This window comes from Pongo pygmaeus, chromosome 6 (assembly GCF_028885625.2).
Source record: "Pongo pygmaeus isolate AG05252 chromosome 6, NHGRI_mPonPyg2-v2.0_pri, whole genome shotgun sequence".
In the NCBI taxonomy this organism is placed as follows: domain Eukaryota; kingdom Metazoa; phylum Chordata; class Mammalia; order Primates; family Hominidae; genus Pongo; species Pongo pygmaeus.
Window position 1 is genome coordinate 69,957,951 of NC_072379.2, and position 72,089 is coordinate 70,030,039.

General features: G+C 39.4%; 1 protein-coding gene across 1 annotated transcript; it reads right to left on the reverse strand.

Moving 5' to 3' along the window:
- Positions 1-2,797: 2,797 nt before the first annotated feature.
- On the reverse strand, positions 2,798-33,824 carry TSPAN13 (tetraspanin 13). Its single transcript, XM_054496214.2, has 6 exons — positions 33,336-33,824; positions 10,878-11,045; positions 10,131-10,211; positions 9,343-9,456; positions 8,117-8,230; positions 2,798-3,864 (listed from the first exon to the last, which is right to left on the reverse strand). Exons 1-6 carry the CDS (start codon positions 33,396-33,398, stop codon positions 3,790-3,792), a joined length of 615 nt encoding a protein of 204 aa, XP_054352189.1. The 5' UTR covers positions 33,399-33,824; the 3' UTR covers positions 2,798-3,789.
- Between the last annotated feature and the right edge of the window lie 38,265 nt (positions 33,825-72,089).

The following is a 72,089-nucleotide window of genomic DNA, read 5'->3' on the forward strand; positions in this document are numbered from 1 at the left end:
GTTATGACTCCACGATCTATGAAAAGCAAGATCCTAAAAGTAGGCAAAATGGTTTCACCCTCCAAGTGACGTCAAAGTCCATTCTTTGACATATATTTTAACTCACAGGCCTCAAATCCTCATTTGAAAATGAATTCCAAAATCTGGTTTTCCTAAGGAGAGTGATGAGAATTGGCCTGCCACATGGCAGAGTTTGATTTTCCCCTTTCTCATATTTTCAAGAGGTATTTCAATGACTACAATTGCTCAGTTATGACATTTAAGAAAAACATCCACATGACAAGCCCCGTTCCCTTCTCTCCCTCTCCTCTTCTCGTGGAGTGGAGGTGTTGGGGAAAGGGTGGATTGCGCTCTTAAATTTATTTAGAACACATTCACTAACACATATTGTAATTTCATTTGGCACAGAAAGCCTGGTCTAAAAATTATTTTAGTCCCAAACGTACCAAATACAGAACAAAACTTTACACCAATCCCCTCACTTATCCAGAACCCTGGAAAAGCTGGGTTTTAACTTTATTGTCATCTCTAATAAAACAATTCACACGTGAATGATCATGTCTGTACAATCACAGTGACTAAAAGTGTTTTTCTTCTATGAAATACTATGGAAAATTTTGATTCTAACTTTTTTAGTACCAGCTAAAAATTGAAACAGTTTGACGTATTTATTGTATTTGCAAAATAATGAATAAACTTTAACAGAGTTAAACAAATATTTAGAAAAATTGTAGGAGGAGGTTTTGGCTCAAGGAAACAAAGAACTAAAAGCCACACTTCTGGTTTCCTTTCCTTCTATGAAAGGTTCCATTCAGCAGCATGTAACTTAGGTTGAACATGCGAAACTGGTTTTCATACCAAACACATTGTTGCTTAGATAACAGAGTATGTGAGATGAATTTAAGCTACAACAAGCTCAGATTTTAGAAATTATAGCTGAACTCTTTTTTCCCTTGTATTAGTATTATATTCTCTATATAAAATTTAACCCTTAACATCAAGGCTGACTGGGCAAATGTGCCAAAAAACATTCCTATAAATGGAATGTGCAAATAGAGAAGAAGAGATTTTTTTAAACAGTACAGTTCCTTTCTAAAGAAATGCTAGGTTTGGGAAGAAAGGACATCTAGGGTCTACCCTGATCTGAAACTCATCCTCCTCTAACACTACGTGTTTGTGGCAGCATTTCTGTGCACGTGGACAGTGGCCCTCTCTAATCCTGGGATCAGGATGACCTTTGCAGGATCATAGCAGGGCCATCTGGGATTCAGGACTGACTTATTCAGAGGTTTTTTCCAGTAAATATGCACCCCGACACAAAGATCACAGGAAGCATCACAGAAGGTGTTAGGTAATCTATCACCTTCAGATCTTCCTGAGAAAACAGAAAGCCCAGACTCATTTGACAGGGACAACCTTGGTGCTTGAAAATGTGTATTTCTTGAGTGGCTAACCGTCATTACCCACTCTTATAATCCCATAGTTTAGTAGTACTAAATATTCATACTTCCCAGACCCTGACGTTCTTTTTCATTAACTTATTTTACTAAAATCTTAACATCTTAGATATCTTTACATTTTGTTTTATTTAATATTTAGATATACATGTTTTTCTTAGCCATAATGATTTAAAATCCTAATTTAATGAACTCAATTTCATGAAGCCTTGAGCATGATTAAATGCATTTTGTCAGCACCAGGCTACTTTCAAAAATGTGTTTAGACTTCTCACCCTGACAGCTGTTCTCTTTGCACTTTGCTTTTTAAGTAACACACTTGAGGAAGGCTGACATCAGTCAATCTATATTTGAACAGAAGCAGAGACCTTCCTTTGTTAGAATTTCTAGGATGCATCATTCAACTTCAGTGTGAAGCATACTGTGTTGACCCAAATAAGGGCACTGCAATTAGAGCACAAACCAAGGTAAGGGCTGATTCTCTATGGAATAGCCTTTCCACACATAATCATTTGTACCAAGGAAAGTATTACATTAGGAGATTCCAGAGCCTTATAAGAATTTCAAAATGTAACAAAACAAACATGGAAAATGCCAAATGCCTTAAAGGAAGACAGAATTTTAAAATCTCCCACCTCGACGGCAGGTTAATAGGTGCAGCAAACCCCCTTGGCACATATATACCTGTGTAACAACAACCTGCACATTCTGCATATGTATCCCAGAACTTAAAGTATAATAATAAAAAATAATAATAAAATCTCCTTCATGTGTCACTTATAATCTCATCTTATGGTATAAGTGGGGACACTGTTAGGGCTACCCCAGAGCTCATAGGACATTGTGAAAATGGCACAATTTTGTTACCTTGGAAGATCAGCTAATGTTGCAAAGTCATGGAAGTGACAAACCTACAAAATGCTCTAAAACTCTACAGATCAACCATTTACCCTCTCTCGGTCTAAAAACCTAGTAAGACAATAAAATACTACATGCTACCTAGAATGTAAAACAAGAAATTAATAATTTTTCATAATGGGAAAGAACTTATATATTTTTCCCAAATAAATATTAATGGCTTCTCTTTTTAGAAAAACTTTTTCTCACCATGGATAATATTAGCCACTGAAACATTTCAAGAAAGGATTTGACGATGACTACTAATAGACATTAATGCTGGAAATTTATTTCCACAGCTTGATTATACACTAAAATAGCAATACCCAGCTCTAAGTCCAACAGAGAGAACCTAAAGCAGAAAGAAAAGAATTCCACCTCACTTAATTCATCGATCAATTCTTCCATTACTTTCTTTTAATTCAAACATGCATACACAAAGAAAGGTTTCTGTCCTTTAATTTTTTAACAGAATATACAGAGCCACACAATACGATTTCAATTTCAAATTATGGGAGATCACATTGAAATATGCTTAGGTTTGACAAGTTGCTGTTACAATACTGAGAAATTTCATGAAAACTGTATTTAACAATTTTTAAGATAATCAAATACCTTTTTGCTACGTGGGCCAACGCATTAATAGTAACTGGTTTAAAAATGCAGTCTTTTAGACTTCAAATTATTATAAAACAATATCAAGATTATATAGATATACTTCCTGATTACTCAAAACTCGTTCCATTCTGATGGAGGCTGAAGTTAAATGTTATTATACATTAGAACATTTCATGAAACCACTTTTCTTTTGCACTTACCTGTAAAAGTCAAAAACTAAACCACAATTTCCTAAGACATAACTATTTCTAGAATACATTGGTGTAATCATAAAAGACTACAAGTAAATTATCATTTTTATACTAACACATTTTACCACAACACATCTTTCCCAAAAAGACAAAAAAAAATTGGGAATTTGGATTTCCCTTAACATAATAGAATCTCATACTTTCTGATTTTAATAAACTTCAACTCTTTTTCCAGTAGGAACTATCTACACAGCACAGTGCTACATATAATTATACCAGTGAGATGTACGTTTAGATTCACCATATGACCAACACAGTGGTGCCATACAAAGTTTTTCTGCAGGTAAAAATGCTAAGAAAGGCCACAGTGGACAGTGCCCGACACTGAATACAGTAAATTCCAGGTGCCACTGAGCTTCAGAGACCACAAGTTTCAAATACTTTTCAGCAACGGAAAAAGAAAAAAACATTTAGAGAAACATAGAGTAAAAATATATAATTCCACTATCAATAAGGTAATTTTCCAGATAGTGTTTCCTTCCTTAAACTGGCAAATCGAGCTTAACAGAAAATTACAGAAAGTGAACAAGATCATAATACGAAAGGAAATCTTCCTTGTTTTCTCATCAAAGGAATGCACTAGGATTCGCGCGGGGATCTTTCTGGTTCCTGTATCTGTAGGTCAGCCAAACACCCAGGATCTGGAATGGGGAAAAAAAAATAAAGAAAAAGAAAGTTAACATTTATGTATATTTATTCAGTTTATCAATAAAATAACTTTGGAGAACCCCTGAATCGCTTTGCATCTTTTGTTCAACGGGGAGAGATTTTTTTCCTTTTTGAAATGAAGTAAACCAAATGACGGGCGCTGAGAAAAAATTAAAACGAACACTGTGGGAAACTGAATGACTGGCCCTGAAGGATGTCCATGTCCTAACCCCTACGACCTGCAAATATGTTACCTTACACAGTAACAGGGACTTTGCGGGTGTGGTTAAGGCTCTCAAGAGAAAGAGATTATTACCCAGGTGGGCTCAATGATATAATCACAGGGGGACACATATGACGGAGGCAGGAAGGACAGAGTCAGAAACATAGAGAGAAGACGTGATGGCAGAAGTAAAAGGAAATAGAGAAGCTGCAACTCTCCTGGCTTTGAAGATGTAAAAGGGGGGCTGGTGAGCCTGGCCTCCAGAAGGTACCTTTATTTTAAACTTTTGATCTCCAAAACTGTAAGACAATAAGTTTGTGTTGTTTTAAGCAACTATGTGTGTGGTAACTTGTTACAGCAGAAATATGGAAAACTAATACAAAGTCAAAGTAGTCTAAATAGCTAAAATAGCATATATTTTGATAATTCAGGAATAAACTAGGTTCAGTAAAATTTAAGCAACAGCAAAAATCTTACAATGAATAAATTTTCCAACACAGAAATTTAAAATGTTATAATTCCTACCTCTCTTGGTAGGAAGAGATTAAGCTGTTACTGTGCCATTTCCCACACCAAGTTCACTAAATTGTTAGCTAGTATAGTTTTTTAAATTAAGAAATGTGTGCTCTGTTTCTATTTCAAAGTTGGTTTATTTTAAATAAATGAAAATTCTAACTTTTTAGAGTAAAAAGGATACAAAATTTTAATAGAATAAAATGAGTTTTAAACTGTATCTCCCACTTTACACATGTGCCAACTTTTAACCTAAATTTTGTTTATGTGACTTTGTAGCCACCATTAGCCCTTTTAAACTACTTCTAGAGAATTAGGTAAGTCCCAGATTCTCTCCATTGACCACAATAAGAATCCACAAATTACTGTAAGATTCATAACTGGCAGTGTTTATAGCTGGTGGACTGAGGTCTGCAGGTTGAATCAAAGAAAGGTAAGCCTGATTTGAAGATGTGGAAAGTCATCTGTTTTGGAATCCATCTAATGGGGGAAAAGAAATTTATTTAACAAACATAACAAAGAGTTCTTTATGAAAGGTACCATTCTACAAACTACAAATTCATATAATCCTCCAAACAGCTTTTACAAAATAGATACTATCAATATCGTCATTTTACCAGTGAGGAAACTGAGGCAACAAGAGGTTAAATAGAATAATCACACAGGTCCTCAGTGGTAGAGCCCTTGTTCAAACCTGGAGCCCATAAACTACCCCACTTTTGTGGTTTTATTCGGTAATCTGACATGTCACTGGCTGTTCTCAGCCACACTAGCTGTTACAACACGGAAATACTTACATATCTGTAGTTAAACAACTATTTCTTTGAGACCCCCTGCCCCCACCTCAACCTGCCCAAATATCATTTGCCAAAGCTCCCCACCTTGGAAATTTTCAGCACAGGGAGCTTCTGGTCAGAATTTTTGAGGATGTTAATATTTTGACTATCACCCCTGGATATATGCTGAGAGTGTAAATCACAGTCCTTGGGGGAAGAAAGCAATCAAACAAACTAAATACTCATAATCCGGAGCCACATTTTACCAGAATTGTATTCCTCCAACTTGGCTATAAGTGACAAAAGGGGAAAATCTCTCCCCTTCCTTGCCCGACTGTTCAGAGAGGGATAGAAAGGAAGGCTACATCCAAAATGCAAAAAGATCAAAACTGGATAATTATTGAACTTCAAGCTTACAAAAGTGCTCATGATTAAGTGGGCACTTTTCAAAGGTAACGTTGATTAGACATCATCAACTCTGCGGTCTCTAGAACCTACACTCAGTGTGCAATAGGTCACCAAAATATATTGCTCATAATATGAAAATGTATGTAGAAAAATAAAGTATATGTAGAATATCCAATAAACTGGTACTCATTTTACTAAATATAGAACAGGCAGAAGGAAATATGCCAAAATATAAATGATTGTTTCTGAGTAGGTAATTTTAGTAGCTACGTCTAATTTTTCATCTTCATAATTTTTTGTATTTTCCCAAGTTACTACAAAGAACATATATTAATCATCATAGCTTTTTTCAGATTCTAAATCAATGTTTCTCTCATGGTTTAGGTTTGTTTAAAGGTATAATAAATAGTTCAAATCAAATCTTTCTATTTCACCTATGAGAAGAAGTTGTCAGCTAAGTAACTGCATCCCTTCAAATTCTGAGAATCTGTGACTCTGTGAAATATTGAGCAAAATATAAACTTAAAAAGTGAGAGAGCCTACCACTATCACTATCCAAAAAACCAGGTTGCATAAGTTATAAAAATCTCTAGCCAGATTTCCAAAGGAGACAGTATGTAAGATACAAAGCAGGATTCCATGAAAGAACACTTTAGAAATCTAAGACTCATGAGTTCTATTTTTAAAGAACTCCTACTTAAAAAATAGCATAACTGAAGGCAGTGTGATCTGATGACAAGAAAACTGGGCTGCTCAAAAGAACTAAATTCTCAAAATAAATTCCAGATATAAAAAAGAAGCCACGTGGCAAAATTCTGATAACTGCTGACTCTAGCTGATGTGTAGAGAGAAATTACTCCAGTTTTTCTCTATCTGTATTTTTAAGTTTTCATAACAAAAATCTATGGTTTTTAAAGAAAAAAAGACAGAAATGCACAGAATTCTTGTCAAGCTGTATATCATTTTTCTAGAATTAATGTCACAACCAACTCACAAGTCAGATAGCTGTTTTCTGAGAAAAAGTGAAATGAAAAAATGGTCAGACTAAAAAGGGAAGTCAGAGGGAACTTTAAAAAAATGAATATTGGGCCGGGTGCAATGGCTTAACCCCAGCACTTTGTGAGGTTGAGGTCAGCAGATCACTTGAGGCCAGGGGTTCCAGACCAGCCTGGCTGACATGGTGAAACCCTGTCTCTACTAAAAATACAAAAATTAGCTGGGTGTAGTGGCACATGCCTGTAACCCCAGCTACTCGGGAGGCTGAGGTGGGAGAATCACTTGAACCCAAGAGGTGGAGCTTGCAGTAAGCCGAGATTGCACCATTACACTCCAGCCTAAGCGACAGATCAAGACTCTGTCTCAAAATAAATAAATAAAAATTAAAAATGAATACTAGGCCAGGCACGGTGGCTCATGCCTGTAATCAATCGCAGCACTTTGGGAGGCCGAGGTGGGCAGATCACGAGGTCAGGAGATCGAGACCATCCTGGCTAACACGGTGAAACCCCGTCTCTACTAAAAATACAAAAAATTAGCCAGGCATGGTGGCGGGTGCCTGTAGTCCCAGCTACTCAGGAGGCTGAGACAGGAGAATGGCGTGAACCCGGGAGGCGGAGCTTGCAGTGAGCCAAGATTGTGCCACTGCACTCCAGCCTGGGTGACAGAGCAAGACTCCATCTCAAAAAAAAAATGAATATTAATCTTGGTCTTTTTTTTCCTATGCTGTTAATGACAGCCAAATGTACATATTTCATTCTCAATGAGGAAAAAAAGAAACTAAACTTGAATAAAATATATGATAAATACACATACATAAATATTGTACTATATATTAATTGCATATTATACACATATAGACATTATGCATAGGTTTTAGAAGGCTAGGAACAGGGGAATGAAAAATGGTGTAGGAAGGCAATTTTTCAAAGTGTATCTTTTTATATATGTATGTCTGTGTATAATAGACATTAACATACATATTAAACAATATGAATGTCCTACCTTTTCCAAATTAAATTTAAAATTATAATTCATCATACAACTGTAGAAATAGAAGAGACCCTAGAGATAATTCAATCTAATCTCACTCATTAGTTCATTAAATTTTACATAAGAGGAGACAGATCAAGCATTTCACCCATTCCTAAAGTTGGTGCTATTAATCGACTTGTAAGATCTTCTGATTCTAAACCAAGGTTCCTCTTTTTACAGTGCTAGTTCTCAATGAAAATGCTCACTGATAACATTACAAGAATCAAGGCCCTTTGCCATACAAAACAGGAATCTCTGTGACAAAGGAGGAAAAATATTGTTACTTGCACATACCTCTGTAAAACTGAAGAACAGGCCAATGCCACCAACAAATCTCAAAACCTCTCCAGCATATTCTTCTATGATTGGAGCACATGACAAGCATGGGTGGTTACTTTTAACACAGCTCTGCACCAATTAAAGTAAAAAAAACCTTTATTTCAAAATACATTTATAAAAAGCCCATAAAAACGGCATACACACAAAATTAGTGTCTAAGAGTATTATATCCAGTTTGAGGGCTTGGTTTTTTAGTGTGCAAATCTCTAAGACGGGCCCCCAAGACTCCCGCCCTCACCCCTCAACGGTGTACACACCCTATACAATCACTGCTCTTCAGTATGTGTGGAACTTGTGAATGTGATTGGACAGTCACTTCCATGTTACATTACATTAGATAAGACTCTATTATGCATTACAAAAGACTCCATCTTAACAGAATGGAGAGATTCTCACCGTGACTTTGATGCTGCCACATTGTGAAAGAGTAACATAGGACCTGAGAGCAGCTTCTAGTTGCAGAGAGAGACCTCCAGCCAACAGGCAGCAAAAAAACAGGGGTGGCCCCACAGCCACAAAGACTGAATTCTCCCAACAACCACTGAGCGTGGGGAGAGGACCCCAAGCTTCAGATGAGGCTGCAGCCTCAGATGACACCTTCATTTCAGCCAGGTGAGCAGAGGACCCAGCCAAGCCTGACCCAGGGAAACTGTGAGATAATAAATGGGTATTTAAAGCCACTAAATGGATATCTAAAGCCACTAAATTATAAAGCCAGTGTGTTTCTATTGCTGTGTAATAATGTGTTACACAGCAACAGAAACATAACACAGACCCCCTACAAGGAGATAATCTCACAAAAGAAGCCTCACTGAGGAAATATTCAGCTTAGGGCTCAGAGATGTGATAACAGGAGTTTCCACAAAATATGAACACATGAACTGACGTACTGTTATTTCTTTCACAACTTGTTCTAGGAAGAGAAGGATGGGAAGAAATTAGGGACAATAAACCATTAGCGTCTGTGTCCAATAGGGCCTTGAAATTCTCAACACTCTCTGGAGTGAGTATTTGAGAACAGGCAAATGATATAACAGAGGACATGGAAATATAATATAAATATATATATATAAAAAATAATTCTGAAATACAATTCAGCATCAGAAAGTCCATTTCTTCCACGTTAATCATTATTTATCTGTAATACATTTCCAAAAACATATATTATACAATGTACTTACAGCCAGACAGGTGTCATTTGGGTTAAAATTTCGGAACCCACAGCAGTTTAGATTTCTCTGGATGTCATTTCGAGCACTTGCCGTATTGTTCCAACCAACCTCCAGAAGCTGACCCTAGTAAATGTATTTAATATATAAAATGTGTCATCCCTGCAGAAAATGTATAAAGCTGGAGCCTGTAACTTTTAGTACTAAGTGTACCTAAAATAATTTTTATTTTAAAAATCCTTAAAACTTTTCAAAGGCTTATTCCTCGGTTTGCAGCAAAAATTAAGGCACTATTTCTATCCCAAGATTGAAAAACTCCTAATTTTTACATACATTTAAAAGAATTTACATGCAATTTAAAAGAAGCACTTGGTTCAAAGGCATAATTCTCAGAGTGTTAACAAGGCAAAAGTTCTGTTGCTCCATGACAGAAACCTGGATTTGTCTACAAATTAGAGCTTGAAAACAGTCATTGCTAGAATGGAACTGCAAGCATTCTGGAGCAAATGTTTCATTGCATAACAGTGGGAAAAGATTGGGGGAACATCTTTTAGCCATAGCACTTTTTAACCCAGTGAAAGCAAAATCCGATTTAAAAAATACCGAAAATGGCAACACCTGATGGTGTCCGGCTCCAACCTGCTGCACTAATGCAAAGGGAACAAGAGATTTTTCCTATCCAGAGTGAAGGTGGCATTCTGTGCAAGATGAAATTATTTTATATTCTAACCATTTCTCTCCTTTTTTTCATACTCATGCTATGTGGTATAATAAAGTAGAAGAAAAAAGTCTTAGCTTACCTGTTGCTCCTGGTTCAGGGCTAAACAAGCACAAGATACAGAAAACTGAACAATAAATACAAGTAACAGAATAATCATATACTGAGAGTTAGAAGTTAAGGATACTTCTAAATATTCTTAGAATGGCATAAAACAGAGGTACAGAGGTACTGACAACTTTAGAATGCACGAGAAGTAATTAACCCAGAATACAGAACAGATGGCACTTAGAGAAAGTTCAAAAAGGATACACATATTATTATTTTGGTAATACACAGTTGCATCAAATTTATATAGAAAAATACTAGTCATGATAATTACATAACTAAAAATAGATTAGAATTTCATTCAGAATAAAATAAAAATTCTTACATATACAAAACAGAAATAGGTATAGATAAATACATGTAAGCTTTTTTAATATTAAGTCTTAAAAAAACACTGAAATTCTCAACCAAACATTAATGTGTAAAAAAGGGCCTAGAAGTCACCAAACCAATTCAATTTAACTCTGAATTTACAATACATAAATAGGACTACACTGAACTTGCAGAATATATTCTTCAGGATGTCACAAGGACAGGGTGAGAATATGAAAACATACAATAACATTACCCTAAGAAATGTTTCTAATAGTTCTTGAACAAATATGCATAAGGCTTGCTTGGAGTTGCTTTCTGGCAATAAATTTCCTAGTGATAATATTAAATTAGTTGTAACCATCAAAATAGTCATCAAGGGTAAAATCTTCATTTTTAAAAAGGATACAAAAAATAGCAACACCTGATGATGTTTTACAGCTCCAATCAGCCCCACTAAAGCAATCAGGAACAAGAAGATGCCCACTGCAATGACCACGCCAACCACTCGGAGACTGGAAATCAGCCCGAAGCCAATGCCCCACGCAGCAATTCCAATAAGCAGCAGACTAACCAACTGCAGAAACACCCAGGGGGCAGGGGTAGAGGACAAGGGAGAGGAGAGAGAATGGGGAAAATGCCAGTTAATTCAATACCAACAATATCCTTCAGGCACCTTACAAATAAGAGACTTCAGTCTCTTACAAATAAGCACTAAAACTTAATACAAGAATACACACAAGATCTCAATAGGCAGTATTGTTCTAACAAATTACATTAATCCCCCGGTGTGCTTTATTCTTGCAAAAGAAAAAAAAGACTAATATAATAATACCCAAAATTCTCACAGAGCCTCAGAAGTCATCTGTTTACTAAGAGCCTAAATGCATGCTACTTAAGATTTTGAAGAAATCACATACGCAAAAACTTCTAGATGCCAAGCTCAGTCCAACATATTGATCTCTTCAAACAGACATCACCTATCTTTCCTTCAAAGTCCAAATGCACTGTAATTTTCTCTGGGAAGCCCTCCTAGTCCCCAACTGACTAAAGAAATCCCTCCATTCTCTGGCCGATCTCTGTTCCTGGAACATGGTTCTCTCGTTCCCTTCATCACACGTTGTGTTTCCAAGCTTGTCTCTCCAGAAGACTGGCAGTAACTTGAGAGTAAGGACCCACATCTTTTCATCTGGCTATACAGCCCCAGAATCTATCACAAGACCAGGTCCCTGGGGAATACTCAAAAACTGCTCATAGAATTGCTGCTGAAATTAATTGATTTAAATGTTATCATCTATTTTATTAAAAATCATATATAGAGAGATCATTAAAACTCTTAGCAGAATAAAAAGAATGTAAGAGGCTTTAGCTATTTAAAGTGAACTAGTATTCTGAGCAAAAAGAAATTCTTTGATATTCCAATTGTTTTACTCATATATTTATAAAACAACACTGGCTGAAGAACACATGCCTAGTGGTTATGACCTGTAAAAGTCAAAATATTACTTCTTTAAAATCCCACTTAAAAATAGTATGCCACATAAAGATGGTAATTCACTTATAGAAGATGAAGCTTACATAGGTATTAGGGGAGGAATGGGGGACAGGTTGTTGAACAGGAAGGAAACAGTATCTTCACTTCAATCGTGAGTCAACCATTTCCTGGAGCAATCTGACAGCATAATACCCAATTAGGAAAAATCAAAACATAAAAAATATATTTTCTAGCACCATTTAAAAGCCTGATAAACTTTGCTTAGAAATATAAAAATAAATTACCACTTACTCAAATGGATCTTCTTCTGCTCAAATGTGTAAATTTTCATATGTAATGTAATAGTTTATCAGGCAAATTTTACATCTACTGGTACAGTAAACCTTACATATGTAGAGATACAAGCAAAACTGCTACATGAGTGTCTATTTGTACTCTTATAGAAAATATTTTTTGTATTTTTTTGCCAAAGAGACAAAACTTGAGAATAAAAGGAACCATCTATAGCATAATATAATCAAATTAGAGAGTTATATGGACTTGGTGGGCTCCACCGCGGTTGGTACACCCAGCAAGCTTTTCTTTTCAGAGGGACAAGGAGAGGCAAAAATTTTCACAAATTTTGCCACTCAGAAATTCGTCTAGTCCTTCTCATTTTCCCAACTGCTCCTTATCAGCAGGCCCATTTGCCTCTGTTTCATTTTATCATACTCACTGACAGTCTTCTCACAACTTCAAACAGTCTTGGACTGAGAAAAAGTCCTCTGCCCCTTCACAAGTGAGCTTATTTCTGACTCTGTGGTATTCAAATTTAACACATTTCCTTTCAGGAGCTGTAAAAGACAGAAGCCTGAAGGAGGTGCGAAGGAAGAAGGAGGGCTGGATGATCGCGGCAGGAGGGCTATGCTTAGCATCCTTGCTGCATCATGGTACCAAACGCTGAAGATGGTCCACATGTGCAAGACATCACAGCAGCTTGCTGTATTTCTGTTTCGAGAGAAACAGAACCAATAGGAAATATATCTATATCTATATCTATCTATCTATTGAGTGAAAATCCAACAGTGAAACAGAGACAGAGAGATTTTAAAGAATTGGCTCACATGATTGTCGTGACTGGCAAGTCAGAAATTTGTAGGGCTGGCCAGCAGGCTGGAAACTCAAGCAGAATTCCTTCTTCCTCAGAAAACCTTAATCTTTGTTCTTAAGGTCTTCAACTGATGGGATAAGGCCCACTCACATGATGGAAGGTAATATGATTTAAAGTCAACTGATTGTAAATGTTAGTCATATCTACAAATATTTTTGCAGCAACATCTAGACTAGTGCTTGACCAAACAACTGGGCACCATAGCCTAGCCAAGTTCACATATAAAATTAACCATCACATTTGCCAACATCCAAGTCTTGGGTGTGATGCAGATATCCTAATTCAGTTAAATTCACAGGAAGAACTACATTGTACCTTTTAAGTCCTAGAGCCAAAAAAGATCAGAAGCATGAATACCCTGGTATTACTAATAAAATTCTTCTAACCCCATAGTTCTTTAAGATCTTTAAAAGATTCTTCAAATCCTTTTGGGAATTATACTACATCCTTACTATATTACTGAAATTCTTAAATATGAGAATATTAAAAGTTACACATGCTTAAATATTAAATTAAAAGTTAATTATTCATCGACAAGTACTTGACGCTGACTATGTGTTAAAAGCCAGAGACAAGACATCCCTATTAGAACAGGGCTTGGCAAACTTTCTCTGCAAAGGGCCAGATATTTATTATCAGGCTTTGCAGATCACATGGTCTCTGCCACAACTATTCAACTCTGCCACTGTACACAAAAGCAGTGACAGACAATATGTAAACAAATGAGCAGGCAGGGCTGTGTTCCAATAACTATTTATACATACCAAAATTTGAATTCACATAATTTTAATGTATCACAAAATATCATTCCTCCTTTTTTTTTTTTAACATTCAAAAATGTGAAACCATTCTAAGCTAGCAGGCTGTACAAAAATAGTCAATGAGATGGGTCTGGCTGTGGGCTGTAGTTTTCGGACCCTTGCTCTAGAAGTCAGTATAGAAGAGAATGAAAAATTACAATAGGACAAATAATCAAATAATTGCTATACCAGAGATTTTTTATAAGGCGAGTCAGAGTATAGAACAATAATCTCCCCCCAACACACAAAAAAATTCAGATAAATAGAATAGGCCAGCTGACCCCTCTGTGAATATAACCTTAAGTAGTAAAAGAATAAGTATTTATTATTTATTTATTTTTTATTTTATTTTATTTTTTGGAGACAGAGTTTTGCTCTTTCACCCGGGCTGGAGTGCAATGGCGCAATTTCGGCTCACTGCCACCTCCACCTCCCGTGTTCAAGTGATTCTCCCACCTCAGCCTTCCCAGTAGCTGGGATTACAGGCATATGCCACCACGTCCTGCTAATTTTTGTATTTTTAGTAGAGACGGGGTTTCACCATGTTGGCCAGGCTGGTCTCGAACTCCTGACCTCAGGTGATCTACCTGCCTCGGCCTCCCAGAGTGCTGGGATTACAGGCATGAGCCACCACGCCCGGCCAAGGATAAATATTATCTTATATGGTAAAAGATGGAACTAAATTAAGGATCTTTAAAGGAGGTGCTTATCCTAGATTATGAGGTGGGCCCTAACTGTTGTATCCTAGATTATAAGGTGGGCCCTAAATGTCATAACAGGTATCCTTAAGAGAGAGGCACAGGGAAATTAGAGAGAGACACACACAACGTAGAAAGTGACATAAAAAAAAAGAGGCAGAGACTAATGCAGCCACAAGGAATGCCAACAGCCACCAGAAAACGCAAGATGCAAGAACAGATTCTCCCCCAGGTCCCTGAGAGAGCCTGACTCTGTGGACACCTTGATTTTGGACTTCTGGTCTCCAGGACTGTGAGGGGATAAATTTCTGTTGTTTTGAGTCACCATATTTGTGGTAATTTGCTACAGCAGTCCTAGAAAAGAAATACAGAACAATTCACCTATTTGGAGTTTGACAAATCAGGAACCTCTCACTGTTACAGAACCTGCCTGGAATTTTACCATCAGTGGAATCCTTACCACGTAGCTGGGGTGAAGTGTTCTGGTACCCTCATCAGCATCCTCCCAGCAAAGCAAATACATTATTTGCATCATCATTTCGGCAAAATGAGGAAACTCTTCAATGTTCACTCAGTTGCCAACTAATAGGCTCATTAATAATGAGAATCTATTAATGTAAATGTAAAGAAAAGATCTCTACAACCAAAAAGAGGGGAGAAAACACTAGTTTAGTTCTCAGATTAGGCTTTATGCTATTATTGAGAATGTTATCCAGAATATTCACAAGTACTTCTGTTCTGGTTTTTTTCTTTTCCTGCAGATAGGGGAAAAAAAGAGGCTGCTTCCTTCTACATAACCCTCTGTCAAGGGCATTCCTCACCAAGTTGATTCTGCTGTGTCTCCAATATAGTTTTCAATCTACCCTAATTACCACTACCAGGCAGTCCTCTAAAACCATCAAAGAGGGTTTCCTATCGCTGCTTTTGCAAATTAACACAAGTGTAGTGGCTTAAAATAACACAAATGTATTGCCTTACAGTTCTGGAGGCTGTGTTGGTCAGGTTGTACTCCTGAAAGCTCCAGAGGGAGAATCCATTTCCTTGCTTTGTCTAGTTTCTGGGGGTTTTCTGCATTCCTTGGCATATAACCCGTTCCTCTGTCTTCAAAGCCAGCAGCGTATCATGTTCAAACCCCTCAAATATGCACATCCTTTTTTGACTCTGACCCTCTTTCCTCCCTCTTCCAAGGACCTGTGTGATTCCATAAAGCTCACCCAGATAATCCAGAATAATCTCCCCATGTCAATATTCTTCATTTAATCACATCTTCAAAGTCCTTTTAGTTATGTAAAGTAACGTGTTTGTAGGTTTCAAGGATTAGGATATGAACGACTTTTTGGAGTGTGTGGTTATTTAGCCCACCACAGAGGGTTCTTGGAACATGGGCAACTGAGCTACCATAGAATCCTTTCAGCTACAAATATTTTAAAACACTGAAAAGATTGTAACATTTTATTTAAATATGTAAGAGAGCACAGAAAAACTATGGGAAATTCCTACAGGCCAGAAATGAAAGGAGAACTGAAAACTAGAACTGTAAGCTACAGCTGGTGCTGTGGGGTCCCATACGCAGGTGGGGAAGGAGTTCCTGGATCAGAATAGTCTCTAACGGGGAAGGATTTAGGTTTCGTAGCAGAGCTAGGAAGTGGAACTGAGACCCTTGCATAACTGGGATCTCCAAAAAGCTGTATTTTTAGTGTCAGGGGTTAGAGAAAAACCACAACAACCTATCCAGAAAGACAGCAAAGACTTCTCAGTCTCTTCAAAAAGTTTTGAAGAAAGAGAAACACGAGCCTATCAAACAAGAGCCTATCATGCCCATGCTTGCAGTCTAAGAGTACACTGCCTCAGGCATGCAGGAATCCTCAAGACAAACAATTCAAATAAAAGCTGATTACAAGAGGTGACAGCATTTAGGGGAGAAAAGCTCATAAATGCATATCCAAAATTTGCTCAGGAGGGACCCTTCCAAATCCCAGCCCTTACAGGATTCCCAAAGAAAAAAATAAAAACATTGCTGCCAATCAAAAAATCACAAAATGACTAAGAAAAGAATTTAGCATGAGAGAGATATGACAAATATAACAAAAGAAGGATAAAAGCTCCCAAGAACTTGAGATGACAGAGCTAACTTCAGGAGACTAAAACAAAATATTTTAAACTGACTAAAAAGATAAAAGGGGGCTGGGCACGGTGGCTCACGCCTGTAATCCCAACACTCTGGGAGGCCGAAGCGGGTGGATCCTTGAGGTCAGTTGTTCAAGACAAGTCTGGTCAACATGGTGAAACTCTGTCTCTACCAAAATATTTTTAAAAAATAGCCGGGTGTGATGGTGGGCACCTGTAATCCCAGCTACTTGGGAGGCTGAAGCAGGAGAACCACTTGAACCCGAGAGACAGAGGTTGCAGTGAGCCGAGATCATGCCACTGCACTCCAGCCTGGGAAACAGAGTGAGACTCCATTTCAAAAATAATAATAATAATAATAAAATTAAAAAATAAAAAATATTAAAAAGGAAAATAAAAAGATAAAGGAGGAATAAAAACTATTTAAAAAACTCATATTTTTTAAAATGTAAACTTAAAAGAGTCACATAAAACAAACCCAATGGTAGGAGAAAGAAGAGAAACTTACAACAGAAAGAATACATAAAGCTTCATTAAAGGAGAGAAAAGTAACAGCCCTTGGCAAAATTATTTAAGAGAAAGGTTAATAATAAATCCTTCCAAATTTTTAAACTGATAAATACCTATCAAAAAGCCAAAGCAAAAATCACACTCAGTGACAAAAATAGGAAAGATTACTCCAGCTAATGGTAGGATAAAAATAAATCATAAACATTTTCTCCAAAATTCAGGAATAAGACAGGGTGTGGGCTTTCACCACATCTATTCAGCATTGTGGTGGGGTTTTCGACAACTAAGTGTAAATACAAAAGAACAATGGGAGGAGAGAAACACAGCTTACATTATTCACAAATTATTAGGAGTATCTACAAGGGAAATCCAAAAAAATCAAAAAAAATCAAAATTGGTAAGAACCAGCAAAGTTGCTAGAAACAGAATCAATACACAAAAATCAACAACATGTTGATGCACCAAAAAAATTTTTTTCATGTACTTTTCAGGATATAATTTGTAATATACCCCCAAAATATAAGATATATATGAAGAAATCCAACAAAAGTAGTCCAAGATCTTCATGAAGAAAATTGTGAAATGTATTTGAAAAACATGAAAGAAGACCTAAAACAAACAAAGAGATAAAGAAGATTAAGGAGAAAAGGTTGTATCTGCCGCACTTTTTCTTAGCCCAGCTGCACTGTCACCAGAACCATGAAGAAGAAATGCTCCTGGGGCAGCAAATCAGTCCTGTCAGTGGTTCAATCTAACTGTCTTGAATGTCACCCTTGTTGTTGTTTTCACCCATGTCTGCAAAACTTGAGCCTGACTCTACATATTTTGGATATATTTCTTTTTTTTTTAAGTAAAATTAAATAGATTTTAAAAATTTAAAAACTAAATAAGTTAAAAACCATCTAACAAATATCAGAACTTATTATAATGGCCAGGCACAGTGGCTCATGCTTGTAATCCTAGCACTTTGGGAAGCCAAGGCGGGATGATCACTTGAGGTCAGGAGTTCGAGACCAGCCTGGCCAACATAGTGAAACTCCGTCTCTACTAGAAATACAAAAATTAGCCAGAAATAGCTTGAACCCAGGAGGCAGAGTTTGCAGTGAGCCAAGATCACGCCACTGCACTCCACACTGGGTGACAGAGCGAGACTCTGTCTCAAAAAAAAAATAAAATAAAATAAGAGATATGACAAATACCTCATTTTAATGGTTCAGTCGTTAAAGCAGGTAACTGATACAGATCTAAATAAGCCAGCAGCATAGTCTTTGAGAGAGGCAAAATTCTAAGTCAGTAAAGAAAGAGTGGACTTTAATAAGTAGCCTTGTGACAACGACCTTCTCATTTTGAAAACTGATATTATTAATCCCTACCTCAAACCATAAACTCTACTTTAAGAACAACTTAAAAGTATAGAAAATATTTTAATGACTTTGTGGGTAAGGAAAAATTTCTTTGAAACAAGTTTCAAAAAATGCGCATATAACACTGACATGGCATTTACTCTGGTTAAGAAAGTATTATAAGGGTTTTACATTTATTAACTAATTTAATCTTCACAAAAATCTTAAGAGGTAGGTACTATTGCTTCCATTTTCCAGATGGGAAAAGCTGTGCACAGAGTGAGATGTTAAGTAACTTGCCCAAGGTTAGACAGCAAGGAAGGGATAGAGCTGGGATATGAACCCAGGCTACCTGGCTGTAGATCTGTGTTTTTACCTGCCGTACCATCCGACCTGTTACAAATTTAAACTTCTGTACTGTACAGTGAAAAATATGAGACAAATGTGAGAGAAGCCTAGGACTAGGAGAATATATTTCCAGCACACATGTATATTTAAAAATGCCTACAGGCCAGGCGCGGTGGCTCATGCCTGTAATCCCAGCACTTTGGAAGGCCAAGGCGGGTGGATCACCTGAGGTCAGGAGTTCAAGACTAGCCTGGCTAACATGGTGAAACCCCATTTCTACTAAAAATACAAAAAATTAGCTGGGCGTGGTGGCACCCGCCTGTAATCCCAGCTACTTGGGAGGCTGAGGCAGGAGAATCGTTTGAACCCGGGAGGAGGAGGTTGCAGTGGGCCGAGATGGTGCCACTGCACTTCAGCTTGGGCAACGAGCGATACTCCATCTCAAAAATAAAAATAAAAATAAATAAGAAATAAAAATGAATACAAATGAACTTAAGACAAAAAGCAAACTGAAAAGTGGTGAAAGGTAGTAAGAGGCAATTCACTAAAGAAGAATTTGAAAGGCCAATCAACACATGAAAAATGTTAAATCGCATCAAAAATCAGAGAAACAAAAATTAAAACAAGGAAATACCATCTCACATGCACTAGACTGGCAAAAACTAAGCCTGATGACACCAAGAATGTAAAGAACCTAGAACTTGTGTACCAGTAGAAATATAAATTGTTGTAGCCACTTTATATAACAAATTAACAACACCTAGGAAAATTATATGTATCCCTTACTACCCCAGCAATTCTGTTTCTAGGTTATTCCCCAAGAGAACACCTATGTCCCCAGCTAGATATATACCAGGATTCTGCCACAACCTTGTTTGTTACAGTAAAAAATTAAAAACATTTTCAAACATCATGACTACGGAATTCACAGACTCTGGTGTGATCACACAATAGAATACAAATGATTTTTATCTATTTCTGTTAAATTGACAAATTTCAAAAAAAGTAAAGGAAATCAAACAAGTTGCATAAATACAGATAAAACATACCATTTATATAAATTTTCAAACACAAAAACAATACTATATGTTATTTGTAGATGATTAATGTATATAATATATGACACTGTCATACATATTCATGAAAGCGACAGATCTTGATTTCAGAACAGTGACTACCTTTGAGAGGGGAAAATGGGAAAGGGACTGGAGAGTGGGCCTTTAGCTACAGAGTAACATTTAACTTCTTAAAAGAGAGATTAGCTGGGTTCAGTGATGTGCCTATAGTCTCAACAGTAGCTGGGACTCGGGAGGGTGAGACAGACTGCTTGAGCCCAGGAGTCCTGGGCTGCAGTGCATTGTGATTGCACCTGGGAATAGCCACTGCACTCCAGCCTGGGCAACGAAGAGAACCCTCATCTCAAAAGAGAGAAAAAAAACACTGGCATATGTGAAATGTATAAAGCCAGTGAGTTCGCAGGGGTCTACCATATTATTTCCTGAGCATATGAAATTTCCTAATTAAAACTAGCCTTGAAAAATGTAACACTCCCTTCTTACTAAGTCACCAATTCTAAATTCTTCTGCTTTGCTTTCCTCTGTAAATTGGTCTAACTTTCCTTATTCAGCCTTAGCTCCCACTATCTCCCAAACCCAGCTACTTAAATCTAGACATTCTCACTTGTCTCTCAAATATTTCACCTCAATTCCCATCTATGCATATTCAAGAGCAGTCCACATTCCCTCCTATAATTTGTTCCTATTTAGGAAAGAGAAGGCTTGGGAATGAAGATGGTATCCAACTGAAGGCAACAGGCAGTAAGTTGCTGATTCTCTACATGTCTGTAACAAAAGGCAATGCTCTAGGTCCATCACACTCAGATGGTTTCAAAAGTGAACCAAGACACTGCCCTATCCCATTTTCATGCCCAACTCCTAGATGCACATATGCATACACATGCACACGCAAATACACATTCTCATTTGTAAGGGCCATTCCCAAGGGTGAAAGAAAACATAGATTCAACTGTCCAATCCAAAACCAATTTTGCACTTATTACAGTAACAGCGAAACTGTACATCATAAACTTGTTTGTGCTAATCAATTTTCTAATAAACACCCAAAAATATGTTGGATTTTTTCATTTAAAAAGCTAAAAACAATGTGTTTTCTTGTGTATGACTGGTGTTTCTAACATATTATTTTAAAAATCCCCCAAATACCTGAGTTAACTTTTAAAATTATAACACCTAAAGATTTATAATATGCCTCTAATAAGATCTGATTATCAGTGTATCTTTAACTTTACTAAAAAGGAGACTTTTAAAGATAATAGTAAAACAATTTATTTCTCAGTAGTGATAATTATGTGTTATGGTTGGTTTGTAATTGTGAAGAGAACAAGATTATATGAGGTCTTCCAAACCAGTGATCTAAAAATTGTTGATTCAAACAGTTAACTCTAACTGCATAATTAAAAAGCCTAGGTTTGTCACTAGAACTTGCTAGACAAAGGAACTCCAAAGAATCTTTTGTTCTATTATAATAACAGTTTTCTTATGAAATCAACTGTAATAGAAAGTAAATGTACACCTATGACAGTTTCCTTCCCTTTGGGAGACAGAATGCTGATAAAAAAGGAATTATGCATCTGTTAATTCATTGCTGGTAATGTTTTTATAAGCAGGAAGCACCAACCTTTCCTGTTATCTCTTTAAGACAAAGAAAGGTGAATCATATAAAAAGAGTTTTAAAAAGAGAACTAAAGGAGCTGTAATGGAAAAGGTACACCAAAGCAAGACCATAAAACTGGTCATAAAAAGTGTCTAAAACTGGCATTTCTTCCCCGAGTAAACGCCAAGAGAAAGTGGCAATGGCAAAACTGCAAGTGTACATATGAGTAGAGTCTAATGAAGGGGGAATAAACAGGAAGGTGCTACTGCAAGGAACATAGAAAGTCTCAGCCAGGCCAGGTGCAGTGGCTCATGCCTGTAATCCTAGCACTGTTGAGATGCCGGGGAAGGAGGATTGCTTGAACCCAGGTAGTTCGAAACCAGCCTGGGCAACATGGGGAGGCCTTGTCTCTACCAAAAAAATAAAAAAAATTAGCCAGGTGCAGTGGCAACCAGCTGTGGTCCCAGCTACTTGGGAGACTGACTCAGGATAGCTTCAGCCCAGGAGGTCAAGGTTGCAGGGAGCTGTGTTCATGCCACTGCACTCCAGCCTGGGCAACAGAGCAAGACCCTGTCTCAAAAAGAAAGAAAGAAATTCTTAGCCAGGGCTCACAGCACAAACACAGAACACTACAGCACAGGTGGGGCGTAGTGGTTCACATCTATAATCCTGGCACTTTGGGAGGCCGAGGCAGGATCACTTGAGCCCAGGAGTTTGGAGACCAGCCTGAGCAACACAGCAAGACCTTGTCTCAAAAAAAAAAAAAAACACAAACAAAAACAAAAACAAAACAGAGACAGAGAGAGAACACCATGGCACTAAAGTACCTGGCCAGGGATCCTAATCTGTTCCTTTCATTTTATAGGTGAGGAGTAATGTGACTTTTTTTTCTCCCTATAGAACTGCATCATAGTGCCTAGGAATATATTTAAGAAATTTTTAACACTGAGATGTAATATTAAAGACACTATTACAATGCATAAGAAATTGTAGTTCTTGCTTTATAGGCATATCAACAGGTATGTGAATAGCATCTCTTTAATTTACTTCCTATGAGACTTGGTCACACAGTGATGTGTTAAGGACCAGTAATGCCCTCCACTCATATGACCTTTCCGTTAGTTAACTACCAAATGTTAAGCTTATTCATTTTGTGCTTTTTTACTTTTACCTAATTCAGAAATTTTGTCACATACACGTACATTCACATACAAGCAGAAGAGCACACTGTGTGTTGCCTAGAGTAGGGGAACAAGAAATTCTACTTGGAATTAAGAAACTTAATATATTTGAGATCACTCTAGCAAACAGAATTGTTTTAACATTAAGCACCGTGTGTTTATGTATCTTTTGGATTGATATATACAATAATGGTATTAAAGAACAAAGAGAGCCAGGCGCGGTGGCTCACACCTTTAACCCCAGCACTCTGGGAGGCCGAGGCGGGCAGGTCACGAGGTCAGGAGTTCGAGACCAGCCTGGCCAGCACGGTGAAACCCCGTCTCTACTAAGAATACAAAAAAAAAAAAAAAAAAAAATTAGCTGGGCATGGTGGCATGTGCCTGTAATCCCAGCTACTCAGGAGACTAAGGCCGGAGAATCGCTTGAACTCGGCAGGCAGAGGTTGCAGTGAGCCGAGATTGCGCCACTGTACTCCAGCCTGGCAACAGAGCAAGACTCCATCTCAAATAAAAATAAAAATAAAAAACAAAGAAAGATATATGCATAATGTTCTTTATAATCGAGCATAAGCGGGTGTTGAAATATTAAACCACTACACTAAGCCTTGCAGATGATGAAGAAATTGCTAGGATATGCTAGAATTAAGAACAGAAGAACTGGGGAAGTTGCTGCCCAGAATAAGAATGACCTCTGTCTTAGACATGTGTTGTTTTTGCAACCCAACACATATATTTCCAGTATGACCCTTAATGACTGGCCCCTCTGACCATCAGCAGCAGTAGACAAACAAAATTCTGGCCTACCAATCATGGTTGCCCATCCTTAGTGATTGATCCAAGGGATGGGTCCATAAGCCAACAGGGTCAATAAGTGTGTCCTGCAAGATCGATAAGGAATATTGAAAGAAAAAAACAATAGGTTCATCTGACCTAGCAAGGTATGAGGACAACATTGATTCTGCCAGTAGCAGGGAAAGATCTAGCCCCCAAAAGAAACTAAGCAGAGGCAAGCTAAGCTGAAAAGCAGATGAAAGGGGAGAGTGACTTCTGAGCCCCTTGATCCAGCAAAGCCTTATGACCCAACTACTGGATGTCCCACTTACATAAGCCAACACATTGTTTCAAGAACATCTATAACCCATGAAGTATCCTGATTAATACAAGCTTCACCTTGTGTTTATCATAATTTTTTAATACCTGCAAATTTGCACTGACCCTATTTACCTTCACCATTGTGACCACCTTCCCTACCAACACCAAATCTAAATTCTCGCCTTGTCAGTAAACTTTTAAAAACATGAGCACTCCTTTTAGCTGAAAAGACGTCCCTAAAGCTTCTTACTCTGCCATCAAAAGAAGAAGGGAATCAATGAGCCAGAGGAATGTCCCATCTTTTTTCTATAAACACCCTCCTTAGCCTTACTAAATTTAACACCAATGAAGTTTTACCCTGAGCAGGTCCGTGGTTGCCTGCAGACTAGGAGGGGGGTTTAGGGATGGGAAAGGGATTTCAAAGAAGGATGAGGAGATTTTCAGGGGTCTTGAATGTGGTCATGGGTTCACAGGTGTACATACAGGCCCAAACTTATCAAATGCTATACTTTAAAGTATATTCACCTTACCGTGTCAATAATATTTCAATAGATCTGTTTCCCCCCAAAAGACAAGGCTTTACAAGGAAAGACATTTTAGACCATCTTCTGCCTGGCCTGGAACAATTCATGGTACCTAGAGTTTTATATGTAATTTGGTGGCATGCCAAGGATACTTGGGCAGGAAAGCAGATGGAGACTGGGCCCATGACAATATGCTTGAATTGTGCACATGCCCTGGGTTACCTGGGTCTTGACTTCTTTTTCCGTGAAAATAATAGAACTTACCATTTTAAGCAGTGATAGCTGGGTTTCTATTACTTTGGACTAAACTCTATTCCTAACATTGTGGTCCCTGTTTAAAGCCAATCAGATCAGGTCATTTCTATGCTGGCCGTCCTTTGTTTCCGATCTCGAGATAAAGTCCATGCTCCAAGGCTGACAAATCCCAAGATGTGAAGGGCCTGGATTATCGCCCAAGGTTATTCATTAGCCACCATTCCTCCTCCCAGCTATACTTAGAATTCTTCTGATGGGCCTTCTACACTTTAAGTGCCAGACAATCAAGGCCCATGTTATCTTACATTCCTAGCACCTGGCTAAGAGTGTGACACATAAGAGGTGCTCAAAACATACTGTTCAAAGAAAGAGCATATGATATTGCTCATTACCCTTTCAGGACAAGGAAACACTAATTCTCCAATCTATACAATATTTGGAGGGGAAGAAAGTCAGCCTAATGATATTCCATATTATTCTCTGTCTACATAACCTTCAATCTTTCATCAAATATTTACCACATTTCAAGAACAAGATGAAAAGACAGATTTTAATATTGTGAAAACAACTACTTTTTTTTTAGTATCAAAATTCTTCCAAGGTAAGTGAATTGCTTTGAGGATGAAAGAATTTAAGACATTTCAGAAAGACAGATTAGATGTTGTAAATTATTCAAAAATGTTTTGTTAGCACTAACGCAACACAGAAGTTATGATGGTAGTGGAAGGCAAGCAAATTTAAAACAGTAGTAAGATACAGAAGGACTACACCAACAAAATGTAATACAGCATCCATAGACATGTAAAGAAAACAAAGGTAGCCAGGTTCAGTGGCTCTCATCTGTAATCTCAGTACTCTGGGAAGCCAATGCAAGAGGATAGCTTGAGGCCAAGAGTTCGAGACCAACCTCGGCAACATAGCAAGACCCCTGTCTCTACAAAAAAAAAAAAATTTAATTAGCTGGGTGGGGTGGAGTATGCTTGTAGTTCTAGCTATTCAGAAGGAGAGGAGGTGAGAGGATTGCTCGGGCCCAGGGGTTCAAGGCTGCAGTAAGCTATCATCACACACTGCACTCCAGCCTTGGTGACAGAGTGAGACCCTGCCCCTAAAAAAAAGAAAACAAAGCCCCAGACTATCTTCCTCAATATGCCTCAACATTCATAATGAGGAATTACACGTGAACGCTGGACTCTCTTCTGAACTTCTGCTTAATGTGGAAAACTGAAGAGCAATTCAGAAAAGATCAAGCATGTGTTTCTACTATGCCAAACATCTGGATGGAAATGTGAAAACTCTATAAATAATCTAGATTTTGCTAAATAGCCAGACATCGAGTGTTGAAGCCAAAACCTCAGTTCTTTTATTGCTTTATGATCGTTCTTCGAATGACACAGAAAGCCTGAAGTGCTCTTGCAAATATTTTTCTTCATTATGGTTCTCTATGATGCCATTGCTTTTATATTTACTAAGCAAAAAACACAAAGTATATGGAAATTATATAAAGGTGACTGAAAGTAAGGGACCTCCACTCGTCATTTTCCAAGGGTAACTAGTTTGAGGTGACATCCACAGCTGCCAACAAAGTTCTAACCCCATTCTACCACTTCCTTCTTTGGAGCATTTCTGGGAGGCAAGAAATGACGTATGGGCAGAAGAACCCTGTACTGATTCCTGCATTCAATTAACTAAATGCCAACCACATGCCAGGGCTGTGCCGGGCACGCAGGAAAGCCAGAATGACTGGGACATGGCCTTTATTGTCAGAGGATTATAAGAAAAATAAAAGGGTAACTGCTCTTTTCAATGACTTCTTCAGTGACAAATTCGAGAACCAACTCTTGGTCCCCATCTCCTTGAAATGGTTTGCACTTGACTTCTGAGACACCAACCTCTCTGCAATTTTCCGCCTACCTGACTGTCCATTCCTTTTCAGGCTCCCTTGCTGCATGTTCCTCATCTCCTGCATCTCTTAATGTATGAATGGCACTGCTTCAATCCATGGACCACTGCCCTTCTCTATCTACCCTCACTAACTTGTTGATTTCATCCAATCCCAACTCTTTAAATGGCTCCCTAAATTTAAATCTCCAGAAAGTCCTCTCCCCTGAATGACAGTGTGGTTACTATAAGTGCTACCTGACATTTCCACTTGGGTTTCTTTAGCATCACATCTAATACTGAATCCTCTAAATCATCCCAAAGTCTGCTCCACCTACCATCTTCTCCATCCTAGTTAATGGTAAATCTATCCTGCCAGTTCCTTGAGCCTGAGCCACAAATCGTAAGTAATCTGTGATTTGTCTCTTTCAGTAGATCAGGTCGCCCTACCTCCAAAACAGTCTCAGAATCTATTTCTTTCAATTCTGTTGCCACCATACTAATCTAAGCCTCCAACATCTCATGTGCAAATTATAGCAACAGCCTTGTAACTAGTCTCAATGCTCCCACCTGTGCCATCTATAATCTATTCTTAACTCAAGAGCCATATAGCCTTTTACATAAAAATCAGACTATATCAGTCCTCAAACCTAAACACACCATTGGCTCCCTATTTCACTTGGTATAAAAGCTCATGGCCCTATAGTGCTCTCCTGGGTCCACCCATAACTTCTCTGACCTCATTTCCTACATTGTACTGCTTGCTTGCTCTGTCCCACTCATATCTGACTCATCTGTCCATTGCATAAACCAGCAGTACTCCTCCTGGCCAGGCACAGTTGCTCACACCTGTAATCCAAGCAATCTGGGAGGCCAAGGTGAGAGGATTGCTTGAGGCCAGGTATTCAAGGCTAGCCCAGACAACACAGACCCTGTCACTACAAAATATTTTTTAAAATTAGCCAGGTATGGTGGCACATGCCTGTAGTCCCAGCTACTAGGTAGGCTGATGTGGGAGGATCACTTGAGCCCAGGAGACGGCTCTCCAGCAGTGAGCTGAGATCACGCCACTGCATGACAGAGCAATACCCTATATCAAAAAAAAAAGAAAGAAAAGAAAAAAAAAGCAGAAATACTCTTCCATCAGGGTCTTTTCAAAGACCATTCCCTCTACCTGAAACACTTTTCTTAGATAATTGTTCTTCATCTCCTTTAGGCCTTTTGATACAGTTTGGATATTTGTCTCCTCCAAATCTCATGTTGAAATGTAATCCCCAATGTTGGAGGTAGGGCCTGGTGGGAGGTGATTCGTAGGGGTGGATCCCCCATGAATGGTTTGGCACCATCCCCTCAGTGATAAGTGAGTTCTCCCTCTGAGTTCATGTGAGATCTGGTTGTTTATAAGTGTTTGGCACCTCCCCCTCACTCTCCCTATGTGACACAGGAACTTCCTTTCCCCTTCTGCCACGATTGTAAGCTTCCTGGGGCCCTCACCAGAAGTAGATGCCAGCACTATGCCTCCTGCAGAACCATGAGCCAATTAAACCTCTTTTCTTTATCCAGTCTCAGGTATTTCTTTATAGCAATGCAAGAACAGTCTAACACCTTTCTTATATTGTTTTCTTTCTATGCAGGCCAAGCGTGACCACCATATGTGAAGCTGTGTACCCATCCTCCCCCATCCACTCCACTGCCCCACCCATCTTTCCTTTTACTCCGCTTTATTTTTCTCCATAGCACTTGTTTACCTTCTAATATGATATATAATTTACTTACTTATTTATCATCTGTCCACCCCCATAAATGTAAACTCCATGAAGGCAAGCCACTGGGGTTTTGTTCACTGCTATTGATGCTCAATTAATATTCATTATTAGAATAAAAAACAGAAAGAAAATAACTTGGGCACAGCTTAAACTTACATTAGACTCACAAATAACCCCAAACAGTTACAATTATAATACAATTTTACAGGAAGTAGATTCATTCAAGAGAAAGGGTAGAAGAAACCCACAGACATGTTGGAAAGGTTGGCCAAGAATGGAAAAAAAAAAAAAGGGTTTTACAAGAAATATTCGATTCTACAGTGGATAAATAAAAGTAATTCCTACTTAATATTACTACTTTTTAATCTAATGCCAACTTTCGTGCTTTAAAATATTTAGATGTGCTTCTGCACTTAACCTTGATCACTGCAGACTAAAAGAAACAAAATATTGTTTTATACAAGTTTTCTTTATGCAAGTTTTACCTGTGAAGAATAGCTGGAAAGAAGAAGCCAAGTCTATAAATTCAGCAAAATTCAACTTTTTCCACCTGAAGCTGTAACAACTTAATTTTATTTCTATTATACATCTAAAGCATTTATATACTATCTGATTTTATCCTTACACAGCTTCATGAGGGGACGACTGAAAAATATCATCACCAATTTATATATGAAGAAACTGAAACTCAAAGTAAGCTGTTTGTGTAGTAACAGAGTTGGAAAAGTTTCAGTTTTCTTCATAAATCCAGTGATCTTTCTTCCCATAATTTGTATGGACATATGTTTTTTATCTAACAGAGTAAAAACAGAATTTCCTTCCCATAAATTGTATGGTTGTTATTTCTTTTATCTAACAGATATGGCACAGTTTATCTACTATAAAATACATCCCAGGTCGGGAGCATTTTATAGTAGATAAAGTGCTCATGCCTGTAATCCCAGCACTTTGCGAGGCCGAGGCGGGTGGATCGCCTGAGGTCAGGAGTTCGAGCCCAGCCTGGCCAACATGGCGAAACCCCATCTCTACTAAAAATACAAAAAATAAGCTGGACGTGGTGGCGGGCACCTGTAATCCCAGCTACTCGGGAGGCTGAGGCAGGAAAATCACTTGAACCCAGGAGGCGGAGGTTGCAGTGAGCCAAGATCAGGCCATTGCACTCCAGCCTCAGCAACAAGAGCGAAACTCTATCTCAAAAATACAAATAAAAACAATAAAATGCATCCCAATTTCAGAGGTGATAAAACTATAAATTAAGGTGTTTATGAAGTAATTCAGTATAATTTTTATGCTGCATGAGAATTTTTCTCAAAACAACCAAAAGTATAAGGAAAAAGAATCACGAAAAAGAGAAAGAAACAAACATGGAAAGATGTTATAAGAATGAACACACACAGGAGAAACAAAACTGCAACTTCTGAAATTTCCCTCCTGATTTTAAAACTGGCAGGGCAACTCAAAAAGTCCCAGTAAATATACGTTTGGTCATATTTTTCAGTTTGGTTCTATTTAACAAAGTCAGCTACCTTTTTTTTGGTTGTTTGTTTTTAACAGAGCTTTCTTCTCTGGTTACGAAGCACAAGGAGACACATTATAAAGCTTCAAAATATTACATATTTTAATACAAATTTTATTTCATATTTTCTAAAATTTCCCACAAATCACTAAGCATAATTTTCAAAAGTTTTTTTCACTACTTGTCAAAATCTTTTCAGCCTGAAATATTCCTATAAACTATTAAAAATAAGTCATTTTCCCAAATCGTTTTCATTTTTATGTATATCCTAAATGGTATCAAAAAGACCCACACACTATTTCTACATTTCCTTGATTCAATTACACCTCCTTTATTCCCCCAACTTCTCTAACCCACAAATATCTCCCACAGTCCTAAATTTTATGGTGCCTAAAGTCAGTATATTCCTTATACGCCATTTAATTTTCCCACTCCATGTCTCTCATCTAGATCCTGTCTTCACAATGCATTTGCCTTTATAGGTATTTATTATTTCCCACAGTTCTCAAAAGAGTGCACACAGTCGACAAAAGTTTATTGACTGAATACAATTCCTGAAAACATATGTATAAAAGGTAGTAAATAAAAATGAGCCTTCATAAAAGCACATTGATTTTTAAGCCCTGTTTGGTTTGCTGCTGTATTTCCAAACTGAGAACAGAGCCTGGCACACAGTAGGCACTCAAATAATTGTTGAATGAAGAAACGGAAAGTTTCTTTAAATGCAGGAAGTTCTGAGGCAAGTCATTCTCTTAGAATACTGTGAAGGTGAATTCAGGAATGTAGCTTCTCCCTTTTCTTCTATATTTATGAATTGTTAACACATACTACACTAATTTAAGCTTGTCCAGTACTGGCGATCCTATTAACTAAAATAATCAAGCCATAAACAACAATAAAAATCAATTGTTAACATTTTGCCTAGTGATCACATTTCCTTGTTTGGGACTTGCAACTTGTTTTTAGTGACAGGCTTTCTGAGCTGATCACGAATGTGGCACGAATCTCAGGCTCATGAGCAAGCCACCAGAGCATGTGGACAGTTCAGCTGATACAGTCCTAAGTTCCTCGGTAAAATGCTTCAACACAGCAATGATGACGTTTCAGGCAGCCATGGCTTTTGCACCTGCCGTTCCCATATGCAATCCTGGTTTAACCAACACTTTTAGAAATGACCTCAAATGTAATCCTGTAGCGTTGAGCACATTTTAGAGGCAGTGACCAGGGCGGGATTAGAACCTACAAAGAATGTTTCTATTCATGACTTATAGAGAAATGTCTCCCAAGTCTTCATGCTCAATCCCACCCCCAACTGCCTCATATTTTTTCATCTTAAAATGTTGAGAAAGAGATCAGGGGGGAAATAGAAGCTAAATAATGGCCATGGCACATTTTCAGCATCTATCTAAGACTTGATACAACTTTTACCTGTCACTTGCCTCCACTTTAAACTGCTACATTTATTTAAGCCTATTTACAATGTAAAAGAAGCAAGTAGCCACTAATTCATTTTAAGAAATGTCCCTTTGTCTAAAAAGTCTATGATTTAAAAGGGCTAGCCATTTTTATTGTCCTGTGAATTTCCAATTCATTAAGTTTTACTGCATAGCTATTAAAATCAATAGAATACACACTTTGAAGGTCAATAATTTAGAATAGATATTAAATAGTCTTAATATGTCCCTTTAGAATCACCTTTCTTTCGCCTCACTTTCCTGATATACTCTAAATACAACTAAAAATGATGTCTAGAAAGCAAGGAACTTCATTTTAAAATAACTTGCCTTTTTAAAAAATATTATACATTAATTTATATAGACCCTTCAGTGAAGTAAGTATGCAAAGTAGACATTCCACTCTGTGTAAGCAGACACTGTAAGACTAAGTGTCTAGCAAACAGATGACTAAATCATTGGCAGAAAAAAAAACAGAACTCAGGGCACAAAATAAGGAATTTAAAGTTCTAAGCAGGCCACTCACACTGATTTAAAAAAAAAAAAACCCTAGAGAACTGGTCAGCATTTACTTAATAAACAGCCAGGGTGATAAGCATGCCTCAGGGTGATACAGATGAATTTTCATCTGAAATTTGAAATGTATCTCCAAGGAACTGTATCACCAGGTGTTCTAAAATGTTTTTCGCCAAGTCTTCTATTAATGACCATGTTGACTAGATTCTTACTAACTAGCCATAAAAGCGTACTCAATGCCTGTTTCTGTCTTGCCTTCAAAGCTTGTAATCATGTTCACATACAAAGGAACAGTAATAGTAAAATGACCCAACCTTCTTCTCCTGTTGGTGACCACAAGGCAGCCTCTCTGTTCCAAGGATGTAATCTAAGCTTGCACAGATGGCCTAGCTCTCTGCTAATGCAGGGGTGCTGGGTTTGTTTTCAGGGTGGGTGCTGCAAAGCGCCAGGTATATTTATAGAAGGGAGCAAGACTACTATGGAGGGATGATGACAGAAGAGGAAGTTTCTTCCGCCCGGTAGAGGCAGCCTATGGAAAGATCTGGATTCCACAGCCTAGGTTCCACTCCTGACTCGTCAACTACCAGCTATGTAAACTTATTAAAACCTTTTTGGTCTGTTACCTTATGTATAAAATGTAGATAATGCCCCATTCCCTCAGAAGGTTGTCAGAATGATGAACGAACACTGTGTATGGAAAATCTGGGACGTGATAGGCATTCAATAAACGTCGATCTGTCCTGCCCATGCTCCTGTTCACCCAGAATTGCGCCTCAAAAAATCACAGAAAGCCTGCAGCGTTAAAACTAAGAGGCCCAAGCTGGTTGGCAGGGAAAGAAACGATTTGGGTGGGGGCTCGCTTATTTCCTGGAGGACTTGGTTTAAAATGGAGTTAGGTATTGATCATGGGCAAGACACACAGAAAAAGCACCAAGTACGAGCAAAACTGACAACAACAAAAACAAAACGACATCCCTTTACTGTGAGCACGAAACAAACTTCGGAAGCAGCGGACATCCTGTGAACCTACTCAGCGGCCTCAATTAAAATCCCGAGGGTACGTAGAGCTAACCCAGAGGCACACCAGCTATATGCCGCCTCGTCAGTTTCAGGCCACACCATTCCGCAAAACTGTCCGCAAGTCTGGACGGCTCTCGCGCCTCCACGCCTGGCCCAGATGCGTCTGGATGCCAGGAGCGAGCGGCAGAAGGGTACGGGGCGGGAAAGCGGGGAGGTCCGGTTAAATGTTTGAAAAACAAGGCGGTGGGTGAGGGGGCAGGGTGGAGCAATGTGGCAGAGACGCGGCCAGCGAGCCTGAGAGACCGCGGCTTCACAATGAACGAAAGGAAGAGACTGCGACAAGCGCCGGCGCCCGGTCCCCGGCGGGGACGGATGGTGAGGCCGGGGGCGCGCAGAGCGTGGGAAGCCGGGAAGGGGGCGCGGGATGCAACGAGTGAGTCGCTGACCAGGCAGGGAAGCCAAAGAGCACCCAAGCAGGTGCAAAGCCCCCAAGCGGGCAGGAACGGACTAGGGATACTCACGGTGTAAAGCAGGTTGAGGGCGCACAGGCAGTTCTTGGAACACGCGAAGCCCCCGCAAACCATCTTGGAACCTGTGGTTGCCGGCAGCTGCACGTAAATTCGACTCCGGCGGAGGTTCCCGGACAGCTGCTTTGTCCTTGCCTTTGGGGCCTGGCCCAGGCGGGGCAGCAACGCGGACGTGGGTGGGGGGCCGGGGCCTGGGGCTGCAGTGCGCGGCGCGCGCGCGGCGGCTCAGACCCGCTTTGGAACCTGCGGCCGCCGCAGCTGAGCCGGAGCTGGAGCCCGAGCCCCGCCCAGCCCCTTCGTCTCGCCCCGCGCGCTGATTGGCCGCTGGCAGGGAACAAAGGTAGAAATATGCAAATAAATGCGCTCCGCCGGCCGGAATCCGGGAGGGGCGGAGCGGTCCCGGGGCGAGTGGTAGGGGGCCAAGGCCTTGTGGGAGGGAGCCCCAGGCCAGAGCTGGTGTCGGCGGCTTTGGTGTAGTTTCCCCAGGAGCAGGTGAGGAGGGAGGGCGGGGCTCGGAGGAGATCCACGCTGGCAAGGAGAAATATGACAGCACCTCTGGATTCTTGGCCCTGGCAGATGACGTGGCACCATTTTGAATGAGATTTCAAAACTAAGCACCTGGCCTTGTTTGAGGGAAGGAAGGCAGGAAGGAAGTAATGAATGAAAACATGTGAAAGATTTAAAAGAGAACGAAGTAGAGGGAAATGAAAGGGAGAAAATAAGTGAAACAATAAAAAAAATAAATAAAATCCCTGCTTCTCTCAGAAAATAAGTAAGATATGTGCCCTATAATTGTGACCTGGACAGGTCAGACTTATCCTACAAAGATTTGCAAAATACTAATAAACTTTATGAATACATGCATGCAAAGGAAAATCAAGAGAGGGAGAAGGTAGGGATGGTTAATGGGTACCAAAAAATAGAAAGAATGAATAAGACCTACTATTTGATAGCACAATAAAGTGACAATCGTTAATAAGAAATTAACTGTATATTTTAAAATAAAGAATGTAATTGGATTGTTTGTAACTCAAAGGATAAATGTTTGAGAGGATGGATACCCTATTCTCCGTGATGTGCTTATTTCACATTGCATGCCTGTATCAAAACATCTCATATACCCCATAAATATATACATCTACTATGTGTCAACAAAAGTTTTAAAATTTTTTTTAAAAAGAGAATCAAGAGAGATTATTTTTGTGTTCTGGTCGTGAATTTCAATAAACTTATTTTTTCACAAAAATAACTGTGAAAATCTTCAAATAACTCAGACTTCACCTCAATTAATTCATTATCATTTACTGCTTCTCTACTATAGAAATGCATCTTGTATCCTTAACTCCTCACCTATAAATTGAGATTTTAGAAGTATGTCAAGCACTTTTTGCATAGTGGCTGCACAGGGGAAGGCCTCAATAAATGTCAGCTAGTATTCATAGATCTAACATTTTGTAAAGGCCTACTGTGTTCCAGGCACTAAGCTAAGGCAATAAAGGTTTATTTATTTCATAGTAGCTTCTACCAAAGAAAAAGATTTTATAAAGAGATTTGCAAGTTTACAATACTATATCTAACCTAAAGGTTCATACAGAGTAAATTATGTAATTGCAAATGCTAAATTGTATTAAATTAAATTAAACATTGCAGCTGATTAAAATAATTTGTCTTCTTAGAATTCTCTGCTCCCTCTTCCAGCTTCTCCTTCCCTCTCCTGACCCCACCATACCAACAAGACCTCATTAATTTGTTAGGTTTTGTATTCCACATTAACCTTTTATATACAGCTAGAAATATTCCAAAAACTAACCTGGAAAATGATCCTCAAACACAAACAATGCTTTGATGATGTTCAACTTTCCTTTTTAATAGCCAGAGGTTTACAAAAGATGAGGCATTGGCAGGGAAATCTATTCATTCTCTTCCCATTCCTGGGTGTCACCAACATTAGTACCACTTCAACTGTTAGTCAACCAACTATTGCAACTCTCTCTTTGGCTTCTGCATAATACTCTTCACTATCTCCCTATAGGCTGAATCACTTTCTTTTCCCAGAGAAGTACCACCTATCAGTCAGGATCCCAGCAAAAAGGAGATGACTCGTTCAAATAGCATAATTGAGAAGAATTTCATAAAGGGACTATTTTCAAAAGTGTGGACAAAGTTAAAGGAAACCGGCCGGGTGTGGTGGCTCACACCTGTAATCCCAGCACTTTGGGAGGCCGAGGGTAGTGGATCACCTGAGGTCAGGAGTTCGAGATCAGACTGACCAACATGGTGAAACCCCATCTCTACTAAAAATACAAAAATTAGCCGGGCGTGGTAGCGGGCACCTGTAATCCCAGCTACTTGGGAGGCTGAGGCAGGAGAATCACTTGAACCCCGGAGGTGGAGGTTGCAGTGAGCCAAGATCACGCCACTGCTCTCCAGCCTGGGTGACAGAGTGAAATTCTGTCTCAAAAAAAAAAAGGAAACCAACAAAGCATGATGAGGCAGCTCAGAGATAGTAAGAGCAGAAGTTCTAATTGCCCCTAAGACTAAGGGGGTGATTTAAGGGAACAGTTACAGAAGCCAGGCAAGAGCTATAGTTGTAGGAGAGTTGTCTGATAGGAGATACGGCTTTTGATAGAGGAAACAAAACAACGTCTGAAAATAGGAAAACAAATGGATATGTTGCGATTTCTCCTGATTTGGACATAGAAATTTTCAAAAGACCATTTGCTCCCACCCTAATAAGAACAAGCAGCCTGGACAACACAGTGAGACCCCATTTCTACTAAAAATTGAAAATATTAGCTGGGTGTGGTAGTGCATACCTGTAGTCCCAGCTATCCCAGCTACTCAGGAGCCTGAGGGGGAAGGATTGCTCAAGCCCAGGAGATCAAGGCTGCAGTGAGCTATGATGGCGCCACAGCACTCCAGCCTGGGTGCAGACCAAGACCCTGTCCCAAAGTAAGTAAAAACAAACTAGATAAGCTACAAAATCATACTTACAACAAAAAACTATCGAAGAACTGAGGGGCTAAAGGCATCTAAAGGAACTAAAATCCAAGAAGTGATGAGACATTATTAGAGGGGGGAAAAAAACTCATAATCACTTTCATCTCTTATAGACTGGCTGTGGAAGGGAGACACTACCTTTGAGAGGGATGAGGAGAAACTAAATGACTATTTAACCATCTTCTAATGCCCCTACCTGGACTATGTGAGAGTTTATAATCCAGAGCCCCAGCTACAGAATGACTCTGCAACTATTTGCCAGCTCTAACCCATGGGCCTTCTTTTAAAACAAGAAATATAAGCTACAAAGGCTGTGGTCAGGCAAGAGTGCTGCATTAGTTCGTTTTCATGCTGCTGATAAAGACATACCTGAAACTGGGACGAAAAAGAGGTTTAATTGGACTGATATTTCCACACGGCTGGGGAGGCCTCAGAATCATGGTGGGAGACGAAAGGCACTTCTTACATAGTGGTGGCAAGAGAAAAATGAGGAAGAAGTAAAAGCAGAAACCCTTGATAAACTCATCAGATCTCATGAGACTTGTTCACTATCACGAGAATAGCAGGGGAAAGACCGGCCCCCGTGATTCAATTACCTCCCCTGGGTCCCTCCCACAACATCTGGCAATTCTGGAAGATAAAATTCAAGCTGAGATTTGGGTGAGGACACAGCCAAACCATGTCAAGTGCTAATAGATATTCTTCATCTCCAACTATTTCAAGGTGCATAAGCCTTCCCCAAATGCAAGATAGTGGCTAAAAGCTGGGGTAAAGTGAGGAAAAATGAGAAAAATTCCAACAAAGCAATCTGGTTCTTTAACTCCAGGACTAACATAGCAGCAGAAAAGAAAAATCTCTCTATGGTATACAGAAAGAGACCTCCAATAGCTGGAACAGAACCACAGGATAGCAAGAGATCTCACAAGATACAGAAAGCCAAGGATGTGAGTGGAGAGCAAAGACTATTTCCCAGCAAACAAAAAGGTAGCAGGCTGTAAAGCACAGAGATCTCCCAAGGCTCAGATTGCTGGTGGCTAGGCTACAAAGCACAAAGAAATCTCTATGCAGACCTCCTTTCTGTAAAAGGAAAGTCTTGATCATGCCTTCAAGAATATTTGAAGCCAATAATGAACTGAATCTATTAAACCTATAACAAACCCTAATTCAGCTTAACTACAGTTTAGACCAACTTAGGCACCCACGCCAGCAGCCTGACAGAATAAGGGATGTGCCATTTTCTGGGGGTAAATATTATTTACTTCAGGCTCTATTTTTCTTCAAGGTTGCAAGGCCACATTTTGGAAGAGCATATGTGATGAGACATACTGTGCTGTCTTTAGAAAGTAAAATCTGCCATAGGCAATGTCCTTCTTTCATATTATGCCTCCATATTGTTCCTTTGATGAAAAACTGCCTTTTTTAAGTGAAAAAAAGAATGGGACACTGGACTGCAGTTCTTCTCACAGAGTTATATTGGAGACTAAGCTATGAGATTACGTATATTTCTGAGTGGAAGGAGAGCTTTTATTTTATTTTATCTTATTTTATTTTATTTTATTTTATTTATTTTATTTATTTTATTTTATTTTATTTTATTTATTTTATTTTATTTTATTTATTTTATTTTATTTTATTTATTTTTAGATGGAGTTTCACCCTTGTTGCCCAGGCTGGAGTGCAATGGCACTATCTTGGCTCACTGCAATCTCCACCTCCCGAGTTCAAGTGATTCTCCTGCCTCAGCCTCCCAAGTAGCTGGGATTACAGGTGCGTGCCACCAAACCCTGCTAATTTTTTGTATTTTTAGTAGAGACGGGGTTTCACCATGTTAGCCAGGCTGGTCTGGAACTCCTGACCTCAGGTGATCCACCCACCTCAGCCTCCCAAAGTGCTGGGATTATAGGCGTGAGACGCCGGGCCTGGCCAAGGTTTTATTTTTATACAATAAAGTTGTCTTTATCCACAAAATCAATAGAATGGATAATTGAATTGTATTTCTTAAAAACTGGGTCTTCTAAACTGTTTTAATTTAAGATCTTTAAGATGTAGAGTACCCCTCCAATGATTAGAAGAGATACAAGATGGAAATAAAGGTTTTATTACTTATTGGGTACCTGGCATGCCTGGAGGCCACACACAGAGATATCCAGAGGTCTACGCAGGGGGAGAGAGGCGGGTCTGTGGGCAAGTGCCCTTATTGGTTCCGGGGGTTTCCCGTGGGGAGTTTTAATTAGTGAGTTCATAACAAGCAGGCACGACTTCCAGGAGGTCACACAGTGACTGACAGGTGGTCATTGTGGCATGTCTGCACAGTCCATGCAGGGTGTGAGGCTCAGCGGGCCAGTCAGGCAGGCTGCACTGATTAATAGCCATCCCACTGGGAGGTGGTCACCAGGAGGAAGTTGTATAAGGCAGATGTCTGGATTGGCCACATTGAGGAACTGGGAAGGTGTAGAACTGGAAACTGAGCCCTGCTTCTGATATGAGTCCAACTTCAAAATGTATGCCGTGGCAGCATAAAATTATGAGAATATACTACAGCCAGGTGCAGTGGCTCACGCCTGTAATCCCAGCACTTTGGGAGACCGAGGTGGGTGGATCACCAGGTCAAGAGATCAAGACCATCCTGGCCAACCTGGTGAAACCCCGTCTCTACTAAAAATACAAAAAATTAGCCGGGTGTTGTGGCGGGCACCCATAGTCCCAGCTACTCAAGGGGCTGAGGCAGGAGAATCACTTGAACCTGGGAGGTGGAGGTTGCAGTGAGCCAAGATTGCACCACTGCACTACAGCCTGGTGACAGAGTGAGACTCTGTCTAAAAGAGAAAATTAAAAAAATAGAGAATATACTACATAAGCAAACTATTTTTAACAGTTTTCAACTAGGAATAACAAAGACAAACATCAATTTTACATATACTTTCTTAGTCTCTGAATAAATCTTTAATGTGAAATGACCTGCTAACAATTTAAGAGATCAGTACGCTTCCTTCCTCCTCCTCCTTCTCCTCCTCTTCCTCCTCTTTTCCCACTCTTCCTCCTTTCCCCCTTCTCCTCCTCTTCTTCCCCTCCTCCTCCTCTTCCTCCTCCTCTTCCTCCTCCTTCTCCTTCTTCTTCCTGTTTGTTTAATATGTTTTTGAGGCCGGGCACGGTGATTCACGCCTGTAATCCCTGCACTTTGGGAGGCCAAGGTGGGTGGATCACCTGAGGTCAGGAGTTCCAGACCAGCCTGGCCAACATGGCGAAACCCCATCTCTACTAAGAATACAAAAAATTAGCAGAGTGTGGTGGTGGGCACCTGTAATCCCAGCTACTCGGGAGGCTGAGACAGGAGAATCACTTGAAACCGGGAGGTGGAGGTTGCAGTGAGCCAAGATAGTGCCACTGTGCTCCAGCCTGGGTGACAAGAGCAAAACTCTTCTCAAAAAAAAAAAAAATTGTGTGTATACATATATATATATATATATATATACTTTTTAAAAATATGTATACATGTTTTTGAGTCAGGGCAATAACAGAATTCTTGTGCATTAGTCTAGATCTTCTGAGAAGCAGATGCCAAAACGGGGTTAGATGTACAAGCAATTAATTAGGAGAAATGTCCATGAGGGAAAATAGGGAGGGAGCTCTTGGAGGCTGGGAGAGCTAAAAGACCACAATGCAGGTTTGACTTCTGTGAAGGAGAGAGAGAAGAGGGGAAGAGAAGAAAGGAAGGGGAGAGAGAAGAAGGAAGGAAGGGTCTATGACTGCAGTGCAGTTTTAAGGAGATTTGGCAAGGCCAACAGGGAGTCCAAGCCAGATGTTAGAGAAATCCCACATGCTCTCCTGGAATGACCCTGTCTTAGTGTTCCTGCCACGCTGTCACAGGCTGGAAATATCAGCACAAATGCTGTGATGGATTTCAGAGCATAACATGGGACTGGCTTCATTTATGCTCCCCACAATAGATCTGAGAAGTACATTTTCTTGAAAAATAATTCTGATTACATTTTTTCCCTGTATTCTACAAAGATTTCTCTAGTCACATTTCAAACCATTTTTCAGTTTTGCAGTCTTCATCATTTTATCAGGGAAGAAAATTCTCTCACTTCACTGGGTAATCAATTTCAGATTTTAATAATTCTTCTTTTTTTTTTTTTTGAGACAGGGTCTCGCCTTGTCGCCCAGGCTGGAATGCAGTGGTGCGATCTCGGCTCACTGCATCTTCCACCTCCCAGGTTCAAGCGATCTTCCTGCCTAGTTGGGATTACAGGCACGCACCACCACGCTCAGCTAATTTTTGTATTTTTAGTAGAGACGAGATTTCACCACTTTGGCCAGGCTGGTCTCGAACTCCTGACCTCAGGTGATCGGCCCTCCTCAGCCTCCCAGAGTGCTGGGATTACAGGCATGAGCCATCGCACCTGGCCAGATTGTAACAATTCTTATTGTAAAACTCTTTTCATGGTTAAGGTTTAGCTTGACATTAACTCGAATTTGTGAAATTCTTATTATTCAAACTTAAGGTCAACATTTATTTTTAAATAATTCAACATGGCAGTCAAGTGCAGTGCCACATGCCTGTAGTCCCGGTTAATCAGAGGGCTGAGGTGGGAGGATCACTTGAGACCAGAAGTTAGAGTCCAGCCTGGGCAACATAGGGAGACCTTTTCTCTAAAAAACAAACACACACAAACAAAAAAAAATCCCAAACATTATTCAATCCTTTTCAGACAAGACCATAGGAGGAAAAAAATAATAATAATTGAACACTAGGATCTGATGGTCCTCAACAAATCCTAAGCAAAATTACTCCTAAACTGTTATACAGCACTGTTACCAACCCTACCAAAACACTTTTTTGACTTCTCTGAAATATAAACATGAAATCAGGTAAACTTATAATTGCTTATCTAATTGTTTACCATAGATAAGTTATAGCCACATAAAATATCAGTGGTATAGTTAATTTTAAATTGCTTCAACTATAGTCCACATTGCTGTAAACTTCAGTGTAATATTTCCTTAGCCAATCAAATATTATTATTAAATAAATTGACAATTTAAAAAATATCTGTCAATGATTTTAAGTGGATTGATTTGGTTAAATCTTTTCTAATGACAAATAGATTTTTTATTACACTTTTTTCCATTTTTCCTCTGATTCTTCTGCTTCCTAAGCAAACAAAGAAAAGAACTGAAAACTTTCCTTTGTAATGGTTTGCAATCTTTGGGATTGAATGAAGCATAGGCAGGGAGCTTCTTGGCTGACAATGAGACAAAGAAGCTGATCAACAACAGAAGTCTCTCTCCTTCTAAGTCTACCCCTTGCTCTATTTTCTCTGTGTTGTCCTACTCTTTTTAATGTATTGCCAAACATTAGCAATTAAATGCAACACATTCATTGCTCCTACAATAATATTAAGTCTCTCTTTTGCTATGCAGGATGTGTCACTGTTCACACCAGAGGACTTCAAACCAGAATTCAATTTCAGAAAATGTTTTTCTTCCAACCACAAATTAAACATGAAGTTTTTTTCTGGCTTTTACCAGCCAGATATTGGATGTAAATTCTTTTTTTCTTTTTCCTTCATATGATGCCAGCAAGAATAAAACATACCTATCTATTTGACTATCTGGTTAGATTATATTAGCACTAACATCCCAATTCTAAATTTCTAGAAGTGAATATTTTTAGTGGTATATTTAGCTACTACGGTATTACATATAATTCCAGAGCCTAAAGAGCAAATCCAGCTCGACAACCAGACAAATCCAGCCTGGCCACTGACAACCTGCCTTCAGTGAGGGGGACAATCAGCTTTAATGACTGAATAATCCACCTACTCTTTGCCTCTTTATTCTCCGCATCCTCCTTTTCCACTGGTCTTTTACTCACTTTTGGATTCTGAGGCATGAATCTGTTTCCATTTTTAATATTGGAGGCCAATGTGTTGTGTTTATTTGTCCAAAGGCCACTTCAATAGATGCATGTTTGTCTCTGAAAGCTAATAATGCTGATAGTGACAGGAGGCAAGCAAATGCCTAGGCAGATAGGGGAGGGTCCCGGGTGAAACCCAACCTTCAAGCCAAAGACAGTTTAAAGCCCAGCTACAAGTGCAGGGTAAATCCACAGTCCAGATCGAGAACCTATCTTCCTATTTGGCATGCTTTCCTCTGATTGATCTCCACCCTTCACCTATTTTACATATACCTACCCTTTCCGAATTGGTCTTCTCCCCTGCTGTGCCCACCTTTGAGTAGTGCCTTTGCTTTAGGCTTTCTCTACATATTCACTCACAAACCAATCAGTACACACTCCCTTATTCTGAGGCCATAGAAGTCCTGGCCTCAGCCACACTGGGAGAGAAACCACCCGACTGTGGGGGTGGGGGACCACCTCCCCCACCACTTCCCCTCTCCACTGAGAGATGTTCCATTGCTCAATAAAATTCTTCTCTGCTCACCCTCACCCTTCAATTGTCAGTGTATCCTCATTCTTCTTGGACGTGAGGCAAGTGCTCGGGAGCCACTGAAAATGGGTACAAGCTATAGCACAGGTGGGCCAAGTGGGTGGAGTGCCTCCAGTGCCAGGCCTGGGCCTGAGCAAGGCCCAGGTGAGGGGAGAGGGGTATCAAAAGTTGTGGAGGTCCCTGGTTGGCAAAGTGGCTGAGAAAAATCCTGCATCAATACTGCCTCAATTAATACACATAAATCAGAGAGTAATAGGTAAGAATGAACAGGGGAAAGTGCAATTAAAGTGGCCAGCTGAGTTTATTTAAATAAGCTGTCATTGTGTTTAAGAAAATGGAAGCAACCCTGGCATTTATAAGGGTGATTAAATGTTCTTAAATTTTATAAAAACATCTTTCTGTCTCTTATCTATGAAGAATTTGTGAGTCCTAAAAGTCAGATTGATCAGTCTAATGCAGCTCCTGGTGTACTGGTAATCCTCCAAACTGGAAACAACTCAAATATTCAACAATAGAAATGGATATCTAAATCATGGTGCATTCACATAACAGAAACCTATCCAATACTAGAAACAAACAAACAAAAAAATACAGCTACGGCAACAATATGAATGTGTCTTACAGAGACAGAGTTGAGTAAAAGAAACCAGAAATACAAAAATATATATTGTATGATTCTCTTTATAGAACAAAAACGTATAAACTTACAGTGTTTAGGGATGAATGTTAAAGAGTGAAATTATGAATAAAAGTGAGGGCTTGATAATCATAGAAGTCAGGGGAGTCATGCATTTTGGGGGTTCAGGGGTGGGAAAATAGTGATTGGAAAGGACCACAGGGTCTGAACCCCTGCAAGTTGATAACATACCCAGATGATACTTTATGATTAAGCTATAAAAGAGACCAGTGGAGGTAAGATAAATACTTATAGCCTAATGTGCCAGTAATCTGAGTTTTAGATTATATAAACAATGTTATCATAGAAAAAAATGGTAAAACCATCTGTGTATTTTTTCAAACTTAATTTCTTACACACATTTTCTTTAGAACCATAGCTGTTTATTAGAGAATGCAGATGGTGAAGTCACCTTTCTCATTTCACTTCAGAGGACTTTGCATATTGGCTGTTACTGCCAAAATTTACCAATTGTGTGTTCGTGATATTTCTGACAAAGTCTACTAGATACAACCTACGGCAAAGACACAGAGTTTTTGGAAATAAAAGTGTGTCAGAGTTAAGTCATATCCTGTTTACACAAGTGCAAATACACTGGAACACATTGTTTAGTACTTTCCCAAAATAAGGTGAATGGTAGAAATGTTTAAAGCCCTATACACCAGTCAGAAAATACTTTTATTCTCTCTCTTTTGATAAAGGGTTTCACAGTGTATTAAATTCTACACTGTTGGAAATTATTTCTTGCTAGAAGTTTGAGGGCTGTTGGCTATTAAATTTTATCTTCCAGTGGTATAGAAAGGTCCAAAGCCATTTTGATTCTTTGTTTGTAGTGATTCGGATTTGGTTTTATTTTATTTTTTCTTTCCCTTTGGAAGTTTGTAGAATCTTGACTTCGATTGCAGAGCTCTGAAAATTTGCTCAAGCTCTTTCAGAAAAAGAATACAAAGTACAAAATACAAAATTTGGTACAAAGGTGAATATTTACATTTAAAAAACAGCAAATTATACAAATTATAAATTTTCAAAACAAATGATATGGTGATATATACCACAAGCCTCCTTCACAAAATCCTGAAAAATATTATATAGTTTGTACTAATTAACTGCCTTATAACATGCAAATAGCTCTATAATACATTTTTTCCTACCTTTTTTTTTTCTTTTTTTTCTTTCTGAGACAGGGTCTAACTCTGTCTCCCAGGCTGGAGTGACAAGATCATGGTCACGGCTCACTGCAACCTCAACCTCCTGGACTTAGGTGACCCTCCCAGCTCAGCCTCTTGAGTAGTGGAACTACAGGTATGTTCCACAATGCCAGGTAATTTTTTTATTTTTTTGCAGAAATTTTGCCCAGGCTGCTCACCACGTTGCCCAGGTTGGTCTCGAACTCCTGGGCTTAAGCAACCCACCTTCCTCAGCCCCCAAAGTGCTGGGATTACATGCATGAGCCACCACACCCAGCATTTCCTACTTTTTTGGCTGCTTACTTTTTCATATCTTCTTCATATGACAATAGTTTTGTAATATTTTCCAGAGAGAATAGAAAAATAATTAAGACTTTCCTCTAGCATGGTTAATTAAAGCTATTCATTATCAATAATTTATGTTAACTATTTTCTTCTTCACAACTTATAGTCACAATTCATTATTAGTGATACTATATAAATTTGGGGAAATTCCTTGTCTCAATTATTTATTATTACATAATACATTACCCCCAAATTTAGCAGCTTAAAATGCTAACCACATTATTATACCTTGCAATTTTGTAGGTAAGGAATTTGAGCAGGGCTTGGGGGGCCAATTATCCCCCTATGGTGTCAACAGGGTCACTCTGTGGTATTCAGGTGACACTCAGTCTGGTCTGGAGGGTCCAGCCTCACATGCTGGGGTTCAACAGGGATGTTCTCCCCCTCCTTACAGCCTCAGGACCTCTCCATGTGGTTTCTCCAGCAAGGTTGTTGGACTTCTTACACAGTGGCTCTCTGTGCTGAGACAAAGTGGAAGCTGCCAGTACTCTTAAAGACAGGCCTCAGCACTGGCATTGGGTCACTTCTGATGTACTCTTTTGGGCAAAGCAATCACAGGCCAGCACAGGTCCAAGGAGAGAGGAAACAGACTCAACCTCTTGGTAGGAGTTGTAGCAAAGGTTTTGTGGCCAGTGATTCAGTTGCGGTTATCTACTGCTACCTAGCAAACTACCCTCAAAGCACAGAATCTTAAAACTACAATTTATTAACATCTTTCACAAGTTTGTAGATTGCCTAGACTCAGCTCAGTGTTTCTCACTTGAGGTTCCTCATTCTGCTCAGTTAGTTGGAGGCTGGGGTTAGAGTCCTCTGAAGGCTCTAGTGGGCTGGACATAGAAGATGGCCTCCTCACCACTTCTCTGGAGACTCAGCTGGGATGGCTGAAATAGCTGGGGTATACTGGCCTTCTCTACATAATTGGCTTAAGCTTCCTCATAGCATGACAATCTCAGGGTAGTTGAACTTCTTACATGATGTCTTGCTTCCCCTACATATTTCAAGAGATCCAGGCAGAAGCTCTAAGACTTTTTTAGGGCTTAGTCTCAGAAGTCACCCAATCCTTCTACCACAGTTTTTGGGTCAAAATAAAGTAATACGGCCAGCCAAGATTCAAGAGGAGAAGACTACACAACAACATTAATACCAGGAAGCACTGGGGGCCATCTTTGAGGCTAGTTACCACACCCTAACAAATCTCTTTTCCATCTCTGGCACTGCACCATTGTGTTTCACTGCATGAACTGACACAGTGGAAGTAACTTCATACATGGAACCAGCAATAACTTAACTATATATGGAAGTGACTGCAGGCTATATAACTACATTGTACTAAGTCCAATCTAAATATATCCCTAACTCAACTTACCCCTAACTAAATCTCAATATGTTGATGGCCTCTATAAAGCCACCTGGCAGAGGTGAAGTCGTGGTAGACAGAGTCAACAGCCTTAATGGTTTGAAATTTAAATATCTTAAGTTTGCAAATTTTACAAAAAGATAGGACTATGTGAACACATTCCCAGAATCCCTCCCAAGGCCTTGGAAGAGATCTATTTATAATCTTTTAATTCTTTCCTGTTCTCCACCCTCAGTTCCTGACTATTTCAGGATCGCTTTCTTCTGACATGCTACTATAGCGTCTATAAGTAGTCTTCTTATCTCAGACTTTAGTTGCTTCCATCTATTCTCTTCCCTTCAACAAAAGAAATCATTCTAAAAAACAAATTTGACCTGAATGTCACTCTAGCTTAAAATCGTTAACGGCTCTTTGCCATTTTAAAGATTCCTTAACATAGTTTACAAAGTTTTTCAAAGCCTGGACCTTATCTATCTTTCAACCTAATTCTTCTTACTGACCTTCAAGCACTCTTTGATCCAGTCACACTAAACTATTTTTAATTCTCTGATATTCTTTTCACTCTCGGTCGTTCTAACTCCTAGGTCTGGGTTAGGCTCTGTATTAGTCAGATATGGTAGACTATGCTGTAATAGAAAGTTTATTCCTCCCACGTGCAAAATTGAGTCAGAGCAGCAGTCCTTCGTGCAGTGACCCAGCAATCCCAGCAGCTTCTATCTTATCACGCCAGAAGGAGAGAGCCTGGAGAACACACACATGCTCGTAAAAACTCCACTCAAAAGTGATTCATGCAACTTGGCTCACAGTCCTTTGGCCAGAATGAATCAAATGGATGGAATAATTGGTGAGCACCACTAATTATACTAGGAAGGAATTAAAATTAGCTGAACATTATTTTTAAACTATGGCTACTATATCATGGTGTAAATCACTGGGAAAAATCAAGTTAGTAAAAAATCTTCTCCCAAACCAGAAATCACAATGATAATAAAGAAAGAAAACAAACCCTTTTATTACTCCATAAACATTAAACCAGAATGTGATGTACATCATAGGCAATCGTCTAAGAGATTGCAAAAGCAAAAAGGAATCTCACCCTCTTATATCATCAACCAGATATAATCCACCATATACATGCTTTCAAGATAAGCAATAACTACTTTTGTTTTGAGACAGGGTCTCACTCTGTCACCCAGGCTCGAGTGCCATGGCGTGATCTTGGCTCACAGCAACCTCGATCTCCAGGGCTCAAGGGAGACTCCCACCTCAGCCTCCAGAGTAGCTGGGACTATAGGTCTGTGCCACTATGTCCGGCTAATTTTGTTTAGCTTTTGTAGAGATGAGGTCTCACTATGTTGCCCAGGCTGGTCTCGAACTCCTGCAGTCAAACGACCCTCCCACCTCGGCCTCCCAAAGTGCTGGGATTACAGTGACGAGCCACTATGCCTGGCCAATTAGTTTTCAAATAAGAGGACTGCCAACACCATTTGTCACATCATAGTTTATCCTACCTTTACCTAGCTATTGGAGTGACCGTCTGCGTTTTTTCTCTAGTCTCATACAACAATCAACACAGAATACATCTGTGAACAAATGGGGCAGGGGGTTCCCCACTACATCAAGCAGCAGACACCAGCAGGGTGTCCTCTACGTCCTCTAATTCAATTCTGATGCTATCTACCTGGAGATAGCCTCACATCCCATAGGTTGAGGGCTCAGTTCCCAAGATTATCCCCTCCTTACCACTAGTTGCAAGTCCAGGCTTCCAGAACTTCTGATTGACCAGCTTCAAATTGGGGTTCCCATGACCCCCTCTTTGGGTTCGATTAATTTGCTAGAGTAGCTCACAGAACTCAGGGAAACTTACTTGCATTTACCAGTTTATTACGAAAGATATTTTAAGGGATATAAGTGAACAGCCAGATGAAGAGACTCATGGGGTGAAGTCTGGAAGTGTCCTGAGTGCAGGAGCTTCTGTCCCCGTGGAATTGGGGTGCTGCATCTTCCTGCATATGCTTGAGTTCTTGTTCACCCTCTTGTAGGCCTCCACATGTTCAGCTGCGGTAAGCTTTCCAAACCCTGTCCTTTTGGGTGTTCATGGAAGCTTCATTACATAGTCATGATTGATTAAACCATTGGCCATCGGTGATCAACTTAACCTTCAGCCCCTCTCTCCTCCCCAGAGTTTAGGTGGGGGGTGTTGCTGAAAGTCCCAGTCCTCTAGTTCTGCCTTAATATTTCCCGGGACCAACCCCCATCCTGAAGCTACCCAAGGACCATCAGTCAACTCACTAGCACACAAAAAGACATCACTTCAGAGTATCTAAGAGTTTTAAGAGTTGTATGCCAGGAAACAAGGAAGAAAACCAAATACCTATTTCACCATATCACACTATCTATATTAGTTAATTGACTTTATCCAGAGTGTCATCCAAAAGGCTATCAGGATGGCTAAATAGTAGAAAGGAGAGCTTTTTGGGCAATATTGGTTTGCAAACTTGGAAGAGATATTCTCTGGCATGTGCCAAAGGTGCTCTCTCTTGGAAAAGGGGAAGGACAGGTTGGATTTTATGCCTCACAAGGCCTGTATCACACAATAGAGTCATACATATTCAACAGGTTGGGGGGAAAAGCTACACACATTTAGGAGAGGAGCTGAGTGCATGCACAGTGAGTAAATATATATGTCACATACATTCCATGTTCACTTTGTGGTGAAGTTTTACCATTAAAATGAAGTGAAATTTGGCTCTTTATCTCAAAAGATGAACTACAGAACACAAAGACAGTTTGTGTGTGTGAAGCCTCCATAAACTGGCTGAAATGGCTTAAAGTCTGCAATAGCTTATCAGAAAAGATGTCTATCCTTTGTCCAGTCAGAGTGTAGTGGTTTGGGTTGTAAATCACAGGAGAGGTCTGATAGTTCCTGTTGTTAGGAAGTTTAGAGCTGTGAGGATTCAGAAATCTGCCTTGCCAGCCGAGCCTCAACTCCCGTAGGTGATTTTGTTTCCTCAACTGTAGGGTTCCTCTTAGTTAATAAAGGGGAATTTGTTTTAGTGTCTCAGATTGCAAGATGTTTGAATCCCTCTTAAAAAAAAAAAAAAAGATCACAGAGGGGCAGGCCAGGCATGGTGGCTCATGCCTGTAATCCCAGTGCTTTGGGAGGCCAAGGCAGGCAGATCACTTTAGGTCAGGAGTTTGAGACCAGCTTGGCCAACATGGTGAAACTCTGTCTCTCCTAAAAGTACAAAAATTAGCCAGGCGTGGTGGCGCATACCTGTAATCCCATCTACTCGAGAGGCTGAGGCAAGAGAATCACTTGAACCTGAGACGTGGAGGTTGCAGTGAGCCGAGATCACAGCCTGGGCATCAGAGTGAGATTCCGTCTCAAAAAAAAAAAAAGAAAAAGATCACAGAGGAAAAACAAACTTCTCCTGTCTTTATGAGAAGAGCTAGTTGTGCAACTTGAAGCAAGGTGCCCACCTAAATAATCTCCACTGAAACCAGTATGTAGGGTGCTATCTCCCTGATGTTTACATTTCAAAGAGATGGCCCCCAGTTCCGTGAAAAAGGTATTCCTAGGTCATAAAGCTGGAAACCTCAATCTAATCTTCAAAAGGATTTACATACATTTCAAAAGAAGAAGAGAGTATCTACAATTACAAGTTTTTTAAAAGTAAATGCTCAAAATAAGAGGAGAGAAAAAAATTCTTCCCTTTTCAACAGGGAGAAATAAACCTCTTATTTTTCATTTGTATTTGTCCTTTCATTATGCACATATTTTGACTCTAGGTACACAAGACAATTAAATAGGTAAAATTTCATCCAACAAATATTTCTAAGATTGCTTACTATTGTCAACTGAAGAATGATGAGGTTCATACACAAATTTGGAAAGAAGAGCTTTATTTTTCATAAAGAGCTGCAGCCTGCAAGTTGGCCATTCTGACAAGCTGGGAAGCATAACCTCCAACCAAAAAGTCAAGAACAAATACTTCGAGGGAGGGACAAGGGGAACAGGAATTTATGCTGAGCAGGGTGGCCAGATATACATATTCAATAAGCCATAAGAGGAGTCCTGAATAGTTATGAAAGGAGAAACATGCACGTGTGCGATTGAGCTTCATGCCCCTTCATGGGTCCAATGTACAAAAAATGGTGGCATTAGCATGATCTGAGGGTAGAGTTTTCTGCCCTCTGACATCAAAAGGTAAAGCAGAGGACTTGAAAATCCTTATTGTATATTCCCTATAGACTGGCCAAAGGAACTCGATTGTTCGTGCTCTCTTATCAGGCAAAAAATGAGCGACAGTGTCAGGTAGTTGGTTGATATCTATGGTGGAATCTTTTGAAAGGGCTGGTTTCTGTTCAGCCCTTATGGAAGAAAATCTAATCATAGGTTGCAAGAGAAGGGGTATAAAATGTGCGTCTTACCCCTATCCCATCATCGCCAAGAACTCAAGTTTTCAAGGTAGTTCTGGGGTCCTTTTGGCCAAGAAATGGTCTGGTCAGTCAGTTGGGGGCCTTAGAATTTTATTTTTAGTTTATGTTATGTACTAGCCGTGCACTTGGCAAATGAAAAATCCTTTATGCTTATTCTAACTAAAAAGCTCTGAAAATTATACAAATTTTCATATCTAGTGCTGAGATTGTTTTGGTAGCAAAATTTGACCTAAAATGACATGAAACTAAGTATAATCTTTATTTAGTTCACTTGATGTAAATAATCTTAATACATTTTGCTGAGAATTATCAATGTTCTTGAATCCTAGGCAAGACCCCAAATCCTGCTTAATTAGCTTCAGTTATCATTTTACTTTGATTTTTGAAGGAAAAATGCATTAAAACATGGAGCAGGAGGTAGAATATTAGATTCAATATAGATAAGTGGTATTTAAAAAAATTTAATTTGGGGCCAGGCACAGTGGCTCATGCCTGTAATCCCAACACTTTGGGAGGCCAAGGAGGGTGAATCACCTGAGGTCAGGAGTTTGAGACCAGCCTGGCCAACATGATGAAACCCTATCTCTATTAAAAATACAAAAAGTAGCTGGGTGCAGTGGCAGACACCTGTAATCCCAGCTACTCGGGAGGCTGAGGCAGGAGAATTGCTTGAACCTGGGAGGTGGAGTCTGCAGTGAGCTGAGATCATGTCACAGTACTCCAGGCTGGGTGACAGAGTGAGACTCCATCTCAAAAATAGAATAAAATAAAATAAAATAAAATAAAATAATTTGACATTATATCTAGTTAATGAAGTTGGAAGAGTAGAAAGAAAAAGAGAAAGAAAAAGCAGACAGACTGAAGGAAAGGGGAAATGCAAGCACCACATATACAAATGAGGGCAAGAATCTTATTTGTTTTATTTTTAGTTAAATATCCAGAATTTAGCACAGAGCTTAATACAAAGTAGAAGCTCAATAAATATTTGTTTATTTGTTTAATGGGAGGGACAGGAGGAAGTACAGCAGGATAGGCACAGAAAATAGAAACAGACAGTCACAGGATAATCACCAAAGGAAAAGAAACAAATATCATATTCCTAAAACTGGAGATGGGGGAAAAGAGAGAAGGAGAGAGACAGAACACAAAGCTACAAACAGAGAGAACGAAAAAGACAGGAAAGAGAGAGACTAAGAGTGTCTGAGCTATTAGCCTGGTGACAGCTTTATAGAGATGAAAGGGACTTTAAGAGACCTATTATCTTTGATCCTTGAAATTCTAACTCACTGATTAAAGACTTCCCTCAAATTATTTATACTTAAATTTTTAGAGGCGGCTTCTGAAAGGCCTGGCCACAGCAGTTCACCAAAAGTGAAATTATTCTTTTGGTTGAACTGACACGGAAAGATGATGTTATGGAGCTGTATTTGCATGGTGAGTTCTTCCTGCTCACTGCACAGACAAAATCAATTCACTGAGAATGGGGCATTTCAGCAGAGAAAGAGTTTAATAGACACAAGGCCAGCCAGTGCAGAAGAATTGGAGTCATCACTCAAATCAGTCTGCCCAAAGGCTTAGAGTTTAGGGTTTTTATGAATAATTTGGACAACAAGGAGCTAGGGAATGGGTACTGCTGTTTTTTGTTTTGTTTTGCTTTGTTTTGTTTTGTTTTGTTTTGTTTTTTTGAGATGGAGTCTTGTCTTGCACTGTCACCCAGGCTGGAGTGCAGCGGCACGAACTCAGCTCACTGCAACTTATCTCAAATAACAAAGGTTCAGGGTAAGTTAATTCTACTCAAATTTACAGGAAACCCAAATTAGATTCAACAGAGACAAGCAGTTAAAATTTCCTGGTAAGAGTCACTAATTGAGCTTAGGTATTGGTGTTTCCTTGAATTGTCCTCTAAATTGTCTACCTTAAGATTAATTTGTTAGTAATTTTGTTATAGTGAATAAGCCTTCTGATCCATACCTTAGCCACATGTAGGAGAATCCTAGCTTTTTTTCTTTTCTTTTTTTTTTCTTTTGAGACGGAGTCTCGCTCTGTCGCCAAGGTTAGAGTTCAGTGGTGCGATCTCGGCTCACTGAAGCCTCCTGAGTGTCCCTGTACCTAACTCCATGCTCACATTTAGTCATCAAGTCCTGTTGCTTTACTTTCAAGAAATGTATCACAAAATCTCCACTGCTTTCACGGTGCCCAATCACCCCTCATATTGTGCCTGGGTTCCTGGCATGGCCTCTGACCAGCTTCTCTTCTTCCCTTCTTACTCTCTTGGCACAAAATTTATGATACAATCTTGCTGAAGAGCTTTCAGAAGCTTTTTAAATTCTGGGATAAAATCCAAATTGTGTAACTTGACTGATTAGGCCCAGCCCACTTGTCTACTGCCCTCACTTCCCCTGCTTCCGTCTCTCCACTGACCTCCTTTCCTTTTTTTTGTTCTGAGGACTCCTCAAATCTCTTGTCTCTTAAAGCGTCCTATGCAGACTCATTGTCCATTCCACCGGAATTGTCCACTCTCAATCCTTCTTCCTCTCCCACCCTAAATGCCAGGTCCCCACACCGCTTTCTTGTCAGTGAGGCTTGACTACATTTCTTTTACCCTTTAGTTCTCAAGTTAATTCTCTAACTCTGCATTTTTTCTTCAAAGCATTCCCAACAACTGCAAATGGAAGAGTTGCCTCTGCATTTATGTGTTCATCTTCCCCACGAGAATATAAGCTCCATGAGGTCACAGATTAGATATGGTAAATTTCAAAGATAATTTTCGTTTTTAAGTTTTTTGTTTGTTTGTTTTTGAGACAGCGTATCACTTTGTTACCCAGGCTGGAGTGCAGTGGCACAACTGTGGCTTACTGCACCCTTGACCTCCCAGGCTCAAGTGATCCTACCACCTCAGCCTCCTGAGTATCTGGGACTGAAGGTGCGTATGCCACCACACGCAGTTAATTAACATTTTTTTTTTTTGTAGCGGTTTCACCATGTTGCCCGGGCTGGTCTTGAATTGTTGGGCTCTAGAGATCCTCCCACCTGGGCCTCCCAAAGTGCTGGGATTACAAGTGTGAGCCACCGTGACTGGCCCATTTTTAAGTTTCTTATTAATACAATAATAGGCTTTTTTTTAAAGTTTCTTATTAGTACAATAATAGGCTTGCAAAACAAACTTATTAGAATTTGTACTTTGAAAGTTATGGGCCAGGTGCAGTGGCTCACACCTGTAATCCAGGCACATTGGGAGGCCAAGGTGGGCAGATTGCTTGAGCCCAGTAGTTTCAGACCAGCATGGGCAGCATGGTGAAACTCCGTCTCCACAAAAAACACAAAAAGTAGCCAGTGTAGTGGCATGTGCCTGTAGTCCATCCAGCTACTTCAGAGGTTGAGTTGGGAGCATCATCTGAGCCTGGGGAGGTCAAGGCTGTAGTGAGCCATGATCACCCCACTGCACTCTAGCCTGGGCGACAGAGTGAGATTCTGTCTTGAAAAAAAAAAGCAAGTTATGCATTTTCTTTAAGGGTAGTGGAACATATACTTAAGTACCCATGCCTGGAAGCCACATTTCCAAGACTTATTATCTAAAGATTTGGATGAGTTACTCAGCTTTGCTAAAATGGTTCATCAGCTGCAAAGTTAGATTAATAGCTCGACCTTACAGAGTTGTTTTGAAGATAAAAAGAAAATTGATTGTTTGGCCATAGAGAATTTAGAATAATTGCTGAAATAACAATTATATTTGCCCATTCACATTTGCAGAAGCCTACGTATTTATTTGATTAGTATATATTTTAATTTGGCAAATGTTTAAATTATGACTGAGTGACAAGATTCCTAATACAGAAGCATTATAGAACACAATAGTGCACTGCATATTTAATAGTATCCATTATATTAATCTGTCTCTAAAAGTAGTTCATGATCAATTTTACGTTGCCCACTTACTAGATATTTTATCATAATTATCTCAAATACTATAAAAACATTTTGACTTTTGTCTTATTCTAGTATCTCAAATACTACAATAAGACATTTTGACTTATTTGACATTTTATCATTATTATCTCAAGTACTGTAAAAGACATTATTAACATAAACTTGACTTCAGAAAATCAGCAGGGGCTGAGCATTGGGCCTCATGTCTGTGATCCCAGCACTTTGAGATGCCAAGGCAGAAGTATCACTTGAGCCCAGGAGTTCAAGAAAGAAAGAGAAAATAAAAGAAAAAAAAGAAAGAAAGAAAGAAAGAAAGAAGGAAGGAAGGAAGGAAGGAAAGAAAGAAAGAATAGCAGAGCTTTTGTGCTTCATGCTCAATCTGGACTTCCCTGTGGGATTCGTAGTGTATTAATTGGCATTTTGGTATCTTATCTTCAGCTGCTATTAAAAAAAAAAATCATAAGCCGGGCGCGATGGCTCACACCTGTAATCCCAGCACTTTGGGAGGCTGAGGCAGGTGGATCACGAGGTCAGGAGATCGAGACCATCCTGGCTAACATGGTGAAACCCTGTCTCTACTAAAAATACAAAAAAATTAGCCAGGTCTGGTGGCGGGCGCCTGTAGTCCCAGCTACTCGGGAGGCTGAGGCAGGAGAATGACGTGAACCCGGGAGGCGGAGCTTGCAGTGAGCAGAGATCGCGCCAATGCACTCCAGCCTGGGCGACAGAGCAAGACTCTGTCTCAAAAAATAAATAAATAAATAAATAGATAAATAAATAAATAAATAAAATCATAGACTGGGTGGCTTAAGCAACCAATGTTCATTTCTCACAGTTCTGGAGGCTGGGAAGTCCAGGATCAGGGGCCCAGCATGGTTGGGTTCTTGGTGAGGGCCCCGTCCCCAGCTTGCAAGGGCAGCTTCTCGCTATATCCTCACATGGCAGAGAGAGAACAACCTCTCTGGTACCTTTTTTTATATACATAAGGACACTAATCCCATAATGAGGGCCTGTTGGGAATGAAACTTTTGGAGTTTCTCTTCCATTTTGCCACACTAGATAGTAGCTACTGTCCCCAGCAGCCACTAGAGGTCTAGAGGAAATATCACCAGCAGCGGATCCACCTGCATGTGCCCCTTCACAATGGCCTTGCCATCAGAGGCTGGATTTCGGGCATGGCTTCAGTGACACAACCACAGTGTGAAGGTTTAAGAGTTTTTACTACCTACAGACTCTGGAAGGCGGATTCCCCCACATGCCTATAGGCCACCTACATGGAGGTCAGGGAGTATAGGCAAGGAGAGACAGAGGGACCCATGAGCCAGTGCCCTTATTGGGTCCAAGACATTTATCCCAACAGGTTTCCCATGGGGAGTTTTAATTGGTGGGTTTAGAGCAAGCAGGCAGGACTCTCAGGAGGTCACACAGTGACTGACAGGTGGTCACTGTGGCATGTCTGCACAGTCCATGGGTGTGGGGGCAGTGGGCCAGTCACCTAGGCTGCTTCTAGCAGTCCCATAGGGAAGTGGTCAGCAGGGAGCAGTTGTATAAGGCAGATATCTGGATCGGCCACACAGAGACACTAGGAGGAAGCATACAACTGGAAACTGTGTCAAGGGTGACTGAGCCAAGCTTTTGGTACGGGAAAGCCCAACATATTTCAACATAGATGCTGAAGCAGCATAAATATAAGCATTCACTACAGGGCTCCATCTTCATGACCTTATCTAAACCTAATTACCTCCCAAAGGCCCCATCTCCAGACACTATCACATTGGGAGTTAGACTTCGACATTTACATTTTGTGGGGGACACAGACATTCAGTGAGTAACATTTTGCTAGGGCTGCTGGGATCCACAGAATTTATCGTATCACAGTTATGGAGGCTGGGAGTCTGGAATCAATGCGGCAGCAGCGTGGGTTCCTACTGAGGGCTGCATGGGAGAATCTGCTCTCTCGGTTTCTGGTGGTTTGCTGGCAACCTTTGGTGTTCCTTGGCTTCTGCGGAATCATCCGAATCTCTGCCCCCATCGGCACATGTTGTTCTCCCTCTGTGCATGCCTGTGTCCAAATTGTCCCTTTTATAAGGACACAAGTCAGATTAGGAGACCATCTTACTCCATTATAATCTCATTTTTTTTTTTTTTTTTGACAGGGTCTTGTTCTGTTACTCTGAGGGTGGAGTGCAGTGGTGTGATCTTGGCTCACTGTAACCTCCACCTCCTGGGCTCAGATGCTCAGGCGATCCTCCCACCTCAGCCTCCTGAGTAGCTGGGACTACAGGTGCGTGTCACCATGCCAGGCAATTTTTTTACTTTTTTTGTAGAGATGGGGTTCGCCATGTTGCCCAGCCTGGTCTCAAACACTAGACTTAAGCCATCTGCCTGCCTCTGCCTCCCAAAGTGCTAGGATTAAGGGTGTGAGCCACTGCACCTGGCCCATTATGCCCTCATCTTAACTAATTACATCTACAATGTTCCTATTTTCAAGTAAGTTCACATTCTAAGGTATCGGGGATTACTACACCAACATATAAATTTGGAAGGCGATGCAATTCAACCCATAACACCTAGTTACCTTTAATATCTATACAACTTGGGTAAGGATATGAAACCTAGTTTTTTTAAGCTCTGAAGGGTTCACAGGCTATATTCATTTTCATACAATTATGAAATATGATGTGATCTAACTTTTTTCACTGGATATCTTTCTTCTGTGAGAAGCATTGGTAATATTGAAATAAAATTCAGAGCTGTGTGTAAGGAACATTTATTTATAAAAAGGAACTGAATCCTACATACAATGTAGGAACACTGCCAGATCAAATTAGCAATGTGCTAAGTTTCCTGGTATGGTACTTCCAGTGTTAAAGAGTGGTCTGTAAATTAGCTATTAAAAAGCACTTAATTTTACATAAAGCAGCTTTCACTACAGAGCCTTAATTAAAAGCCAGTACTCAATTATTTATGTACCACTCAGGGTATTCAAATGACTTAGAAGAACTAGCAAGTGACATTTTACAGATTTGGACCCATTGGCATAAAGGAACTCAGGGTAAATTCAAAGTTTTGTTATGACTTTACTTCTTTGGGTTTGTATTCATTAGCCTTTAGAGAACACTGCCAGCGAATGCAGTCTCTGCTGAGATCAAAAGCCAAGGAGATGCTGGAAGTATTCTGAATATTTCTTTAAAAGTTCTGAGAAATTTGAAGCTGTAAAAATTTTGCTAGCTCAAAGGAGAACAATTAGGCTGATAATACAAACAGATTTCTCCCCCCGACCCCCCGAGATGGAGTCTTGCTCTGTCACCCAGAGCTGGAGTGCAATGGTGTGATCTCGGCTCACTGCAACCTCCACCTCCCGGGTTCAAGCAATTCTCCTGCCTCAGCCTCCCAAGAAGCTGGGATTACAGGCACGTGCCACAATGCCTGGCTAATTAATTTCTCTGTATTTTTAGAAGAGACGGGGTTTCACCATGCTGGCCAGGCTGGTCTGGAACTCCTGACCTCGTGATCCGCCTGCCTTGACCTCCCAAAGTGCTGGGATTACAGGCATGAGCCACCGTGCCCAGCCATACAAACAGATTTTTAAGAGCTAATTAATAATCACAGCCAAAGAAAGAAGACTCAGGTATCTAATGCAACTAGACCTCTGCAGCTCGGTGGTGACTAAGCAGGCTCTGAGGGTGTTGACGTCCCCATTGTGGTGAACTCCAGACATGGGCAGCTGCCTGCCTTGAGGATGCCTGAAGAGAAAGGAGTTTAAGAGCATATCCATGCACCTCTAAAACAATGAGCAAAATTAGCAACACGGGCAGCCATCCCTCCTCTTTGATACCATGATGGTGTCCAAGAGGTGTTCTGCCATCGGGACATATACTGCAGGACAGGCTTCAGAGGCTGATGCTGCCCATCAAGGGCAAGGAGCTCAGGGATGAATTATAGGAGTTGCATTCCACGTGTCCAAGAAGCAAGTCTAGTAGTTCCAGGTGTGGCTGTTTTGGGGCAGTGCTTGAAACCCAGTGGTTCAGTGGGGACTCAGGCCAGGTATGACTCCAGCCAGCAAACCTGAATCTCTGATTTTACATACCTGGTGTCCCAAAAGTCTTAGTTCAGTTTTAGGTTGTAATATCTTCAGTAGTACAGATGCTGTGAATGTACAAAATGAGCTTACAAACTTACAAAATGAAGAAGACTATTTAAATTTATCTGTACTTAGTTTTGAGATATTTGAAAAATTAATTTTTAAAACATTTTAGTCCCTCTAAAGATGGCAGACACTGACACAACTAAAGATTAACTTAAAAATGTGTTATTTGGCTAAGTGTATGAAATAATCATTAAAGAAAAAAACACAATGAGAGTTCACCACACACCCATTTGGATGGCTACTATCAAAAAAGGGAAAGAAAAGAAAAGAACAAGTGCTGGCACTGATATGGAGAAAGTGGAACTCTTGTGCACCATTGGTGGGAATGTAGAATAGTGCCACTGCTATAGAAAACATAGTGGTTCTCAAAAAACTAATAGTAGAACTACCATATGATCCAGCAATTCCACTTCTACACATATATCTGACAGAATTGAAAATAGGTCTCAAAGAGCTATTTGTACACCCGTGTTCATAGCAGGATTATTCACAATAGCCAAGGGGTGGAAGAAACCCAAGTGTCCATCAACAGATGGGTGCATCAACAAATGTGGCATACACATACAAGGGCATATGACTCAGCTTTCAGCAGGAAAAATATTCTGATGCATGCAACAACATGAATGAACATTGAGGACATTATGCAAAGTGAAATAAGCCAGTCACAAAGACAAATACTGTATGATTCCACATATATGAAGTATCTACGGTAGTCAAATATTTAGAAAGTAGAATGGTGGTTGCCAGGGGCTGAGGGGAGAGGTAAATGGGGAGTTACTATTTAATGGGTGTCTTAGTTTGGACTGCTACAACAAAATACCATAGACTGGGTGGTTTATAAGCAACAGAAATGTATTTCACACAGAGGCTGGAAGTCTAAGATCAGGATGCCAACATGCTCAGGTTCTAGTGAGGGCTATCTTGTAGGTTGCAGATTATTGACTTTTTTTGTAACCTTATAAGGGGGAAGAGGGCTAGAGAGCTCTCTGGGGGTCTCTTTTAAAAGGCCTAATCTCATTCATGAGGGCTTCATCCTTACCACCTCCCAAATTGTCTTCCAAAGACCCTGCCCCCAATACCTCACATTGGGGGATTTCAACCTATAAATTCTGGGGAGACACAAACATCAGTCCACTGCAATGGATATAGAGTTTCAGTTTTGTAAGATGAAAAAGTTCTTGAGACTGGTTGCACAGCAATGTTAATATATTTAACGCTACTGAACTATACATTTAGAAATGGTTAAGATGGTAAAGTTTATGTTACATATTTTTTTACTACAATAAAAAAGTATTATTGAAACTTTCTCAAAACTTCCTGATTGTGATACATTTAAATCATTGCATTTTCACTTTTTAAAATTTTGAAGGATTTATTCTTCTGAAATTACTAAAACTTAAAACTGCAGTAGGACTTTTGAAAGATCCTATGCTTTGGGACTTCTCTCCATTTATGACAGTTGGTGTGCACTATTAGTGGGCTTTAGGTTTGCAGAAGTGTCATTGCTCTAAAATCCATGTTGCAAATAAAAGCTTCCATATTACTTTGAAATACTTAACATTTACAAAGTTTGTATGGATTTGAAACCATTTGCATTATCACAGAAATTTCAATATCACATGTGGCAATGAAAGAAGTGAAGTGCCATTAGATTCTTAAAATATAATTTCAAATGTATATTTTTGTTTCTTTTCAAATGTATATTTTTGAAGGGTCATAAGAACAGTTTAAATTTTTTCAATTATAATTATGAAAATTTCAACCCTATAAAAAAAAGAAATGCTGGGAGAATTGGACATCCACATGCAAGGTACAAATGCACTCTATTGAGAAGAGTCAGAAGGATCAGAAGACGCATAAACACATTGTGCTATAGAGAATTGGAAGATTTTTTTGTCGTGTTTTAAAAATGACGATTTAAAAAATCAACAAGTATTTATTTGCAAATAAAGTTTTACAAGTAAGAAGGCTATGAGTACATAGCCTTCTTAACTTACATGACTGAACTTTTATTTTTTTAACTGGCTGAAGTGATTACGACTGTATCAATGAAGTCATAGTCAATAATGATTACCGGGCTGGTGAGTAAATTCAACCTCCTAAACAAACATTGTTCGCAACTTTAAGTGAACAAACAATTCTCCAAAACCAATATTTTCACAAACATTGTTTTCATAAGACGATATGGTTCTAAGGTCAATAGTCCTTACAGCATAACTAATAAAAATAAATAAAAAATACAAATAATAAAAATAAATTTTAAATATAAATGTAAAAAAAACCCCCAAAATTGACATATTAAGGGAAATTTCCCTTCCTCTTTTAGTAAACAGACTAAGATACTCTGTTTTAGGATGATAAGGGACAGACTACATGTAGATTTACTTATTTTTTATGGCAAATAAAGGCTAAATATCTTTATTCATTCGCTTTCTCCCTTACCTCTCTAAGTCATAGTAATGACTAACCTAGTACCTTTCATTCTCAGTCTATTATTTCAACACCTTTTCATTTTTCCTTACAGGTTTGCTTTTAGAAATCTTTGTCTAGTACCTGTTTTTCCCGCTTAATTTAATCAAGGCTTAATTAAAGTCTTTGGGGATTATAATTTCTTTTACCTTATTCACTGTGAATGAGCATTATAATAAAACTTCTTTATATTCTGATTCACATTTTGACAGTCATTGTAGGCTGAATAATAGCCCCCAAAGATGTCCTTTTCCTAATCTCTGGAACTTGTGAATATGTTACTTTACATGGCAAAGTATAATTTACAGATGTGATCAAGAAAGGATTTTGAGATGGGGAGAGTATCCTGCATTATCTAGGTGGGCCCCATAGAATCACAAGGGTCCTCTAAGAAGGGGACTAGGCCCTGTGACCAGAGAGGTAGAAGCTATACTGCTGGCTTTGAGGCTGGAGGAAGGGTCCACTGGCCAAGCAATGTGGACAGCCTGTAGAAGCTAGAAAAGGAAAGGACCTGGATTCCTCCCTAGAGCATCCAGAAGGAATGCAGCAGCTCTGCCTACTGTAAAATAATACATTTGTGTGGTTTTAAGCCACTACATTTGTGGTAATTTATTTCAATGCCAACAGGAAACAAATGCAATGATCTGTAATCAGCTATCAGTCATTTCTTTTGTGGGATTTGCACATTTAGCCTGTGGTGTTGCTTTTAGGTGTTTGTGAGACTAATGCTGTTCAAGTCGCTGCCTCCATTTACTGACCAAACTGAAACGTAGTTGAAGTCTCAGGTAAATTGTGTTGCCTAAGCTGTCTTATAATAAATAGTCAGAAGCTGGTGTGGGGTGGCTCACGCCTGTAATCCCAGCACTTTGGGAGGCCCAGGCGGGCGGATCACTTGAGGTCAGGAGTTTGAGACCAGCCTGGTCAGCATGGTGAAATCCCGTTTCTACTGAAAATACAAAAAGTAGCCGGGTGTGGTGGTGGGTGCCTGTAATCCCACCTATTTGTGAGGCTGAGGCAGGAGAATCGCTTGAACCCAGGAGGCGGAGGCTACAGTGAGCCGAGACTGTGCCACTGCACTCCAACCTGGGCGACAGAGCGAGACTCCATCTCAAAAGAAAAAAAAGCTAGGATTCTCCTACATGTGGCTCAGATACAGATTAGAAGGCGTATTCACTATAACAAAATCACTAACAAATTAATCTTAAAATAGACAATTTAGAGGACGATTCAAGGAAACACCTGTACCTAAACTCAGTTAGTGACTCTTTTCAGGAAATGTTAACTGCTCATCCCTGCTGAATCTAATATGGGTTTCCTATAAATTTGAGTAGAATTAACTCACCCTGAACCTTTATTATTTGAGATAAGTCTAGAACCATCAGACCAAACTGTTATAAAAAATGTTTCTCCACTGCAATACTTTTATTTTCCTTAATTAAATATTGATCTTGGAAATTTCCTCTATCCTCTCACCTATTTGGTTCAGAGCCCAGATTGCCTACTGCTTACTTCTGCTTCCATGTAGAATAAAAATATTATTCCATCCCCCTTCATTCTCTAGGCCAAATTCAGTGCTTGCTCTCTCGTCCCAGCCTCATTTATGTTCTGAGGCAGTAAACGGAGGGCTGTTCTGCTGTGTGTGTCCTCCAGCACTCTCTGATACAATCCTGCTGAAAGATGGGCTGTGGGAGTTCAAATTTTAAAAAAGGCAAGGCACAAAGTTAAATTTAGTTCATTTTGGGTATTGCAATCTTAGGAACTAGCACCACCTCTAACCATGCCAGTCACGTTGCAAAACTGAGATCTTCAACACTGTTTTTCATTTTTTAATTTTCAGTGTTTAGGGGAAGAAAAGAATGCATCCAAAAGAAACACTACTAGACCATAATCCTTAATTGATTATTGGACAATTCAAATTTATTACCTGAGGTTTTTTGTTGTTTTTTTTTTTTTTTTGAGACAGCATATTGCTTTGTTGCCCAGGCTGGGGTGCAGTGATACAATCACAGCTTACTGCAGCATTGAACTGCCAGGCTCAAGCGATCCTTCCACCCTAGCCTCCCAAGTATCTGGGACTACCGGTATATGCCACCATGCCCGGTTATTTATTATTATTATTTTTTTTGAGACGGAGTCTCACTGTGTCACCCAGGCTGGAGTGCAGTGGCACGACCTCGGCTCACTGTAGTCTCCTGCCTCAGCCTCCAGAGCAGCTGGGATTACAAGTACAAGCCACCACACCCGGCTAATTTTTTGTATTTTTGGTAGAGACAGAGTTTCACCATATTGGCCAGGCTGGTCTCAAACTCCTGACCTCAGGTGATCTGCCCACCTGGGCCTCCCAAAGTGCTGGGATTACAGGCATGAGCCACCACACCAGCTCCTGGTTATTTTTTTTATTTTTTGTACGGACAGGGTCTCACTATGTTGCCCAGGCTGGTCTTGAATTCCTGGGCTCAAGCTATCGGCTTGCCTCAGCCTCCCAAAGTGTGGAATTACAGGTGAACTACTATGCCCGGCCTATGATCTGAGTTTTTAAGAACAAAAATATAATTTGAGTTATCTACTTCGTATTTCTTAGAACATGGGCCTTTGCTTTTTAAAATCTTTTTCCCTTCAAACAGTATTATGCAGTGTTCTTAGGCTAACTGCTGAGTTGTGAACAGGAGAAAGGGGCCATTGGAGCAGGCACTTCATTATGTCAGCACCAATTGACATACAATTCCTTTTTCTATCTCTCTTACTCTTCACACTGCCTTTTCCCTTTTCTTGTTCATTTTTCCATTGTGAGAACATGTCGGAAGGAAGAACGGCCCTCAGGACAAAAATGAGATTCAATTAAGAGACTCTGATATTCAAAATGGCACATACATTTCATCTGGGAGGTGGGCTGTTGGCTATAACTAACTTCCATGAGTTACTTTTGGGAAGCCCTCACTAGCTGGGTGCTATTTGTTTTTTGTAGAAGTGGCATATTCTTTCATGTGTCCTGTGTAATTTTCCTGAGTGCACACATTTTTAGCATATTTTGCAGTCCAATTTTCAAAGGCATCTACTGTATTGCTTCAGTTACAAATCTTTCACTGTTAGAATCATTCTTTACTTTCAGAATGATTTTAAGAACTAGAATATTTTCCCCATATCTAACATAATGCACAAATCATAATAGATTCTGGGGAGTTAATTTGTTTGTTTCTAACTTTGTTGGCCATTGTGTATGGAAAATAACTTTTTTTAACACAAGGGGGGAAATATCAGTGGCTTTTATTAATTTCATTGATTGTTAAAAAACTGTGATTTGTGGAATTAGAAAATCTTTCGATCTCTTTTTTTTTTCTTTTTTTCTTTTTTTGAGATAGGGTCTCTTTCTGTCACCCAGGTTGGAGTGCAGTAGCACAATCACAGCTCATTGTAACCTCAAACTCCTGGACTCAAGTGATCCTCCTGCCTCAGCCTCCTAAGTAGCTAGAACTACAGGCACACACCACAACGTCTGGCTAATTTTTTATTTTTTGTAGAGACAAGTCTCACTGTGTTGCCCAGGCTGGTCTCAAACTCCTACATTTAAGCAGTCCTCCCTCCTTGGCCTCCCAAAGTGCTGGGATTACAGGCATGAGCCACCATGCCCGGTCTAATCTTACTCTTATAATCGTTTTTTAGGGTATCTTGAGAGTGTTGATTCAAAGAGGTCAGAAGGCAGTTCTGGATCATCTCCAAGTCTCAGGTCTTATTTATGGAACTGTGATAGTTCTTAGAAAGACTCAGAGAAATACTAGAGGTCATCGTGTCTAACCTCTGACATTGCAAGAGAAGGAACTCAAGACAAGAGGAGATAAGAATGAACAACAGAGAAGCTGTGATCTTTTGACTCCCAACCTGATGCACTTGTCTCAAAATTATGCTACTTCAGACTTTGAACATAAACAAACATGGTTTCCCACAAACTATTATAAGAATAAAGAGGTTGTAATATCTATTTTAGAGATTTTTCTGGACGGTTTAGGGAAACATAATTTTGATCTGAAGAAAACTTGAATTCATAATATTTTCAGCACTTAAAAAAATATAATCTTGTTATCCCCATGTAATGGTGTGTAAGTCTGTTCTCACAATGCTATGAAGAAATACCCACGACTGGGTAATTTACAAAGGGAAGAGGCTTAATTGACTTACAGTTCAGTGTTGCTGAGGAGGCCTCAGGAAACTTACAATCGTGGCAGAAGGCAAAGGAGAAGCAGGCACCTTTTTTACAGGGAGGCAGGATGGAGTCAGTGCAAGCAGGGGAAATGCCAGATGCTTATAAAACTCTCAGATCTTGTGAGACTCACTCATTATCATGAGAACAGCATGGGGGAAACCGCCCCCGTAATCCAATCACCTCCCACCTGGTCCCACCCTCGACATGTGGAAATTATTGCAATTCAAGGAGAGATTTAAGTGAGGACACAGAGTCAAACCATATCAAATGGAATAACCACATAATGGTTAAGAACATGGCTTCTGAAATAAGATTGCATTGGATCCATTTTTATTATCTGTATCAACTTGGGTGTGTTCCTTAACTTTTCTATCTTTGTAATATGTGAAAATATAATCAATCACATTGACCTCAAAAAATTATTTGTGATGGTCAAATAAAATAAGGTATACACCGTGTTGAACATCATTGCTAGAAATAAAGTCACTCAGATATAAACTATTAATTTTATTGTTGTTAATAAATATAGAAAGACATTAATTTTGCCATCAAGTAAGAATAGCTCTTTAGAGAGATATGATATGTCAGAGAAAATGAGTTTTTCTTTGTTGCTGTTCATCTACTCTTACCCCTGATGAAATGAATTAAAAAGGAAGCTAATCTGAACTGAAAGTAAACTACAGAATTAATAGACCAATGGTTACCAATTTTTTAAAAGGACAATAACTAAAGATATTCACATAGATAGACACACATAACATAAGGATTGGTGTTCTTATGTATTAAAATATACCATTCCTAGTCTCCAAGTCTCTTTGGCCATAATTAAGATCTGTATGCGTCAAAATGTGGAACTTATCCTATTTTTTTAAAACTAGTCAAGTGAAGCGGCACACGTTGGCTCACACCTGTAATGCCAACACTTTGGGAGGCTGAGGTGGGTGGATCACTTGAGGTCAGGAGTTCGAGACCAGCCTGGCCAACATGGCAAAACCACATCTCTAAAAATACAAAAATTAGCCGGGCATGGTAGGGCACGCCTGTAATTCTAGCTCCTCAGGAGGCTGAGGCAGGAGAATCCCTTGAAGCCAGGAGGCGGAGGTTGCAATGAGCTGAGATCACGCCACTGCACTCCAGCCTGGGCAACAGAGAGAGACCACGTTTCAAAAAAAGAAAAAAAAGAGACAGACTCTGATATTCAAAATGGCACATACATTTCACGTGGGAGGCGGGCTGTTGGCTATAACTAACTTCCATGAGTTACTTTTGGCAAGCCCTCACTACCTGGATGCTAGTGGCTCTGTCTCAAAAAAAAAAAAAAAAAAAAGAAAAAAAATTTTTTTTTTAAAAGACTGGTCAAGTGCAGTATTGAGAAAGGGAAAAGAATATATGGAATTTAAAAAGAGAAAAATGGAAATCTTGTCATTGCTGAGTTTTTCTACCTACCTCTTCTCATTGTCTTTTTACTGAGCACTAGAATTTAACCTTAAATGAAAACAATCTGTGAATATACATTTGATTCTAATGTAGAGAAATGTGAAAAATCCATTTCTTTTGCCAAATTTAATTATGCACTAAAAGAAATATTTTAGTAGTATTTTTATGAGATTGTTAGAAATTTGAAATTTTCATAACAAACAAATTAATTAATTAATAAGAATTTTAAAAAACCAAAAAAGTATTTTAGTAATCTGCCCTGATTTCTTTCTAAGGATATTGTTTGTTTAAATTTTTATTAAAAGTCGAATAGGAGGAGGGGATCGTAAAACTCCCTCTGTCTATGTAAGCCCTGTGTCTGTCCACATTTTACTTATACCTCATCCTTACTTCCAGGGAAAAGAAGCTGCTGATCTCACCATTGTATTTAAAGCCATGGATAAGGAAATATTTGCTCATGAGTAGAAACATTGTATGTGTCAGAAAGTGAACATCTCAGTATTGAACCTCTTCCTGCCTCCATGCTGTAAGTACAGATAGCAGGGCCTGCCCTCTGGCCAGCAATTTCTCTTCTTCTTTTTCCATGTGGCTTGTCAGGTAAATAGTATTAGGGTCTCTCTGGGAGCCTGATAATCTCTTTCTGTCTAAAGATACCTCTAAATATGCTATAACCAAGATGTAGACAGATGTGGGGAGGTAAAGGGAAGGAGTAGGCTCAGAGTATATTAGTGTCCTCTTGGTTTTACCCACACCCTGAAAAAGATATTGTAATATATAGGACATGGTGATATTATCATTTCTATTTACTCTTGATTCTTGTGTGTATAGTTCTCTTGGGACCCTCATAGGGAGTGAGAGTAGGGGGGAGCAGCAGAGTAATTTATCAGAGGAGGATTTCAGCAGTATTGGGACTTTTGCCATAACAAACAAATCTTATTTTACTTCCTACTAGGCTATACAGTCTCCATTTCCAGTAGGTTTGTAACTCAGTTTTTTTTGGTTATTCCATGGTTAGTCCTATTTAGTACTTAATGTTCTTAAATATGTAAATATGTGATGGTTTGCTTTGTGTGTCAACTTGGCTGAGGTGTTTTGTAGATGTGGTTAAGATCCACAATAAGGTGACTTTAAGTAAAGGAGATTATCCTCATAATCTGGGTAGGACTTATCCAATCAGTTGAAAGATTTTAAGAGCAAACATTAGGTTTTTCTGGTTTCCTGAGTCTTCACAGGAAGAAATTCCACCTGTGAACTGCAATCTTAGCTCTTGCCCAAGATTTCTAGCCTGCCTTTTCTGTGGACTTTAAACTTGCCTAGTCACCCCTACAACACATAAACCAATTCTTCGCAATAAATCTCTCTCTCTCATACACAGACACACGCACACACTTATATACATGTACGTGCATCTGCATATCTGTGTGTGTGTGTGTGTGTGTGTCTATCTATCGTCTATCTATCTATCTATCTATCTATCTATCTATCTATCTATCCTGCATTCTACTGGTTCTGTTTCTCTGGTAGAGAATAAAAATATTCTTTAAAAATTAAAGCAAAATAAAGACATTGTCATATAAAAGTAAACAAGATCATTTTTCAGCAGATTTACACTACTAGAAATTCTAAAAGTAGTATTTTGTTTTTATTTTGTAATTAATTTGTACAATCATTATATGTATATGTAAAAAAAGACATGATACCAGATGGAAACTCAGATCTTTAGAAAGAGGAACACTAGATACAGTAAATAAATGGATAAATATAAAACATAATTTTCTTTTTCTATTTTGTTTTTAAATTTATTTTTAGTTTTTCTAAGTTTCAGGGTCCATTGCAGGATGTGCAGGTTCTTACCTAGGTAAACGTGTGTGCCATGGTGGTTTGCTGCACAGATCAACCCATCACCTAGGTATTAAGCCCAGCATTTATTAGCTATTCTTCCTGATCCAATCCCTCCCTCAACCCCAACAAGCCCCAGTGAAAAACACATTTTTCTTAATTAAAAATGAATAGAACTGTTTAAAACGAAAATTTACAACATTGTATTTTGGAGTCCATAATGTTTACAGATGTAATATATATGACAACTATTATATAAATGATTGAGGAGAGGGTAAATCGACCTGTACAATTACAAGGTATATTTTATGCAACAGGTTACAATAGTAACTCTCACTAGACTGAAAATTGAAGATCGTACAGTGAAATCCCTAAGGCAACCACTACAAAGATCACATAAAGAGGTGTAGCTAAAAGGCAATAGATAAATTAAAATGGAATTCTAAAAAATATTCAATTAATCCAAAAAGAAGGCAGGGAAAGAGGAACAGAGGAGTACAACCAGAAGGAACAAGCAGGAGAAAACTAAAATTATAGACTTAAAGCAACCATATTAATAATGAGCCAAACATACCATTTAGAAGGCTGAAATTATCATAATAATTTTTTTTAAAGCAAGACTTGGCCCAGTGCAGTGGATCACACCTGTAATCTCGGCACGTTGGGAAACTAAGGCAGGATTGCTTGAGCCCAGGAGTTTGAGACCAACCTGGGTAACTAGGGAGACCCTGTCTCTACGAAAAATATAAAAATTAGCCAGGCATGGTGAGATGCGCCTGTAGTCCCAGCTACTTGGAGGACTGAGGTGGAAGGATCACTTAAGTCCAGAAGGTCCAGGCTGTAGTTAGTAGTCATGATCACATCACTGCACTCCAGCGTGGGCAACAGAGTGAGACTCTGTCTCAAAAAAAAAAAGAAAAGAGTGCAAGACTTAGTAATGTGCTCTGTGCAGAAGAGTCATACTTTAAATGTAATGACACACATAGGTTGAATGGAAATGGATGAAAAAGATATGTCATGCAAACAATATGCCTAAAAGGGTGGAGTGGCCATCCTAATGTCAGATAAAGTAGACAAGAGGCCAGGCACAGTGGCTCACGCCTGTAATCCCAGCACTTTGGGAGGACGAGGTGGGAGGATCACCTGAGGTCAGGAGTTCAAGACCAGCCTGACCAACATGGCAAAACCCCTTCTCTACTAAAAATAGAAAATTAGCCTGGCGTGGTGGTGCACACTTGTAATCCCAGCTACTCGGGAGGCTGAGACAGGAGAATTGCTTGAACCTGGGAAGCGGAGGTTGCAGTGAGCCGAGTTCGTGCCACTGCACTCCAGCCTGGGCGACACAGCGAGACTCCATTTCAAAAAAAAAAAAAAAAAAAAGAAAGTTAAACTGAAGACTGTTAAAGTTGTTCATAAAAATCAGGTATCTGTGGATTAAAAAGTAGACAAGACAAAGATTATTACCAGGTTAAGCAGGACATTTCATTGGCCAACTCATGAGAATGACATAACAATTATAAATCTGTATGCATCTAATAACAGAGCTTCCAGATGTATAAAGCAAAATTGGCCAAATTAAACAGAGAAATGTAGTTTACCATCATAGACTGAGATTTTAATACCCCTTTCTCAGCAACTGATAAAATTACCAGGCAAACAAAAACAAAACAAAAACATTAAAGATGCAGAACTTCTGAACAACACTATCAACTACCAAGACCTCATCGATATTTGTAGAACACTCCACCCAACAACTGTAGAATACACGTTGTTTTCAAGTGCAAATGGCATATTCACCAAGATAGACCATATGCTGGGCTATAAAACAAGTCTCAATACATTTAAAAGCTTTGGAATCTTACCATTTATGTTCTCTTACCACAATGAAATTAAACTAGAAAGTAATTACAACCATATATTTTAAAACTCAAATATATGGAAATTATACATTGCACTCGTAAATAATTCATTGGCCATTGTCTTTGCTCAAAATATTTCAAAGCCATTTAGCAGGTACAAGCTATGATGTGAAACAGGTTGTGACTGGAACAAAACACTAGAGGCCAAAGTGAACAGTTTTTCTGAAATCCATGAACAAACTTTAAGGTTGGTCCAAAGCAAGATAAATGATCAAATATTTCATCTGTTATTTTATCCTCAGCATCAGAATTTTAAAATCCTTTGTTGCAAGCTAGTTAGCTTGGTACCCTCCTATCTAGACTGCTAGAAGCATAGACACAGAAAATTCATCTTTCCCTACTCTGTAGCGCCTGTGTTACTCTCTATTCTCTGAAAGTTTTAGATATGTTGTAAATAGTCATCTCTTAGATTTCCTTGTATTTAGAAAAGTTGTTGTTTGGCACTACAACAAAAATTGTTGTTTGGTTGTAATTGTTGGTGCACACACTGGAAAAAAGAAAAAAAAACTAAATACATTTTCACTTTATTGCTCACTAAGATAAAAAAAATCAAGAAAGACCAGTTTTAGGACTATTACTTTTCACAGTGTTCCCACACACTTGGGAATGAATTCAGATTAGCTGTCATATGGCTATAGGGCACTAACATCTTCTGTCCTCTTACATCAGGTAAAACCCACTGAAGGATGCCAGGACATCTTTCTCAAGAGATATTTGCCAGTTTTTAATCAGCTTGCAAGAAAAATGAAATCTACCATCTCACTAATCCCTTATCCTGTGCCAAAGCCTGGTCCTGCCTCAGTTCTTGTCTGCTTGCCCTTATGTCTCCTTGGGAATATGTTCCAAGATGTTTTGACACCTGAAGTTTGGGTTAGGTCAGTGTTCTTAAGCCGAAGCTTGCATCCAAATCACCAGGAGGGCTTGTCAAAATAGATTGCTCAGTCCACCCCCAGAGTTTCTGATTTCACATGTCTTGGGGGGGATCCTGACAGTCTTCATGTCCAGCTAGCCCCCAGGGAATATCCATGCTGCCAGTCTGGAGACTACACTCAGAAAACCATGAGGATTTCCTGCTAAAAAGAAAAGATAACGCTACGAAAAGTTCTAAGATTCCTCAAAGGATTTAGTTGGTTGTAAAACATCAAGGACTGCTTCTTCCCTGGGGACTAAAAAAATAATAAGAATAATAATAAATAAAGACTATTTGAATTGAGATATTTCCCACCCTCCCGTACCTCTTAAAATACTTTAAAAGTGTTTTATTTTATTTTATTTTTTATTTTATTTTTTATTTTGAGACAGAGTCTGGCTCTGTCACCCAGACTGGAGTACAATGGCTCTATCCTGGC

Coding starts and splice junctions, on each gene's coding strand:
- TSPAN13 (XM_054496214.2), bottom strand. CDS start 33,398: ATGGTTTGCGGGGGCTTCGCGTGTTCCAAGAACTGCCTGTGCGCCCTC. Junction 9,457..10,130: donor CCCTGAACCAGGAGCAACAG/GTAAGCTAAGAC, acceptor TACATTTACTAG/GGTCAGCTTCTGGAGGTTGG. Junction 3,865..8,116: donor TGTTCTTCAGTTTTACAGAG/GTATGTGCAAGT, acceptor TCCCCATTCCAG/ATCCTGGGTGTTTGGCTGAC.